At 41.7% G+C, this 72,089-nt stretch overlaps 1 protein-coding gene across 1 annotated transcript; it reads left to right on the plus strand.

Annotated features, from left to right (window-relative positions):
- Positions 1-14,102: 14,102 nt before the first annotated feature.
- Positions 14,103-36,227, plus strand: VGLL3 (vestigial like family member 3). Its single transcript, XM_075727620.1, has 4 exons — positions 14,103-14,195; positions 23,439-23,694; positions 29,083-29,583; positions 36,184-36,227. The coding sequence occupies exons 1-4, from the start codon at positions 14,103-14,105 to the stop codon at positions 36,225-36,227; spliced, it is 894 nt and encodes a 297-aa protein (XP_075583735.1).
- Positions 36,228-72,089: the final 35,862 nt, after the last annotated feature.

The following is a 72,089-nucleotide window of genomic DNA, read 5'->3' on the forward strand; positions in this document are numbered from 1 at the left end:
TGACAAAATCTTGTGTACTCTGGCTAAACCAAGCACCTTGTTGATTTAAAACAGAACCTAATCCTTAAAGTGGAAGTAGCAGTCGTGTAAGAAACTGCTGGGTGATCTCATGAACAGAGTTTATCACGTCCCTGATCCTGCAGTTTGCTACAGGTTACTATGCTAATTCATTCTTGCTTCAAGTCTGCCCTGCATTTCCATGTTGCTGTTACAAAACGCCTCTTTCAGAGGTTCAGTATGTTCCCGGATTTCTTGGAGAAATTCATTGGTGAGTTTAGTTCTGTTTTTGAAGCCAGGTAGCATTCAGATCCAGAAGCAGCTAGGCTTATTTTGCAGGTTATTCAAAAGGGACTTCTATAGCTCAAGTCTTAGTTTAAAAATATGTATGGTTTCAAGAAGACCCATGTGTTTACACGTTTACCAAAGTGCCTGAATGTATAATGCCAAATAAGCCTAAAACAGTAAGAAATTTTTTCTTCCAGTTTTGCCAAAACTTGTTATTCTTTTTGCAAACCACACAATACTTGCTAGGTTTACATACCTATTCTTTGAATCATGTGACTATTATTTTTTACATTCCTTACCTTTCATTTAAAATGCAAACCAAATTTTGCTCTCACAGTTACTGAGAAAACACCAGAATGGTGTTTTCCAAACAGTCCAAGCCAAATAAAACCCAAGGCAGGGTAAAACCAGAATGAACCCAAAAACTCAGAAGCCCAAAGTCTAACAGGAAATCCAGATGGGTTCATTCTTAAAGTAATTTTTTTTTAAAAGTTGATTTTAAGTTATGATTTTAGGGGCACAATGACTCGTGAGTTTTGATTGCAATAGACCAAAAATAACACCTTATTATAATTGGGTTATTAAAATGGAGAAAATAACCAGCAGTTCTTACCTCGTGGGCCACGTTCCAGAAACAGTCACAGTCAATGCTTGTGTTTGCTAAGACAAGGGCAGTGTGGGAATGGACATATCAGATCATCAGTGGAGATGGTTATATTCAGCTATCGCTACTCTATTAAGTGTTAAACAGAAAAGAAAGCGCACTGTGTGCAGTTGTTAAATTGAGCCCTGGAGCCCGGTGCGGACCCAAACCTTTCAACTTCTTGAAAATGACGTCCATCTAGCGGACGCAACGCGTTATTACAGCAGCAAAACCCAACGGCTTCTTAAAAGGTACGTTAGCATTGCCTGTACGTATACATGTGATTTACTTTTTTTAAGGGAGATAGGTTTATTTGCAAATTCTTGAAGCCTGAGAGAGAGTTTCTCTGATGGACTGCTTTCCTCAATAAACCCATTGTTCTTGATGGAGATATGTTCTCACCTTTCTTTTTTTTTTTTCCCCAAGATTCTTACCTACATCCTGGTGAGGCTGCTGGTGTCTTCTTCAAGTTCAAAATCTGGACGTTGGCTGCTGATAAATTTACCACCAGAGAACAAGTGGAAATTTTGGAGAGGAATGATTGATCACTGTCTGAGACATCTAAGCCCTATAAATGAATTAAAGGCACAGTTCTGCAATCCCTCTCCATTTGCTTCAGGAGATATTACACCAGAAAGACTCCCGAAAGACTTAAATGAATCCTCCTGCTTGTGTACACTAGATCTTGCTGCCTAGGAGATGTACAACTGGCATATGTAATAGCACAGTGTACCTGAACTGTGTTTAAAAATAGGAACCCTGTGAAACAGAAAGGTAAAAACTTGAATTCACATGATTAACAAACAGGGTTTCGTATCAATTTTATTTATGAAGAATAATTGAGAGTATCCTAAGTCCCTTGTCATCTTGACTACTGTAACCTAGGGAAGTAATCATAGGTCAGAGAACAAGAAACAAATCACAAAACCCGTTTGAAAGTGTCATGTGATTTTGAGACAATCTAATCAAAATTATTCAAAAGTAAAGGGTTTTGCAGCAGCAAAACAGAGTGTTGGACTGCCAGAAATGGGAATCCTGCTGCATTTCACATCTTTCCCTCATGTCAACATGAAAGGGTAGCATGTTGCTGCCTGTATGCTGCAGTCATCTATTCTCCTTGGAGCCTCTTGTTTCCCGTACTGCCTGAGTGAAGCAAGTAACTGATAGATCCGTGTCTCTGAATCCCAGCCAACACAGTGATCACCTACTTCAGTTGTTTAACAGAAGGTTCGTGACCACTGTGCAACTGGAAAGTGGTTGCAAGTCTTGCTTTGATGGCCTCTGAGCACTGAGTGTCCTGCTGTGCATGTTCTTTTTCTCCTTCAAGTACCCGTATCAGGCTAACTAATTACCTAGTGAGTTGTGTTGCCCCTAATGCTTTGCAGAATGAGTAGGGCAGCATTCCTGACCATTAACTTCTCTTAAAAATTGATGTTTGCAATTTGACAAGACATTTTCTTCTCATGATGTATTTTGTACACTTGTTACAGCAAAGAAGTTCCGCTCAAATGGAATACCTCTAGCAAGAACCTTCGAGGTTACCAACTCAGCAATTCTGTATGAAAAATGCTACATATTCTCAACAAGTTTTAATTCTCACAGCCTTTTAAGGCTGCTCGAAACAGAGAAAGTCAATGAAACCCTACTCAAGCTGTCATTTGAACAATTCAAAACATAATAGTGAGACATTTGTAAGTGACGTGTTGGTGCTTAACTATATGCAGTAGCTTAACTTTCCGATTTGACTAACTTAAAATTCACTATGTACGCTCAGCTTTTTTTTTTTTGAGAGGGAAAGCCATGAATGAATGAAACAACTTTATTCTCTTTTGCACATCAACAACATTGGTTATTGCTGTTAATACTAGTGTTCATAGAACACCAATTCTATTCCTTGCATATAGCAATAGAAAAGCCTACTATAATATCTGAGCACCTTCCAGCTGTGCACACTAATGTTTACATTCTCTTCAGAGAGGTGCAGGTGTTGAAGGGAAAGGGTTGGTTCAATTATTACAAGAGCTATACATGTCACTGTGTATGTTTTAGAGAAAGCAATTCCTTATGTCTGAGGGAAGAAATATTAATGTTTGCAAGGACTCCGGGGGAGGTTGTTACCTTTTTATCTGCAGAAAGGTCTGTCTTCTGTAGAGATTTGTGTCACCTTCACTCTAGAGCTCTGGGAACTCTACACTCACTCCAGAGAGACAGAAATCTCATGCCAAACAGGCTTTGTTTCCAGCTAGTTTTCAGTATGGAGCATTAGGCAGTCTTTCCAATGTCCTGGAGTGATCTCCAGGCACTGACCATGACAGTGAGTGAAACACAGATCAGAACTACTCCCGGCCCTTAAAACCTATTTTTATATTGTTTTGCTATATACAAGCTATTCAGAACAAGGGGAATATCTCTGCCAACATTAAATATTCTAAGAAGAGAGGAATTACCTTTATAAATATTGCAATACGCCTCAGGGACATTTTTTTCTCACACAGCATTCATTTTAAAACTGATCAAATCTCCCAGGAGTGCAATGTCACGTGAAGTGATTTAAAGTGTCAGAAGACGAACAGAAAAGTTAACACTACCGTTTCATCTTTTCCATTTTTCTCTGTTATGCCCAAGCTTTACAAAATGCAATAATGCACGTAAGAGATCTGGCAGTCTGATGTCTGTCCATCCTGAGGCACAATGGAGGGAATCAAGAATAGAGCAGCTGCCTGATTTCTGAACCATCTTGTTTTTATAGGCTCTTACATAAGCCTTTTTCTTCTGACTCAGTATTTACCAAGTCAAGGGTCTATCTCATTGTTCCATTAGTGCACTACCTGAACTCACAGCAAACTAATGAAACATGGCAATAAATCGTATTAGATGTTGTATGTGGAACATAGCTCAGTCCCAAACGCTCTCCTGAGAGAGCCCCATCCCTCTCAAGCAGATATCAACAGGAGTAAGACTATATGCGGCAAAAGAGAACAACTAACATGTTCAAAATGGTGGTATCTAAATTGCATGGTGCAAATGCCATTCTTTGGGAAAGCAAGATTTTTCAAATGAGCTATGTATAAAACCACTGAAGGGATGTGTGAGTAGAATGGACAAAGTGCTCCCGCCCTCATTCCCATCTCCCTTGTCCTTGGTCCTGGCAGGACTTTAAGTGGGGCAAGGCTACAGGGGCTGCCTCCCTGCTTTCAGATGCCGCAGATGATGAGCTTCAAACCTGTGAGTCTGACCTCAGTCCAACTCTTTTAAAGGATTAATTTTCACACTTTCGTCTGAAGGGAGAAGATGCAGGGTTTTAAAAAGCATGTTGCTTGCCTTGCTATGGGTGAGGTACCTGGCTCATTTGTCCTTCAAAATTTGCAGCTCTGTTTCTGAGAGTGTGAGGACTGCCTATCTGCTGTACTGCTTCCTGTCATGTAACTGTGACATGCTTTTGAGCAGGGCTGTTTGCTTGCCACATTATAATTTATAATTAGGCTTACTTTATTTATAACCCATTCAAGAGATACAGGCAGGCTTTCAGATGCTTCTGTCCACCAGACAAACGTTCATCACGGCTGAAACCTCTCATGTTTCTCCTGGCTCTTAACTGGCTCAGCACTGGGCCAGCACGAGCCTCCTCAGCACTGTCAGGAGTGAAGTGTTTCTTGGCATGTGCAGCTGAATGCTAGGCACCTGGAGAACTTTAAAATTGAAATAGGTACCTACTTAGGTTTAAGAGCCTTCAGAGTTGGGCAGCAGCTGAGCAGAGCTTTTTAGCATCACTGTTTGTAATTGCAGCTAAATTCTGCCTAGCTGCCTGCTTAGATACCTAAATACCTTTTTGGGATCTGGCCCTAAGGATTTTTTTTAACTTTCTTATGCATTTAATAATAAAGAGCAGGCAATTAAGAAGTCTTACTTAACTGGGTTAGCCTCTTGAAGAGAGCTACAAATCAGCCTCATTTCCTCCTCCTGAGAATCATTAGATCATTTGTTACAAGGGCAAAGGGAGCCTCTGCAGCATGTCATAGTAGAAGCGTGTAGGGCTGCTCTATGGAGCGCTCTGTTCAGTTGTTTACAAACCATGTGCACTAGATTGAGCATCCCAGTTGGATGTTTAGTTTGAAAAGCGATATGTCAGTTGCCGTTTAATTAGGACTCTATAGCCCACCTTTCTCAGATGCTGCTGCTTATTAAAGCGTTCCCTGATTGGGAATATGCAGATGCTGTTGGTGGAAGAAATAGTTGCCTTTAGTCAGAGTGAAATGACTTTGCCACCTCTAACTTGAAGTTATGGCAGCAGACTTGGACCCCGGGGGTTAGGTGTAAGGACAGAGGAGACAAGCAGGCTTCTATTTTCCTTCCAAGGAAAATGCTGTCAGCGAGGGGTGTTGCTGTGCTCCCTGGCCTGGGAGAGGAAATGTTTCTCCATTGCTGCCTGTGTATCCTGCTCGTGTGGCTTCTTGGGGTTTCTCTGCAAGAATTTCAAGAACAGGTGAGCAACTTCTCTTTGCTGCTTGCTTGTTTGGGCTGGGATGTGAGGGCTATCGCAATCAAAAATGTTGGTGTTTAATACCTCTGAGAGAGGCCTGCAAAGAATAAGCTGCTTACAGTGAAAGCACGTGGCTCGTTCTCTGGTGGTGCAGCCTTCTCTTATTTGGAAGGCAATTAGTACTTCTTCACAAAATTAAAGGCTTCAAGACTGCATTTCTCCAAAGAGACTCCCCAGTATGCTCTACTGAAATTGTAAAGATACCTCTAAAATAAACTGTAGCGTGCCATTCAAGTGCCCAGGCTTAGTATTAGTGTTGTTAATGACTTCCTGTCTCTCTAATTTATTGCTGTGAGCTTAAAAAAAACCCTGAAACCCTCACCAAAATGGGTGGTGCTCCTGGGAACTGTGGTACTGATACACCTGGAGAATTAACTTGTTTATTTGTGCTGAGCTATAGTACCTACGCCAGTGCTCTTAGCCCATCTGGTTTGTTTGCCTCCAACGTACCTTGCTGAGGTGACAAGTCTCTGTCTCACTTTGACGTATGAAAGGTGAGTTTAGAAGAAAGCATTTAATTTATTTTATTTTATTTTTTAAGAAAAGCTAACATTAATGAAATAAAACACCAAGTACTGTTGTGTTGGACCCACCTTCTCCAAAAAACTGAAATGCATTATATGTTGTATGTACTTTTAAGACAGAAGCACAAATATTTCTTCCAGATGCTAAGGTTAATACATGTGTGTGTATAGGGAGGGATAAGGAGTGTTTAACAGGTGAGAAAATTCCATTATGGGGGAAAGAAATGGAGCTTAATCTTCAGCTCTCTTATCCCTGGCTTTGGGAGTATTATCTCTATTCAGGTGTTTACTTTAGCTTTGGTGCAAGCAAAAGCCATTCTACTGTATTTCCCCCATCCTCTGCCTTTCTGAGAAGTGGAGAATCATAACTGTGAGCAATATGCTTCCTCTTTAAGTTGCTTTTTCCAGACAAATTCACGATGCTGGGTTTGCTCACTTAAAGACCTCCTTTTTCATTAAGGCAATCACATCCTGCAGCATAGAGGTGTCCATGGAATAGGGAATAATCACGTCAATGAATCTTGCTCCCTACAGGAGACTAAACAAGCTGCATGACTTAAGCCCGTGCCTGAATGGCAAAATTTCTGGCTGTGATCTTGAGCCGATTAAGCCCACAGCCTCTGTATCTCCAGCTCTAAAAGAAATAGTGGTGATAGCTCACGTAGTCATTATGGAAATTAGTGCATTTATATATAAATATTTTACAAATTTTACTATACAACATTAATTCACTAAGAATTATCTACTGGCTTTCCCATTCATACAGAGTATTCTAGTTTTGTGATAGGAAAGGAATGATGCCATTGACAACTGAGAAGAGCTGGTTAAGTGTTATTGATAGCTGCTTTTTTTTTTTTTTTTTTTTTTTACCGAGAGACTGGTAATACTCTAGAAGTATTTTTCTAGCCATTTCCTTCACCACATGCACATGTTCTTTTGATAAGCAAAGAAAAGCTAACGAAAAACCTGTGATAATGAGATTGCAAGAGCAATATGAAAAGAAACTGGGAAATGCTGACAGTCCTGATTATTATAATAATCTAGTATAGGAGCAAATTACATTATTACTCTAATATACACTTTTGGCAAAAGGAGTTAAAAAAACCAAAACAAACCCAAGCAATTGTTAAAGGCATTTATGAAACTGTGTGTTGCAGGAGCAAAACAACTTTTCATTTGCATTTAACATATATTTAAAGTAAGGAAATGATGTGTTGTATTAAAAATGTGGCAGTGTTTCTTGTAGTAAAAGCTTTCTGTCATTTAAGCTGAAGAAAGGATTTGCAGTGCCCCATTTCTGCAAACAAGACTGTTCATCAAATGTTCCTATAGTCACTAATCATACCCAATAAAACACAAGGAGTGCTACTAGCTGAATTATTATAGAAACCACTTATTTCAAGCAGAGGGAAAGGAGGAGGAAGTAAAATGACTGCAGCTCAACTGGATGCAGTACTGCAATTACTTTGTTTCACGAGGAGTTATCTGAAGTAGCCTACCTGGGAAAGATTGATTTGCTACGTCTGGTGGCAAAACTGTGCAATTGTGATAGAGGTCTGAGGGTGAAGCAGGAGTGTAAAAATCATTCCCGTTCTCCTGCAGATTGCAATATCTGGATGCAAGACTTGGGGCGGGGGGTGGAGAATGTTAGTTGTGCCAGCGGGGATGGTTGTAGAAAATCTAGGCATCATTTGGGTGTGGGGAAGTCAGATTTTAAGATTGTTGGGTTTGGTTTCTTTTTTTCAAACTAAGAATTAATGCAAGATAAAACCAATCATTCTTTTACTGAGTTAGTCCTAGCTTGGACTGGTGTCTCTGTCCTTTTAACCTTATAGACACACATGTCTGTGCTGACATGAGGGGAGGCAAAGGTAAGCAAGGAGATGTTTGTTTCTTGTTTGTTTTGGTTTGGTTTGTTTTTTTTTTAATAGCAATTATGGCTTAAGTGTCATCAAAAACCTTAGCCCTACCTTAGGGCTTGTTGGACTAGATCAAAACCTTTGCAGTTAGCTGATGCAAACATGCTCTGCTACTAACTCACTTTGCTGGTTCAGATTTGCCCTAAATGTGCTGGTGGGCTAATGTTTTGCTATGGGCTTCATGCCAGACCAGCCATTGTCAGCTTGCCCCCTGCTGCATAAAACTGGCAGACACTCTATATCATATTCTGGTTAATTCATCAAAAAAGTGTTTGTATGCATGCCATTCAGCAGTTACAGGTGGTGTATCACAGACTGGAGGACCACTGTAATATTCTGTGAGTGGTTTTGCTGATGACAACAGGTCTAATTTCAGAGCAAAGCGTCAGTCTGTTCATGAACCGGCCACTGGTCCCCAGTCTGCAGACCAATAAAACCATATTCTACAAGGCTTTTCAGTTGCCAGGAGCTGCTGGCCTTCATCCTCAACTGCTCTATGTTCATAGCTTTTGCTGCAGCCCCAGAGTTTGGCAGGGGGAGCAGGGAGCGAGCCTGTGCTCAATCCACAGCCAGTTAGGGACCAAAGCAACCTTCAGGGTAACAGGGAACAGTGTTGAAGCTACCCTGTGTTGGGCCAGCTACTGTATCAGCTGCAAGTTTGAAGGAGTACCCCAGTGTGCTTTTTTGCTATGAGGATGGAAGAGAAAGGCATCACCCAGCATCTGAAGGTTTCGATCAGTTTTCTGCTTCTCCTTTACAGTTATTCCCCAGCTGCTTTGCACTTCCCTCACAGATGCAACAGGGCCCCAAAATTCAACTGCTGAGATGGAAACATGTTTAATAATGAATTATGAAAAAGGCATGGTGAAAAATTCCAATATAGATAGAGGATTTTAAGGCCAGATTGTGCCCTGGGATTCCAATGCATATCTTCCACTAAAGCCGTTAAAAATGTTCGTGTTTCAAGGAAGAATTTGGACTTTTGACACAATTCCCTCTTTTTCTTTGGGAGCCAAACATTTTCTGTGGTAACAGAAAATATTATAACAAGAATAAATATAATGCATTTAGGCATTAAAATGAATAACAGTCCTTGATCTATTTGCTGAAGATTACAGGCATGAGATGTGAAAGCTGTTAGTGGCTTGAAGAAAGAGATTTGCTGTAATCGGCACTGCAGCTTTGCTTATATTACAAAATATGAAGGAGATGACTAGAGAGGTGTCCAGATCCTCACATTGCATGGAGAGGTTTCTATGCATCTCACGGTCGTAACTTGGGCCAGTGGTTTTGCTGTATTTCATTGCCTGTTGAATCAAGCAATCCTAAAATCTCAGGGTAAAGTACTTGCCGCACACAAGCTGCTGCCTCCCATTCCAGAGGGGTCAAAACCTTGGTGGTGAGTGTGTAATCGCTATATTTATAAGTGAAATGTTAAGCCTGCTTCCTGTACTCCCGAGGTGCTGTATGAATGAAAATGGCATTGAATGAATGGAACACTTCTTTTTTCCCCAAACACCCAACCCTTCAATTTCCGTATTGTTTCAAACTGGAGCAATGTAAGTATGTATAGAGAGAAACTTTGTCCTCAGGAAAGGAAATAACTCTCATCCTTCTCTCTCTTTCCCCAAATGTTTGGGGCAGTCTAAGTATGTTTCCATTCCTTTTCTTTAGGAATGAAAGGGAGTGTCTGCCTGCCTCCGTCTTGTGCATCTTCCCTGGGGAATGGGGAGAGCCTGAGCTCGACCCAGTAGTTTTGGAGCTCTCTGCCTCCTGTGCTTCTGGGACTTGCACTGTATCAGCTGGAAGTGTAGATCACATTGGTGATGGCACTGCAGCTTTACAAGAATGTGCCTAGCAGCCCTTGAGTCCCTAGGTCAAGCTAAACTCGCTAGCTGGGCTAGCCAGCATCATGTAAGTTGGTGTGAAACCTTTAGAAATCTGTGTGGCAAATTCCACCAGAAACGTAACTTGCTTTAGAGGGTGTTTGTCAAAATAGAGTTGTCTCTGCAAAAATACTGTTTCATCAAAATTGACTTTTTTTTTTTTTTTGTCCATCGCATCAGAAAGTTCCCAGTCAGTTGCAAACAAACATTATTTTTACCCTTCCTATTCCTTTGTATACAAGGCATAGATAATGTCTGGTGTTTATTTCCTCGAGATGCAGTGCGTATCTTCAGATTTGGTCTCCTCTCTTAGGAAAAACTAACATGTTACATTTTTGGCTTTTGAGTGGACCGTAACAACAAAGCCAAGGGACTTTGCCTGTAAATACTAGCCACAGCTAGCTAGGGTGTGGTTTCCAATGATTTAAATACTTACAGAATGCCAGCAGAGGGTGAAACAAGGCGGGGGGTGGGGGGGGGGGTGGAAACAAAGGAGAACACTTGTTTGTTTTAATCTCTGTGGAACTGCTAACTCTAGAGTTGTCTCCTCAAAGAAATATTTGGAAATAATAGCATAGTGGTGAGAAGGGAGGGGGAGGACCCTTACTTCTCGTTGTTATTGTTCAAAAGGTTTGAAAAGCTTGCAACTGCTTTCCAGCATTTATTCAGACCTCTACATAAATTTTCTGATCTGTGGAAGTGGCCAGCACCCCCAACTCCAACGGGAAAAGCTCATCTCAAAACAGGCAAACAAATGAATTCTTGAAGAGCACGTGCAGAGACTGTTTCTACCGTGCCATTACGCTCTTCCCCTCTCCTCCAGAACTACAGCACACCAGAGAAGTCACGTTCCCTTGATGTTACAACCCATACAGCTGCTGTACCAAGCTGCGTTTGGCTGTGGTGCTTACCTAGTGCTCCGTGAGGGTTTTCTGGTCTTTATTTCCATGGTTGTCCTTAGCATCGCTGAAGTTCAGCTAGTCCAAGAATCAGCGTAGCCTGATGGATTTGAGAAGCTAGAATACACAGCAAAGATGAATGAACTTTGCTTAAAATACAGCCAGTTGGTTCTTTTCCTTATTAAAGAAACAGACTGTGGCAGAAAGCCGGGGTGTCTCTCTTCTGTGAGGAAGATCTCGCGCCAGTCATACCTTGGCCTGTCCCCCTCCTCTCCTTTTGTCAGTGCGATGCATCTGCATTAGCAAGCTGTGCTTTTCATTCTGGAGTGATGAAAGGGGACAACAATAAATTACAATGCCTTTTAAAAAATCTCCAAATCTTATCAGATCTTGCATTTCATCCTGGCTGCTCTTTCATGCCATTCTTTTTCTATTACTCTAATTGCCACTGAAAATTTACTGCGTGCTGCTGTTCATGGGCACCTAGCACTTGAAATTACTGTTGTGAAATAGTACGGAGGCAGAAAGCAGAGATCCTCTCTCTTCCTTTTTTGTAAATTCCTGTTCCTTGTGAAATCCCCAAATTCACAACTTCCCATGTTTCTGAGAAGAGTGACCCTCTGTGTACTCCGAGGTATTGTTACACTGCTAAAAATGGAAATTTGATGCTGCTTCTTGTGGGGTGGAGGGGAAAGTTGAGAAAGGTGGCGTTTTTACCCCAACTGTCTCATGACTCTTGAATGCTGGGAATAGAAAGCAATATAACAAATATCTGAAAATGCAGCGACTTACCACTCTTTTATATAAATTCCAGATTACAGGCCAAACTCACTGTTGACATAAGCAGATGCAAATCTAATGAAGTCACTGCAGTTACTTCCACTTATGCCAGAGGTGAATTTGTCCCTATTTTTGGAACATGCTAGTTTTGTGCTACAGCATTGGCACACTGTATCATGTCAAAATCCTTTTCAGCAATGGCTGCGTGCCACTGGCTGACTGACATGATGCATCATGTCAAACATCTGCCTGATAATGGTCCCCTTCTGCTTTTTGACATGATGTATCATGCCACTGTATCATGCCCAAAGGCATCCGATAGGAATTGTGGCAGGATCTGATAATAAGGAATGTGCGCTCATTGAATATCGGAGCATTTTGGCATCCTGTGGAAAACGGTGATATCTATCTTAGCTCATCTATAAATCTCTTTGGCAAGTGCCTCATGTATTTGGGTGTAAAATGATCACTAATGTACTCCCACCTCAAGGTATTGCATTAGCATAGTAGACGATAAATCATTTTCTATTTTGGTCTGGTTCTGTTTTAAGGACTGATAGTGGATTTTCTCTTAAAAACAATCAACTGGTATTGAAAGGACTTGTTCCTGTTCATGATTTTACAGACTTGTTTTGTTTCTGTTTATTAAGCATAGGAGGGTATTGTTTTGGAGGGTTTTTTTGATAAACTAGCATCGGGCCTTATTGCCATTGCATCTGAAAGCATTTTACCTCTGACAGAATGGTGCTAAACAACATCTTCCCTAAAACAGGAAACATGTTTCACAATTCTCTGCAGCGAGCAGCACAGTTTCCCTGAGAGGATCTGCGAGGGTGGATAGCAGCCAGTCGTCCAAATGTGAGGAGGCTGGGTGCCAGGAGACCAGGAGACGGAGCGGACGGAGGAATGCCTGAAGGCAGCCCGGCCGTACGCTCGCAGTAAAAACCTCCAGGTCGGGATCGGACGCATGTCCAGGAACAGCGAACTTCCGAAGGTGGTGCTTGTTATTGCCGACCGATGGCCTGCGGCTCCTGCAAACTTTGCTGTCGGGATAATGTTCTGCCTTAGGCTTGTTGTTGCAGTAGGAAATGAGGGGAAAGAGATTTCTGAAATTAATAGGGCCCAGATTGAGCAGAGATATGTAGAAAACAATCAGCACTTGGATTTCTGTTTCCCTGAAGAAGCCGTTCAGAAACCCATATATTTGGTATAGCAATGTGTATGCTGTATGTGTATTGTATCCTTGCAGAAACTTCAGAGTGGCTGCAAAGGTTAGCACTTAAAATTGAATCCATTTAGGTAGATACACAAAATGTAACAGGAACAAATTGCCAGAGTGCTATCAAAAAAGTATATAGCTACCTTAAAACCTGTATGCCCAAAACTTTAAAAAAAAAAAAAAAAAAAAATCTGCTTGCAGGAAATTGGATCTTTTTTTTCCAAAGTATTGCAGTTGAATGTTTTGGAGAAATGCTTTCTATAAACAGGGAATCCTACTGGGGTCAGACAGAGCTATTTTAACCTTGTGTATTCATCTAACTGTTCTGGACAAGGAGATGTGTGTGTTTGTGTGTGTATATATATACAGAGAGAAGAGAGAGTACAAATTTAGAGGTTTTGATTGAAGGCTTCAATTTTTGGCCACTATTAAATGTAGGTAAACTTCAAAACAAATCTTTTTTTAAAAAGAAACTTGAAATAATTCATCTTAGGCCAAAGGAGAAGACAACAAGAGCAAACAAGTGCAGTCATTCCCAGGCTCATAGGCTGCGATAAAGCTAACAAGCCACATGCGTAGTCTTTTCCATGTGAGGAATGGTATCAAAAGCCTTCAAGTGCGGGACTGCAGTAGGGCGGCTCGCAGGCAAAAATGTGCGTACAGAGGTAGGCCGTGCGTATATTTGAGTAGGACTGGAGCCATTACAACCAGATACTGTTTTTCTGCATATTTTTTAAGTAGAGCAGTGCACTTGATTGATTTTTAAAAAAAAAATGTTGTGGACCAAATGTGGGAAGGGAAGGGAAGAGAGACTTCCCGGGCTAGCTGAAAACGCACCCAATGTGCCACCTCCTATGGGACAAGCGGGTTCTTCCGTCCTAGCCAGGTGAAGTGCCAGGACGATTCCCTAGGGAGGTGAAGCCTGGCAGAGGCAGGTGACACTCGACGAGGGCGAGTCCACGCTGCTGACGCTCGGCCGAGCTTCCACGCACCCGAAACCCGGCACCCGAGGCGCTTCCCTCTGCTAGCCCAGAAGCGGCGGGGGGCGAGCCAGGAGATAGCGATGGGGGCCAAACCTGCCTCAAAGCGAAGGGCAGCCCCGGGGGACGTGGGGATGGGGGGGGCAGGTGCTGCGCGCCCGCGGAGCCGCTGCGAGGGGGGCGGGCGGGGCGCGGTCCCCGCCCCCGCGGCCCCGCCGCCACCGGGACGCCCCGCGTTGCCGCCGCCGCGCTATAAGTGCGGGCTCGGGGCGCGGCGTCCGCCGAAGATGCGCTGGCAGCCGGGGCTGCGCGGCGCCCCGCCGCGGCAGGCCTGCGCGGAGGAGGAGGAGGAGGAGGAAGACGACGAAGAAGAAGAAGAAGAGGGAAGCGGCGGTGGTGGTCGTGGTGGTGCGGGGCGGCCGCGGCCATGAGTTGCTCGGACGTGGCCATGCAGCAACCCGCCCCGGCGGCGTGCGGGGCGCCCCGTTATTCGGCCGCGCCCGCGGTGGGCTGCCCGCAGGTGAGCCGCGGGGAGGGAAGGGTTGCGCGCAAGTCGTGGCGGTGCAGAGGACTTGGGGGGGGGTTTTTGGGGAGGTTCCCCCACACCCCCCCCCCCCCCGCCTGAGCTGGCTGCATAGCGCATCGCCGGCTGGCCGGGGCGGAGACCTCCGCCCCGGCCAGCCGGCGATGCGCTATGCAGCCCCCGGCCTGATTTGGAGATGCGGGGAGCTGGTGAGGGTGCCCCAGAGCAGCGGAGCCTGGTGAGACCTTTTTTTTTTAAAAAAAAAAAAAAAAGAAAAAAATAAAACCGTTCCTCCCCCCCTCCCCCCAATTCTTGTATTTAGGGGGTGGGTGTTGGCTTGCTCGGCTAGAGCGGGGAAGGGGGAGAAAGTTATTTCTTGCCTTCTCCTCCTCTCCGCCGTTCGCTCCTTACTTGACGAGCCGCCCCGCTGCGCCTTTGCCCTCCGCTGGTGCGGTGCCGTCCGCGGGCGCGTACACGGGGTGGAACCTCCGCCGGCGGGAGGGGACCAGCGCTGCTCCCCGCGGACGGGGCGCGCCGCTCACCCCGGCTCTCCTGGAAGATCGGCTCCGGCGAGTTTCCAGCTGAATTTGTTGATCAGATGGGGTTTTTTTCTTTTTCTTTTTTTTTTTTTTTTAAATGAATCAGGAAATTCTTATCAGGCTGACAGCATTTTTAGACTATGCAGTGCGTGGGTGAAGTGGGACTAATATTGACTTGGCCCTAATGTAGTCATCTGAGAATACATTTTTTGGTTGTTGCTGCATTCCATAAGGTTTTATCATTATTATCCATGAAGATTGTTTTCTCCGTACATGGGAAGTGACCCCTAATATCAACTTGCCTGGGAGACATGAGTATGGGCTAAAACATTAAAATTCCTATCGCGTGTTATTGGGTTTTTTTCTTTATTGTTGGGAGAGAGAGCGTGTTTGCAGAAACGATACCCCAGCGAACTTTTCCAGGTTGCTGATGTTGTTCACTGTAAAGGCGGTCTCTGGAAAACTTGCGAGTTTTGTGTGTTGCAGCATGCCTTTGTTACTATTTCTTTTCTAATCTAGGTCGCAGCTTGCAGAACCTTCCATCTATACAGTAATTTTACTTACGAACTTTGGATTTGAGTGTCTGGAGCTCCAGTTGTTAGCCTGCATGATTTGGAGGGAAAATAAATAAATAATCTCAAATAACTTGACTCTTTGACTAAGAGACCTAGAAGTAGAAAACTGCAGTTGAAACTTTGATGAACTTTTTGGCATTTAACTCTGTAGGTGATTGGCTGTATTTCTCTTCCAGATCTGGAGTGTAGAACACAGAGTACGTGAAAATCTATTAAACGATCATTAGCAGCTGTGTCACGCTCAAGTGCAATTGCTTTTTATTTTTAAACCGAATCATGAAGTTTCTCCATCAGCTGAAAGCAGCACCGTGCACGAAATGTCCCAGAGGCACCCTAATGAACGCCAAAGTTTCCTGAAATTTCATTTTAAATAAACTGAGTTCTTGTGGGTTATGTTATTTAAGAAAAGCAGAGGTAGATATGCAAGGCAAGAAACGCAGATAGCTCTGTTGAGCCAGTATGGTTCATGAGTCATGGCCAGCACAATATATCCTGTTACCACCAAAAAAACGTTCTAAACCTTGCTATTCTACGTGTTATTGACAATTTGTTTTAGTTAATCCTGCTTGCGCCAATTTTCCTGAAATATTTGGAGCTGGAGTGTCTTCAAAAACTAGTCAGATCTCAGACCGAGCTGTCGTTGCTGAACTAAGAATGTTGCACCCTCTATTCGAGCAGCTGCAAACTTTAGAGTAGTTTATGTATTTTCTCTGAATCCAATGCTTTTTAAATTTAAAAAAAAAAAAGGTAAACATAGAACGAACTCTTCACGCATCTGTAGTTGTAGTAGAAAAAAATATTGTTCGGGTAACAAACGATATTCTGCAAGTCTCTCTCTCTTCAGAACTGTCCTGTCAGGGACATTTAATCAACTGGTAAAGAGCATAAGAAAGAAGGATGAAGAATCTGTTGCCAGGGTTTTTTTTCTTCTTACACATGTGTTCAACATGTAAAACGCTCCTGCGCTCTTCGTGAGAATGATGACCGTTTTAAAGAATGTTCGTCTTTGCCGGAATTAAAACTGTGTTTAAAAATAACAGGGAGGGAAGATGAATTAGTGGGATAGCTTAAAAATAAAGCTCCTCATTGGAGCTGATAAAGTGGAGCCCACCCTTAAAATATCCGAGGACTCCATTGAAGGATTTTTCGGTGGTGTTGTACTGCTATGGTGTCTTTCAGTACCCGGTAAAATGGTTTGTTTTCTGAGAGAGAAAGCTCCTCCGTGCTGTGCTCCTGTTGGCTTTCTTTTCCTTCACAGTGTGAGGAGATGTAGGCGCGTTATTCTAACTAAAACTTGTGTATCTTCATAGGTGTTTGTAATAAATCTGTCACAAACGTGTAATTGGTTATGCTAGCTTTCGGTATCAGTTTTGTATCCTTTAAAGAGCAAGGTAAACTCCTTAGCTGTGGAGCTGCCGTTGCAGATGTATAGGCTCAAGTTTTGGGCTGCAGCATTTCTCTGGAGAGGTAACCTCATCGTGTTTCTATAGGTTGCGTGCTGCATATGTGGGTCAGAAGTGTCCCCAGCAAGCGGCTGGCATTGTGTCACTGCTCTGCAGTGAAAGGGGTTTGAATGGTCGTCTCCTTTTCTTTTTCTTCCTTTTTTTTTTAAATAATAGATCTTGAATTGCTTTTAAATGATGGACTAGCATGTACCTGGGTTGTGCAGAAGTGACATATTTGGGTTTTTTTAAGGGATGGTCCATCATGCCTTTTTAAAGTTACCCCAACTTTAAAGCTATTCCCACATTTCTGCATCTGTAGTTTTCACTCCCTTAAAATCAGTGCAGAACTGGTTTTGCCCTGCACAGAAATGCAGAATTTCTGGAAGCTTAGCTTTCACCAATCCGTAGCCAAGAAAGGGCTTGCTGGCAAATTAATTTAGATGGGATTTTTTTTAAAAGCACTTAATGGACTGAAGCCTGAATTCCTCTTGAATGTTAATGGCAGTAGAGGCTTAGCACCTTAGATCTTTGAGATTGCTGAAGTCCAGGGTGTTTGCTGGAGGGACGTAAGTGGAGTATGGATTAATACATGCTCACACGGTGCCAGAAGGAACTGATGCAAATGGGGTGTGGCCCTAATTCTGCAGATAAATCGGGGTTTCCATATTCCTTTGCCAAAAGACAGAGCAAGTGTGTGCCGGTGTTACAATAAGAACGTGTTCCTGTGCATGGTAAGGAGCTGTGCCTGCACGAGTGTAAAGCCCCGCAGAATGGTGGAATTTAAATGCTCTTCTTTGTATGCTTTCCTGAGGGGCTGTGCAGCTGTAGTAGTAAATTTTGGCTTTCGTATGGGTTGGGCGAGGAATGGGTGTGACAGAGCTGCTCATTCGAAGAGACTCTGGAAACACATAATCAGTGAAGGATCTCGTTGTATTCCTGGTGCACAAGAAACGCCGTGACGGCTTGCCATGCCCTATCAATCTAGGTGTAGCAAGCTGCAGAGCTGAGGCTAAGGTAGGATTCACCCTGGCTCACTAACAGCTGAGCTTAAGACTTTTGAAATGGGAAGTTACAGTAAATGGTAGTTTTGGAATTTCTCCATGGTATGTAGATGTAGAGAGCTAAGCCAACGCTATCCTTGCTAAATCAAATCTTGCATAAAGAGTTGTGATATGCTCAAGTCGGACTCTCTGCTGGCAGTGCTGTAGACAGACTTTTTTCCAGATAAGGGCTTGTCTCTATTAGCAAATTAGGTCACTAACTCAACTCTTCCTTCTAAACTAACAACATTGCAGACAAGGACAAGTCGCATTTAACGTTGTGTCAGCTGGCTGTAGCTAACCCCTAATTCATGTACTGTAGCTTAGTTTTTCAGTAAAGTTCTTTGTATCACATGCTCACAACTTTGAGGACGGGCTTATTATACTGCTTATACGGTGTGGCAGTCCGCAGTATCTAACACAGATAACAGCAGAAGATAGCTTCACATTTAGTTTTTGTAGTTCAGGTGCTTTCTCAAGGCTTGTTCTGAAACCTGGTGGTTGCCCTACTACTGACTTCACTGGAAGCTGAGTATAAGTCACCTTTAAAGGCTACTTTCAGAATTGTAGCATGTGAAACCTGGATTAAGTCTTGCCCGGTGTGGAGGTTTTGTTGTTTCATTTTGTTTAATCCCGTGAGAAACTGCTGATTTAAAAAGTTTGGCTTGCTTTACTTTGTTGTTCTGATTGGGACCAAATTCCATTTGGTCTTCCTCTATCTACATACAAATAGAGCTCTGGACTCTAATGGTGCACCTCTGTTTCGATGTACAGCAAAAGATGTATAAATGCATTCTTTTTCTGTCACTTCCCTCCATCAGCAGAGCACAGCAGGAGCTCCAGTCTCTACTGCTGCAAATCCAGTGGCTCACCTGAAAGCAAGCATGTAGCTTTGCTCTCGGCTTGCTCATTTGCGAGGGTAGAAGTTAGCATTTCATGTTTTCAGGGCATGCTGTAAATACTGCTTCCAGGCCCAGCATTCCATGCTCTGATTGCTTGAAATTGTCTTCTTCCTTGAATACTTTCTGTGTTATCAATAGGAGCCTGCTTGGCAGACAGCTCCACAAATGGAGGACTGTCCATGATTTGCCTGGAGTTTGTTGCTGAAATTCTTTCTCAGAAGCTTATGTCAAATGACAGCCTTTTTCTCAGGATAGGGTCATATAGTGTTTCCTCAGTGTAGTTATTCTTTATTTTTGGTTCCTGTTCTTTCTCCCATAATGGAAAATCTGTAACAGGTGGCCACAGGCACACCAGACTTTCATGCTTGGGAACATAAAGGACCATATGCTTTATGATGGCATGTATGAAGATAATAAGTGGTAGGAATAGGCAACCAACTTATATGTAAAATAAGAGCTGGCCTGAATTTTCAATTCAAACTTGGCTAAACTAAAACTTTCTCCGTTCTCAAACTGTGCTTGGTTGTTTTTCTGTTTCGCTGCCTACTAGGTGGTTTCAGCTGGAAGTGAATTTTTTTCAATTTGCAAAGAGGAATGTTCTGACATTTTTACCAGACACTCTGGGTGAGATCCGGGACCCTTGAAGTCAGTTGGACTTTTGCCATTGGCTTTAATGTGGCCAGAATTTCACTGCATGAGAACCGTTTTCCTTGGTTCTGGATAGGGTATGTCAGAAAATAACAGGCATCTTCAAGACGGGGTTTTTTCGTGAGATTTTGGACCACATGCTTTCTTGGTCTAAAAGTGGTCATTCTTCCTCCAGAAGACGATAATGCTTACCCAGCATAAACTTTCTCTTTAATATTGCTGTATGAGTGGTGATTTGCTATTGATCTTTAGTTTCCTTTTGTTAGACAACTTGCAGTAAGAGTTTAAATTCTCTTTGGAAGAGCCTGTTTGTGAATATATGACATAACAAAAATAATGTTGGTTTAAGCTGAATTCAGCCCATGCTGTACAACATTATTTACCCGGAGGTTGTACCATTCATCCTTCAGCCACGAACTTGGGTCTATTATCTAAGCTGGCATCAGGTGCAATAGACGTTGGATTTCCCAATTTCCCTGTACTCTAAGGTGACTTTTAATTCTGTATTCTGGGTCTTGGCCAAGGTGTGATTTTGTGTGTGTGTTCTGTTTTTCAGAGGCTGCTTAATCTCAGTCTCTAGTTTTTAAGGAAGAGAGAGGTGAAATTCATGAATATGTGAAAGTATTGGAGATCTGAACACAGAGAAGAAACAACATTGTGTTTGGTCAGCAAAGACTCTTTGTAAAGATCTTATAGATACTGTTTGCTGCTTAAATATATCCAAAGCTGTTCGTATGAAAAAAGTACAAGTGAAACTGGGCTAGCCCAGAGTACTTTTCAGAAACCTGACCCGTTTTTTTTTGTTTGTTTTGTTTTATTCTCCCCCACCTCCCCCACCCCATGATGGTGGGACAAATTCATTTAGCAGTTGATGATCTTGCATACTTTTCCACTCACACAAGTGCAGTCAGAAATGCTGTGAGAAGATTGCTGTTAAGGTCAGAACAAGTAAGACAGTATTTTTGTGCAGGCAGGGTATTTTAAGGGAGTTAGGGGGAGAAAAAACATTATTAAAGGATGTATACAATGGAAAGGATGTATATACGTTGCGTACAAGGAAAACTTCTTGGGTTGCTTTATCTCACTATAGTCTCTTAGAGTCCTGTAATTACAGGCTGATAATTTTTTCCTGAAATACAAATTAAGTAGATCTGTGTCTGATCACAAGCTTGATGCAGTTCTGAAAAATCTTTTAATTTAGAACTCTCATCCTTTGCAAAAACTCACCACAAACCACAACTTTTCACTGTAAATCTTTAGTCCGTACACAAGGCCTTGTATTTGTCCATTGGTACTACCATCGGGGTTTTTTTTACATAAAAGAAAAAAAAATAGTAGTCAGATTTGGTGTTTTCAAAACCAACAAGTGCTCAGAATATCTTGTAATGTCTGCCCATGGACTGGAGGGGAGGGAAGAGAGTTGAAATGGAAAATGAATTAGATTCTTAGGCTGTGGAAGGGGGAACATTCCTGCACAGAGAAGCGACTCTGGAGATAAGTTTTAATTTCCTGAGCTCTAGTCTCTATATAGGAACATTGAAAGACTTCCTTCCTGATAACCAAGTCAAGCCAGGGGCTATATTAAATGATGTGTTTCTGTATATAATTGCGTGCTTGTATACGTATTTGCACACTCACAGTATAAATACAAATAGTGTACCTATAATGACAGAAGTCAACTTTTAAATGTGTTGCATGTATTCAAGGTCTGGCATACACACTGCACCTGAGATAATGTAATATATCAATACCTATTTAGACGTCTATAAAGTGTCTCTTTCACATTTTGTCTCTACACAAAAACCAAAACCCAACCAAAAACAAAAATGAAAAAACCACACTCCCCAGCCACTTGTCTTGCATTTTTAAGAGGATCTGGGTTATGGCGCATCTTCAAGAATGATCAAGTCACTGAAGTAGATGTGTTACAGATTTCCAATGCATGTATCTCCTGTATATGCAATACTGTTATAACCATTTCTGTCTTAATGAAGTCTCATCATTCCATGATTACTTAGGCAAAACCATGAAGCTCGCTATGAGTGATATCTTAGTAAGCATTTCAGGAACAAATATTAGGAGACTTTGTTTGTTTACAGAAGGCACAAAGCATTTACAAAAAAGTATAGGTCACTCCCAATTCTGTATTTGCAAAAATTAGTTTCAGGGCCTCAGACTGTTTCCTTTTAGCAATTAGGTTCTCGTAAAACTGTTTTAATTTGCTGTTTCCATCTTTGTTTGTTTCTTCTTTTAAAGTGAATCCCCCAGTTTTTCTTCAGATATTATAGAATTTTGGGATGAAACAGTATGTCTAAATAAGTAATACTGTGCTAAGCAGAGCCACGGTATAACTTGCTTTGTGAAGTACAGTTTTACTTGAATTCCAGACCATTGTCTAGATATCCCAAACTGTAAAATAAAATTACTTGCATCCCTCATTGCAGTTTGTGTAACAGCATCAGAATTAAATGTATTACTGAGTTGTTTTATTTTTATCAGTTAACTGACTGTAATGTCAGATACATTGCTTAATTTCTATGAGCTTTTAGTATTATAGGTTTTAGTCCACTTGTCAACAGCTTTTTCTTACAATTAATTCTTTTCATAACAATTCATAATTAAAAATTAGCCCCAGAGTATCGGTTTTGTATCACAATGAGCGAATTTGTATCAGTTTATATGATTTTAGAAAGCGCTGAATGTAAAAATACTGATGGTATACAAGATCGGAAAATGACTTTCAATTATTTCTAAATCAGACAAGCCTATTTATTGTATAAATGGAACGTTATAGACTGTGTAGTTGTTTAACTTTTTCTTTAGAACAACTTTGGAAAAAAGGAAAAAAGCCATAAACTTAAACTTAAAGAGATTCTGATGGCACTAAAGTGTTGCCAAGCAAACCATAAAAGATAAGTCAAACTGTAATTCTATAGAAAAGCTATGAAATACTTCTACATATGTGCTGTAGTTGTTTTTGGGTTTCTGAAGTTGCTGGTGTGTAAAGTCAGCTGTGGAAATGGCTAGCTAGCTAAAAGCTATGATTCCTGCAGCTTGACTGTTGTGGGGAGATTTTTTTTCTGTGAAAACAGTTGTAAAGTGGAACATCTGAAAAATATGTTCCATGCAAAATGGATCTTCACACACATTTATTTTGACATTTAGGTTTGATTTGAGAGAGAGAGAAGATTCTGAAATAGCCATTCACAGATGGCTTGTGTGGGATTTATTTTTTTTATATGCTTCTCTGTGTTTTTGGTTTGGGGTGGATTTTTTTGCATGTGTTTGCAGACTTGTCAATCCTCCTCTTCCCCCAGATCACATGTTTCATTTTTTATTACTTGAATTTTTGTCTTTTCTTCTAGAAGCTGATGTTTAAAAAATAAAAAGAAAAAAAAATAAAAAGAAAAAACAAAAAACACCCCAAACCAAGCAAACAAAGTCTCCCCCAACCCTACTCACCACCCTGAGGTATAGCTTCCTATGATAAAAATTTTCTTGGCAGTGAGTGAGAATTTATGTATTTTGTGGACCTTGATAATACAGTAGAAAATTTTTCAGGATGCACCAAATTCTCCCATATTTACACCTTCAGCAGCGAGTAGATGTGGGGAATCCAGAGGGCCATGTGCTCTCTACTGGGGGAGTGTGGCCAGCAAAACCTGGTGCATGTTCAGCTACATGGGTGAAATGCAGATATTGTGTATCTGGCCACCCTTCCGCAGGGCTGGACTCGACCTCTGTAGCCTTTACTGATGGGAATATCCTTTCCAGGTGGGAGTCAGGAGTGAATTGTTAGACCCCGTCTGTTTTCTTTTGAAGGTATTGAGTGAAAACCCTTGCCGTTAAATTGTGGTTGTGAAATGTGCCTGAGAAGCAGGTCCATCTGTGTGTGAGGAATAAAAACTCTAAGTGACGCTGGTAATCTCTTCTTTGTGAAATGTTGGTGCGAAATATCCCTGTATTCCAACTGTAATTATGAAATGAATATTCAATGTGTTCTATTATTTTTCTTTAAGGAAACCAGATGCTGAGCTTGCACTGAAGGCCATCAGTGATACAACTCTTGTTTGTTTTGTTTTTAATCCCAGAAGAAGTTAGCTGTATACAACAAGATGCAGGAGTCTCTGGAAGTGACCCTTCCCAGCAAGCAAGAGGAGGATGAGAAAGACCAGCCTGCCGAGATGGAGTACCTTAACTCTCGCTGCGTCCTTTTCACTTACTTCCAGGGAGACATTGGTTCAGTAGTGGATGAACACTTCTCAAGAGCTTTGAGCCAAGCCAGTAGCTTCAATCCAGAAACTGCCCTTACCAAGAGCAAGGCAGGGCTAAGTCCTCTGTGGAGAGGTAAGAGGAGCAGTAGCTTGCTCTCTGTGGTGTGGCTTACTCAGTCTGTGTCGCAGTAACGCATATTGCATTGCAGCTGAAATCTTACCGGTCTGTGGAGGTGCAAAAACCCCCCTCAAATTTGGAAGAACCAAGTTGCTTCTTGGGGTTGAGTGATTGGAAGTATTAAAGGGGGAAGGAGGTGCCAAAGGTGTGGAAGAAGCAGGCATCATCCTCTCTTGCCATAGCCCACAGCTCCGCTGAGGCCTGGAAAGAACAGGGCAGAGCTCATGTGGCTGCACAAATGTCTGCTGCAAGGTTGGAGGCATATTTTTAAGCTCCAAGTGTGAAACTTGGCCTGTGAGGCAAGAGCAAAGCTGTTTGGGATGCTGGCCTTGGACATGAGGAGACCCATGCAGCCTTCTCGAGTGACTTTGCCAGGTGATTAAGATTTGTCTATGGCTGCTTTCCAGGTAGGGAGGAGCCAGCACAGGCTGGAACAGGCTTGGGTGCAAGCCCTGGCCCACGTGGCTGCAGCCGTGTGATGTGGTGCATTGCAGCCTGCCCACGGGCAGAGCTCACAGGAGAGATACGTCCATCGCTACGGGCTTCCCGTGTGTAAAATGGGGACAATGTTACTCTGCCGCTGAGCAGGGAGTAGACATGTGGCAGGTGCTGCAAGGTGTTTGCATACTGCCATAACACTTACGTCTTGTAATGCATATAAGCATGATGAACGTAACAAAGAGCAGATCTTGCCAGATAAACTAGGTAGACCTTACGGATAAGATTTCAGAACTGGTGGCTGGAGAAAGCATGCTGGTAAGATGTTATTTCCATTTTGTTGAATGTGGCAGTCTGGGTAGTTTTTCAGATCTACAGCTGCATTATTTCTGATCATGTCCTTATGTGGATTGGCAAAGGTCTGCGAACCAAGTGTTGTGAGCAACGGCCTTGCATTGGGTTGAGTGAGAGAGATACTGTGAAGAGCCTTGCAGGAGTGGTGGTGTTCATAATCAACGACGTTGAGGTGAGAGTGTATTGATGAAAGTCACAGATAATAAAGAGAGACAGGATTTTTGGAAACCACTGTGAAGAGAAAAATAGCACAGAAGGACTTGCTTTCCAGAAATGATGACAAATTTGAGGAAGTTTAAGCAAAGGTCAGCACAAGTGGCTAGGGAGCTAGAGGAATTTATGGCTTGAGCCGGGACCATTAATGTTAATGGGAAATTTTCCATCGACTCGACTGAGAGCGGGATTGAACCTATGCTTACTCAAAAGGAGACTGGAGCATTTATAAATGGCCCAGACAGGCTATAAATGTTTTAGAGATGGGATCAACGCAGTCCCCAGGGACCCCATGCCTACAGCAAGCCCTCTTCACTGAGCTTGGAGACATGCCATGGGTGGGGTTGTGTGTCTTCTCTTTGGCCTCAGACATACCCTGCTGTTTTTCCCTGACTCCCCACCATGGTTGCACAGCCCTCTCCAGAGAGCTCTGCAGGGCACAGGGTGGCCTGGCATAAGAGTTCTTCAGCCATGCTGCCTCCTGACCCAGCATGCCCCTTGCTGTCAGGAGGGAATGGAGGTCTGCATGTCCTGAAAGTCTTCTGGGAATGAAGTAAGGGGATATGCCCTGTGCCGTCACTGCACCTGCTGAAGTGGTATGAAAATCCCCAGGGAGGCTGCTGGGCAGGGCTGCTTGGTTCTGCGCTATGGATGCTGAGAAAGTTGAGGGTATTTGCTTCTCCAGAGAAGAGAAGTTGACAAGAATTTTATCAGTCCCAAATGAATTTCTGAAACACGCCTGCTTGAAAAAAGTGGGGAAGGAGCAATGCTAACACCTTGGTCTTCTTGTTCTTGTACAGTTGTCAAAGATGCTCAATTACAGTAAATGGACGTGAATGTGTATCCCATTACCTAAAGAAGTTAAAATATCCTTAGCTTGAAGATCTTTTATAAAAAACCTTCATGGGTAGTCAGAATTTTTGTCAATAAATTACTCAAAGATAAACTAAAAAAAACCCCAGCTTTTGCATTTGCAATAGCTGTTTCGGAATGTTCAGATTTATATGGAAAGTGTGTGGGCACAATCTGGCTGCTCAGCTCACTGCATTATTTCTCCTTTACCTGAAAGGAGGGTTTAGTAATGTTTTCTGCTTTTTTTTCATCTTGTGGTTTTTTTTTAGTGTCCTGATGGAAGAGCAAACTGTAATTTCATCATTCAGGTGATACTGTGGGGTTTTTTTGTTTCTAGGAGGGATTTTCTTTATGCATAGAAAATAGAACCTGTTGTCCTGAAAAGACCAAGTTTTGGTCTTTTGTATGTTGAAAATACTGATCAGTTTAGGCTAAAATTAACTTCAAAACTGACTTTTTGTAAAATATAGTTCCCTACAACAGGCTCTGGTAATGTGGACTTTGAATATTCAGTTGGAGGTGTAGCTGCCTGAAATCTTTTGCAGGGGCTAATGAAACTAATGATACCTTGAAACTAATGTTACCTTAATGGTATTTATGGTATTTTTTTCAGCATGTTTTTCCTAGCTGAAAGTGTTGGAGTTTTTTCTTTCTTGGGATTTTTTTTTTTTTTTTTGGTCCCCTCTCATGCCTTAACTGAGAAGTAATGTTGTACTACAGAAAATTCCATACATTGTCTTCTTTACAGCATATGCGCTTTGGTATATTTTCAGTGCGTGTTGGCCAGCCACCATGAACATTTGCACTAGTCACCACTTCATGGTATCTGAGATGTTGCCATCTCCCTGCTTCCCTGTACTTAGAATAGGAAATTGTGGTAGCTGTAGTATCTTTCCTGGCAGACCATTTTTGTTAAATGCCTCTTTCCCTGCTCCTGAAAGCCTGTGGAAGCTACTCAGATTATTTTTATTTCTTTCTCAAGGACAGTGCTGAAACAGCTGTTTGTCCATTGCCATGTCCCATAGAGACCAAGTATCTGACATGATGGTATCTGTAAAGATAATTGGTTGTGCTCGCTGTTTTAAAGGTGGGAAGGAAAGGAGACCCTTCAAACACCACGGACAAGTGTGGTGGTTGGGGTTTGTGGTTCAACACAGATGTTGTGAGCACTTGGGGTGGATGAAGTTTTCTTGCATGTTCATATAACCTGGATGCACCCTGTATGTCCAGTGACATGGCTTGACCTTGACCAGTGAGGTTGGTCTTTGCAGTTACACTCAATGATGTCTCAGCGGGGGCTGGTCCATGCCAGTTTCTGACAGTGGCAATGGCTTTGTGAAATGTGCACAGGTTTGAAAAATGGAGATGACCAAACAAGTTTCCTGTGGCCTAGACCTTCTGCATGATTGGTAAAGCCAAGCTGGTATGCAATCTGGGGTGAATTCATATTGGCAAATCCAGTGGTTTAAAGTGTTCTCTCCTGGTATTAAAGTTGTCCTGCAGATACTTTGTGGTTTTCTGTGCTTTTTTTGATGTGAAATGGTTTGGATTTAGGGCTTTTCCATGCAGATAACAGCCAGATAGTTTCCAAAAACTCTCGATTACAGAGATTAATTTTCCAGAATACTGGCAATGCATTGTCAAGCTGTGCTTCTCTGTTAAGCAGTGAGGAAAAGAACAGACTGGACATGAAGAAGCTTGTTTTTGCTTTTTTTTGTCAGCCCCGCTGCCAACACTGTAAGCCGTGTGCACTCTCCATCTCAGCCTAATCCCTTGTAACAAGGAAGAATTTACAAACAAGGAACAATACCAATTTCAGAGGGGTGCCGTGGCTTCTGTTATATGCTTGAAGCTCTCTCCAGTCTTCTAGCATGAATTACAATAGAAATACATTGCTAAAAAAAGAAGCAACCTTTTTGAAGAAAGCCATGGTGGAGTACGGTCTGCTAGATAACCTTGCAGCCTCTGAAGCGGTTTGGCACAAAGAGAAGTTCTCTATGTTTGTCCATAGTACATTTGCAAACTTTATTTCCAATATCACAAGTTAATCAGGCTCAATAAACTGCCTAAATCAAAGCCAGTTGATGTGTGGAAAAAATTTCTATTATTTTAATGGATTTTAAAACAGATACATAAGTGTCCTAGTGATGCAGTCAGAAAACACTTTTACAGTTTTTGTTTCCAAAATATTTTTGTGTAAGCAAAGTTCAGAGGCAGGAACGCTCAAAGAATCTGCTCATTTGCAATGGTATCTTCACCAAAGTCTCATTCCAGTTGCTTGTTAAACAAAGCGAAACAAAAGGTCATTTAAAAAAAAATTCTTTTTTTGTAAATGTTATATGAGGAACAGAGGATTCCTTGCCTCGTCAAGTATTAAACTTCCCTGGCTTTATTTCTCCATAGGCTATTTTTATGACTGTTCTCTCATCAGAGGTAAAGTCCTGTATTTTTATGTTTCCATCTTTGAGCAAAAAAAACCCTGTTTGAGCTGAGACATATTGCATGAAGCAGTACTTTCAAAGATGACCTGGCAAGAGGATTGTGAGAATGGAGATGCCAATACTCTCCTACACATCAAAAACACTAAACGCTCCTTCAAATGAGGAATTTTTAGAATGTGTTTTCATAATGTAGAGGTATTGGAAGCCATTTAAATATAAGTTGAGCCCTAGCTGTAAGAAGCAGCGAGTCTTTTGTTTCTGACAAAAAGTTCTTTCAGTTACATAGATGATTCTTCTTGTCAGATTATTGGTACAGGGCATTCTATAAGGGACTAACATGAGATGCATTAGATACGATCTTTATCCCATCAAAGCATGCAATTAGTTTGAGAAGATCTGGTGTTCTTCCTTTAGCCAAATGTCTTGTATTCTGCAGTGTGACCTGGTTCTCTGTCCTCAGAAGCATTTACAGCTACAACGGCTGCCTTTCTAAATGATGTGTTCTGGTCCAGTCAGGAGTTAGCCTCTCCTCATAATTCCTGTACCAAGATCCTGACAAAGCTGTGACTCTCCAGCCTGGAGAAATCTTCTTGGAGGGATCTTGTCAATATATACAAATACCTGATGGGAGGAAATGAAGATGAGGGAGCCAGGCTTTCCTCAGCAATGCTTGCTTACAGGATGAGAGGCAATAGGTATGAATTAGAAGAAAACGTTTTTTTTTTTTTTTTTTTTTATTGTCGAGGGTGGCCAAACACTGGAACAGGTTGCCCAGAGAGGTTGTGCAGTTTGGATCTCGTGCAAAATCTGACTGGACATGGTCCTGGTACAGCCTGCTCCAGGTGACCTCACTTGAGCAGGAGGGTTGGACTAGATCATCTCAAGAGGGTCCCCTCCTACCTCAACTGTCCTGTGATTCTGTAATTGCTGGGGAAGCTTGAGTTCAGTGTTACAAATTTGAAAGAGTAGAAAATCATTGTGGGGTTTTTGCCATTAAATTTGTTGTTCAGCTTCAGTCACACTTCATTTCTCTCCTCTCTACCAGAAAGCTCAACAATTTCAAGCCAAAGGAGCGGCTTCCCAACTTCATTTTGGACCAGCTCTTACCAGCCTCCCCCGCCACCATGCTTAAGTGGAGTACACCCTGATTTCCCTGTTACTGCACCAGGCACCTTCCCAACACCAGATCCCAGCAGCTGGCCAGGACACGGCCTTCATCAGACTGCCCCACCTCCTCCCCCTGCTGCATCTGAATCCTGGCATTATCCTTTAGCATCTCAGGTGAGCCCTTCATATGCACACATGCATGACGTGTACATGCATCGCCATCACCCTCATCCACACATGCACCATCATCATCCCAGCTCGCACCGTGACCCCCGGTATGGGTCCCTGCTGATGCCTTCAGTCCGCACAGCCAGGATTCCTGCTCCCCAGTGTGACGTGACAAAGACAGATCCTGCTGCTGTCACCAGCGCTACCTCAGCATGGGCTGGAGCCTTTCATGGAACGGTGGACATTGTGCCAACTTTTGGGTTTGACACAGGTAAGATGGTTTGATTCTGTCTGTGACTTGTTTTAGCAGGAAGAATTTGAGCAAAGAAGTGGACTCCCTGCAGCTGAAGCTGGGTTTGTTCTCAGAGCCTTCTCCAAATGTATTTCCAGGTGGGAATCCCTCCTGAAATTGCTGTCAGGGCAGACGAGCTGTGAAACATCCAGCTCTTGCTGCCTTTTACTGAGAGATCTTTGTCTGCCTTGGTCCCATTCAAGCCAAATGAGTTGTGACATGATACATGTTTTTTTGTTTAAATCTTGTGGGAAATGATTAATTAAACTTCCATGTGGAAGCTTCCAGCTTGTTCAGCTAGTTTGTACGTGCATTCACCAAAATATAGCTCCAATGAGGACTGAACTAATAACTTGTCAGTACATGAGGATTGCATCTCACTCATCTAAATTGGAACAGATCAGCATTTCCTTTCTATGTAGTATCCAGGTGTCACACAGAGCATAGAGATGCTGGCTGAGCTGTGCTTGCCATCAAACAAAAACTTCTTTCTGTAGGGTCTAGGCAGAGGTCTGTGAATTAGATTCATTTTACTGCAGGGTCTGTAGCCATAGGGCAGCCTCCATAAACTACATCTGCATCTGCGATCTTTGACTGGCAGGCTCTCATCTCAGTGTTAGGAGCAGACTAGCAGCCCTCACCGTTCATAGTTGCTTGCGATCAGGTGATGGGTGACTGACACTTTCCAGTGCACCCACCCTGGAGCTCATATGCACTATTGAGGTCTCCTTTTTCTGCTTGGTATTTATCTGACCAGCAGCAATCCTTGCAGATTAGTACTTCTTAAACATGTTATGTTATTTATTAAGGAAATACTAGGTTTGCATCTCTCTTCCTTTTTCCTTAAGGTGTCTGTCTGTCTTCTTGATAGCTCTAGCTAACTGATTCAACGTGTGAGAAGCACTTCCTTGCTTTGATCATTGTGCAGAGGAACAAAGAATTGGTGCAAAAAAATTTGCTGTTTCTTAAATATGAAATAGTATGAACCTGATTATAACTGAGCTAACCTAACACAAATCTCTCTCTCTTCCCTTAATAGCAACTGGGAACCAATAATCTCTTCTAAATACCATGCCGCTTGCTGCCTCAAGAAATTAAGAAAAGGCATAATAAGATTCTTAACACTTGACAATTTTATAAGTATTAAGAACATTTCCAGCCATGCCAATGATACAAGAGGAATTATATTTTGTGCTTTTGGTTATAAAATGATAATCTGACAAGACTGGCATCTCAAGTTTTGCCTTTCTGACAAATTTCATAATGGGAGTGAACTGCCTTCTCTGACGTGTGAGCAAATTGTCACTGCCACCGGTAGAGGGGATGAGCCCCCTGATCTGACAGTAGTCCCAGCAGTCCAGCTCCAGAGCTCTGGTATTTGATTTACCTTTTGGGGATGGAGCCAAGAACTGCATAGGGGATTGCTAGTCTGGAGAAACCACTACCTGGCTTAGGTATGAGTCCAGGCTAGGCTGTGAGTTGTTTCAGTGCTGGGCAAGTTGGTTTGCTTACTGTTACTTTGTTGGTAGTAGTACGTGTAATAAACCAGTTGCTTGTTCTCTTTTCTGTAGGAGCACAGTACCTCAAAAAGGACTATGGGTCCTAGCACTGCCTTACAGGACTAATATAGCCTTTGCTTGGTGCTGCCTGCTTCTTGTGAAAATCCCTATGGAGGGGTACAGCTGGATGCTAATTTTATCAGAATCCTGATTTGGCAGTGCTTAACAGTGACTCGCATGTCTTGTAGTTATCTACTCAGCGTGGGAGGCAGTGGAGAAGGCCTGAACTGTTAATTTCTGGCCCATGCCTGATGTGTGGGTTTTAGTCCATGAGTTCCTGTGGGGGGTAAGAAAGAGGAGAAATGTGTGACTAGTTTGCAGGAACAGAGGATCTCAGCAGAGCAATGTCTCACTTGTTTGTGACTATTCAAAATGGCCATGTACTGAAACACAACAGCAAAACCTTATCAGGCAGCCCCAGTTAGGCATGTAGGGCTTTAGAAAGAAGGAAGCAAGCAACAAAATGCAGCAGGCAGTGGTAGCCTGTGACATTACAATTATTTGCTCTCTTACCCTGCACACTCATGTGTCCTGTGCTCTCCAAGCAGAGGCTTGCTGGGAAGGGCAGGAGGGCTCTGAGCTCCCTTTTCAGCCTTGTCTGCAGCTTGTAGATTTGAGACAAATGGTTTGGTGACAGGCATTTGAGGCATGATCATGGTGAAAAGAGGGAGCTTAACTGCCCCAGTGTTTTGCATGCATCTCAACTGGTGTCATCCTGGGGAAGGTATCGTGTGCTGCCGGGGAGAGGGGGTGCTGCTGAAGCACCACACTGAAGCATCCGGCACTCACCAGGACAGTTGAAGCTTTTCTTGCTCCGTGTCCACTCCAGGGGAGGTTTATACCAGATAAGTCTTCATATCACATAGAATTTCATTACATTTAACTCTAATGTAAGACAGCAATCTTGACAGAGAGGCTAAAAACTGAAGGGCCTGGAAGAATGTACTGGCTTTCTGCAGCATAGAAGTGGTTTCTCCAGAGTAGGGTAAGGCCATAGTGGCAAGAAAACTTCAGTTCTGGAAGTCTTTGCTCATATGTCCCTGGTGAATAAAAGACATCAAACTGTGGAGCTGTCAATATATCAGATTCCATAAGCTTCAGATGATTTATACAAAAAAGCTCATTTGGTATATATATCTAGACATTGCTTTTCAGAGCCCTTCAGATATGAAAATGATTCCCTGCTCCCCCCCCCTTACTGTGGGTCACATTTCTTGTGCTACTGTCACATGCGATTATAGAAACATTTGCAAAATTCCTCACGCTGAATTATATGGAATGATAGTGTTGGGATCAGGGCAGGCTGGCTGTAATCTTACCCTCTTCCAGCTACATTGTTGCATCTCTGCCATACTGAGCCAAATATTCGATCTCATGAATGGATGATGCTGAATCACTTCAAAGGTTAAGAGGGGGTTCCCCTTGCATGCACAGTATAGTTTGGGAATTTATGTTTCAGAACAGATTGTGTGGGACATCAACGTATCACCATTCATAGAGCTAACAAAGTATTGATCTGTCTCGCACATCTGTTTGAACTTACATGGTCCTGTTTTAGAGGATGAAGAGGGATTTAGCTACCTGATTCCCATTAAATGTAGCTTAATCCTCACATTGCGTGCTGCAAATTAACCCTTTTGGAAGCTTCTTTATTGGTACAAGTGGGATTAAAGAAAATGCTAGTCTACATCAAAAATCTATTAAAACCTGTTATGGTTGTGGCTGCTGGTATGCAGTGTCTTTCCAAAGCCAAAGTGCCCAAGCTATAATGCTCAATAGAAAAGTCTGGTTTATATCAAGGATTGATATAAACACACATTGATATAAGCACAACATGTTTGTGCTTTAGACCACAATTCCCTGCCCCGCCAATGCCAAGCAAAGCAAAGTCAGCCCCTAACAGCACTGACTGCAGTTCACAGCACACATGCAGAGAACATTGCTGCAGCCATAATCCCACAGTGTCGGGGCTAAATCCTCATGTTTACGTTAAGGGTGCACAAACCGAGTTGAGCACTTAAGACCAGCGAGGCGGGGAGGGGAACTGACGTCTCGCAGTGGAGCAGATAGTTACGGCCGTCAGTGTTTTCCTCAGGAGCAGGGTGGGAGGCTGCCCTGCACACCGGGCGCTTCAGGTGATCAGTTGGATCCGGCTGCTCTGGCAGCTGCCAGGTCTGCAGGCAGCCCCATGGGGAGGATAGCAGAGCAACTTGCCCTGCTACTGCAGAGCCTAGGAGGATATCCTGTCCTGCTGTTGGACAGATGTGCTAAAGGAGGCTTCCTGTAGCCCCAGCACACTAAAAGCAGAGCAGGATTTTGGTATATCTGAGGGCTGTTAAGTCTATCTTAAAATTGAGGTGCACGTCCTTTATCATGCACAGTTATACATGTTGAGGTGCATAACTTTAGGTGAATTAATTGACATCCTCTAGTCTTGGCTAACTATGGAAAGTTCACTTTTGGAAAAGCCTGTACATCAGTGTGTCACGTTGAATACGGAATTTGAGTGGTCTGTCTACCGTCTTATGTAGAGTTGTCTCTGTTCACACATACTCCACAAGTTTGTCACAGCTCATTAAGTTTGTTTAGAAGTTCCCACAGAACCTGTGTTCTGCCTGTGTGGCAATTAGCTATAGAGTTGGTGTCCCAGAGATGGGGAGTTGTGCTGGTGTGGCAATACTGACTCATGCAGCACAAGCAAGGATGTCTTTGCTAAAAGGAGAATGTTCTTGCAGCAGGCTGCAAGTGAAAGCTTTTGGTTAGTAACAGGGTTGCACTTGGTTGACATACTAGGACTGCAGATAGCCTTGCCATGAATGAGGTGGGAATATAATGAGGAAGAGGCATAGAAAGTGTTCCACATTCAGTTTTGTAACTAAGACAACTTTGGTTTTTTTGATTGTTTTCTGTGGCTGTTTAGACTTAACAGCTATACCTTAAACCTCCTTGTTACAGTTATTTCTGTTTGTTGCAAAGACACCTTACTAGGAAGGTGTCTGGTTATTCCTCTTCTACCAGTTGCTGCCATCAGGTGGACATCCTCTTAAATAGGTGTGTGTGTCTCTCTTCTTTTTTTTTTTTTTTTTAAGCTGCTAGGAGCTATATAACCTGTTTCTCTTCTAAACAGCTTCCATTGCTTCTGGTGGCCTTTGGGCCTCCACTGGTGAACTTAAATGACTTCCTTACACTCTTACAGGTTTCTGCTGTCTGACTCCCTCTTTTTTTGTTGCTGTTGTCTTTGTTTAAAAAAATTGTAAACAGTAGAGGAAAAATAACACAAAATTGTCATCACTAACTTTGAGGGAGCTTTGAAGGAAACTAGCAGCAGTTTTTGATGTCTCTGCCTGTAAATGATGCTGCCAGGAAAACAAGTAACTCCTAAGCAACAAGGAGACATCCTCCTTGAGTGAACATGTTTTTATAGGTGTGCTTTAGTTGAGGGATATCTCAGTTTTTCCAATCTAAAGAAATGGGTGCAAATGCATGTGAAATGGAGCAGAAAGCCATGGAACAGGGTTTGGCATGCTGTACCTGTGTGCTCTGCTGTCACTCTCTGTTCACTGCTGGACACACAAGTGTCTGGACACTGCTTGGGAATCCTCACATAGATAGAGACGTATGCTGTCATCTTTTATGTGACTGTTAATTGCTTTGTAGCTCAACTCTGAAATGATGTTGATCATCATTAAAGATTTAACTGTTTGTATTCCTAAAACAAGGGAGGTGGTTGTCAGATCTGAACCCATTATGCCTATTAGGCTTTCTGAAAATGTATGGGTCTGCCTTTGCATTTCACTATGTGATCAGATATGGAAATGAGAGATCCATGCTTAGCACATGGATATGTCAATTTTCACAGGTTAACGATCAAATGAACATGGAGCTTCAATGGTTGCAACATCACTGAGGTCTGGAGTTGCGTCTACTTACATTAGTGGTGAAATTGGCCCTAAATTCTTAGCAGATCAGGTAATTGATGCATTGGTCTTGGTACACTATGTAGCAGGGCAAGATATAGTATGACACAGAGTGGAGCATTGCTGTCTGTGTAGCAATGATGATTTATAGTGGGAAGTTCACCTTCATTTCACAAAATGTGAGCTGCTTGGCTCAAAACATCAAGGGGCAGGTTTTAAATCAGCGAGTCCTAAGTGCCTTACTACCTCTTAAAATATGTGCCTGCACCTCTCTCCTTTCTACTTTCCCTATAAATGAGCATGAACGTATCTTCTTTGGAAAGTTTCATCCTCACCTCCCCCCCTGTTGTCTGGATTTTAGGCATACGCCCTGTTGGGTGTAAATCTAGCGAACATTGGATCCCTCTGGAGCAGAGAAATCCCAGATTATAACACAGGTTCCAAGTCTATAATGCTAAAGCCACAACATAGCACCACATTTATTAGATAGTCCTCACTTTTTATAAAGGAAAATGTTAGAGGAACTCATAACAAATGCAAGCTGAAAATCATTAATTTTTCCCATGTGGAAGCACTAGCCGTTCTTGGCTAAAAATCTGACAGTCTGTAGGTGAAATTATTTGGGTTTTTTTACTTGCTGCAGGAACATTTTCCCTCTCTCCTCCGTAAGGTGAAATGCCATAGAAACTGTGAGATCCTAAAGTGTCACAGGCCTTTTCTAAAAGAGGTAGGGTCTGTGGCTGGTCCCTATCAGGAAAAATTATTCTGTTGCATACTGGATTGTCTGTGCAGACCTTGCTGGAGGATTTTATCATGCCATGCCATGCTCTGAACGAGGCCAAAACAAGGAAGCGCATACAGCATTTTATCAGCATTCCTGAACTGCTTGAGCCAGTCTAAAACTTAAGTGTGGTTTAAGCTTATCCCACATAAACTATAAAATTGGGAGCAATAGCAATGTTACTAACAAGTCTACTAGGCTGGTAAGTAGTAGGGTTTTTTTTCTTTATTTAAAATAAAAAATGTTTATCCTTCAGTTGCTTGGGGAGGGGGAGGAAAAAGCTCTATCAAATTTTAATTTTTTTTTCTTTTCTGAAATGTAGGTCTACAGCATCAGGACAAGAGCAAGGAAACTTCTTGGTTCTGAAGTTCAGCTAAATTAAGACCAGCAAGAGCTTGAGTAAGCGCAGCTGGGCGGGCGATATAACAGTTGTTGACTCCTGCATGGGGCAAAGGACACACATGAAGATGAAGAGCCAACCATTCTGGTTTTGCTATTGAGCCTTTTGTTTGTAAGGCCATTTATGGGTCCCACAGTGTTGGAAAAAAACAAAAACCTGACTTTTCTTTCTTTCCTCATCTGAGCCTGCTGCAGCTGGGCAACCTAACTCCTTTCTGCTCCTTTAACAGTGTTTTGTTTTGTTCAGCTTGATATTTTTATGAACAATCTCAATTGTCAGGAAAAAGACTCTCCCTTGACTACAGTGCGCCTCCTTTCAGGAATACAGTATTTTGTAGCTCTTTGTGCATCTATTTTTGTAGAAATACAGAAAGTTTGGGTAAGGATTGATGGGCTATTTTAGGATGACATATTTTTTTAAAAAAAATTGTAAAATTGTTAAGTTCTGTTTAAAGAACTTGCTCTCAGAGAAGCACTGGCAAAAAATGTATAAAATGCTATTTTTAGATGTCTGTGATGTGTTTGTGCATTTTGGGTTTTTTGTTTTGTTACCTCAAATGTCTATCTTTCCTTTCTTTTTAAAGAGCTAAACCTTCCTTGTTTCCACATTATTAGATTTTGATGTTTTTGTCCTTTTGTTCTAGCTTAAGCAAGTATAATTCGCACCTAAAGTTTCAGCCAAATACTTTTCCTGCTGGTGTTAGATTGTAGTAAGGGTGTTTTTATTTTCTTGCTTCTAAAGGTGGCTTTGTGCTGTGCTGATTGTCAGAAACTTGCAAACACCTTTAGCATGGAGAAAGGCCTGGGGTTACAGGAACTGCATTTCCAACCCATCCATTCTTTCAAAATGGACCAAATACTCTTACAGATTTAAATCAGACATGAGTTTGGGCCTCATCCATGATCCATTGAAGCTGTTGAACACAGTCCCCTATGGTTTATGTTTCAGGCCCTCATAGTGCTCATAAATATCAGTATACTCTTATTTTAACTCATGTGGCAGGACTTTCAGCTAAGCCATTTCAAGGGTGGTAACTTATAACATCAATATTCAGGAAAGAAATGTCAGTTTTATAAAATGTGTGACTTCTGGAAACAAAATATTTTCAACTAGCCTGATCTGTCTGCTGAGCACCTCAAGGAAAGCGCTGGAATTTTCAACTCCTGTTGACTTCAAAATCGGTTTGTCTAACCTAAGATTTGCTGTGGGCCTTATGAGACCCCAGCTGCAGATCTTGAATTTCTTAAGAAGTTGCATGTGCTCAGCATGCATAAATTCAGGCTTGGCTGCTGTCTGGGTAAGAATCTGAACTTGGAAATTACATGGCCATGTCCAGCCACAGCGCTCTGCAAGGTGTTTGGGAAACCCCATGTCTGGCCTGGGCCTTGGGTCTGATTGCATAATAAGGACTTTAGTTGAAGCCAAGGTGAGCACGATGCAGTCCTGAGTAAGGGCTGCAAGATTACCCTTGACAGCCTCAGTCCTGCGACGGGATGGAGCTGGGTCAGCCCTCATGCCCAACCCTGGTGACTCCAGTGCGAGCATCAGCATGTGCTTAGGTAGGGCTGAGCGCAGGATCGCAGCATGGGTTGCCAGATCCTAGCTATTGCTTGGAGATGTTGCCTTTCTGCTCTGTGCACCCAGGGTCCCTCTGTAATATTTCCCAAGGCTCTTATAACCTATTTTATTTCTGTTACGACTGTTTTCAGACATTACTGTCTGAAAGACAAACTGGCTAAGTGGAAACCAAGACATAAACACATGGCTGAGATAAGAAACAGTTTAATTTTAAGGCAATGAGCATTGTAAATGTAGGTTTGTCAGGTGGAGACCACATGGATCTGCGTGTGAAAGGGGAGGGGGAGTGTTGGGATGTGCATGCCACTCCGAGGTTCAGGCCTCCCTCCCTGTGCTGCTGCTTCTCTCCAGGCTTTCTGAACTTGCTCCTATGAGGTGTTGAGTGTTTTGCCTTGCCACGTGAGAGAGCTTGACATGCTGGCACTGGAGGCATTAGGATTATGTCACAATTTGGCAAGACCCTTAAGTGTGTACCTTGCCGATTTGAAGTTTGAAGTGCTGAATGGACTATGCTTAAATATTACTTTAAAATAGTAGGGTTGTAGTTTCTGTGTTAGGATGCTGAATTAAATGAGGTGAGGTTTTCTTCCTCATCTTTGTAGTCCATCAGCATTTCTTTCTCTTAATGAATTTCACTCTCATGACAGTTCTATATATTATTGCTGCTCTGGTGGAGCTAGCTCCTCAATTTGTCAATGAATTTCTAATACAATAGGAAAACTATATGGGAGGGAACATAGTAATAGCTACCACAGTTCACATGCTTATCAGGACAGTATAGTTCAGGAAATATCTCAAGAATAAGTTCAGACTTAGGAATTCTGACAGTATTAGAAATACTGGGAGGAAAAAAAAAAATCCAAGCTTTTTAAAATGTTATTTCATTTTTTTAAAATTTTTTCTAGACTTGACAAAGCTGGAAGGCAAAGAAGTGATCTGTCTTCTTTGAACTTCAGGGCTGGAGAGTTTGGGTGGCAGGGGGAGCAAAAGAAAAAGCAACATTTCTTTTTGAGGTATAGTGTGTTTGACTCTTGAAATATTTTGAAGTCTAGCAAGAGCAGTCAGTTCATTGCCTTCCTTTTTGTAAGTTCAGATGATGAGGGACCTCCTCCTATTCACTATAGATGTCAAAGCAGAATGGGACAGGAAAAAAACAGGCCCACAGTTTGCACTGGAATCCATTTCTGGATTGTTTTATTGAGTTGATGGGTAACAGGAATGAATATGTGGTGAAGCTTGCCCCTTCCACCTCAAGGACTACTGTTATGTGCCCAGTTTCCACTGCTGAACCTGTGAGTGTGCTGAAAGAACTTCGGTTGCTCTGCAGGCTCTGGGAGACAAGTGCCAATAAAAACTTGCTGTCATCTATAGCCATTCATGCACCAGTCAATCGACTTTGAAAGTCAAATAAATTCTTTTTTTTTTCCTCAGTCACTAACAATCCCCTGTACTAACAAACAAATTGGAAGTAAAAGCACAAGTGCATAGCAGTAGCCCTACTTCTACCTTCTACAATTTGAAGGATGGGAAAGAGAAAGTCCTTCCCTGTGACAAACTTTTGAGTTTAACTTTTTAAACTTTAACTTTTTAATTCAGCAGATTTACCCCCCACCCCATACACGCACACTTACACGCACAAATGTGCTTATGAGAAGCAGATGCTGTGATGGTTTTGTTCTTGAAAGAGGAGGGGAGCTTTTGCTTGCAGTGTTACAGTTATGGAGAATTGATGGCAGTGAGAAAGAAACAGAAATGTTAAGGCCACTCATGTTTCCACAGATAGGAAAAAAAGGCCCTTAAAATCAGGTCACAGACAAGTTATGTGTCTTAATGCATTACTAAAAGAGTTGTTTCATTCTTTTTGTGTGTGGTGAGTTCTGATGCTGTCCCAAGAAAGTGGATGATTCATTTTGCAAGGACTTATAAAACATGATGCACTCTGTCACTATTTCTGGGAGAACATAGGGAAATTATTGTTTTATTCCAAGAAAATCTACATACTAAACTCCTTAAAGTTGTCAAGGATTTGATTTTATTCCTATTAATGTTGACAGTGTGCATTCATTTGAAGACTGGGAGGGTTCAAGCTGTCCACCAGTTTTTGAAAAGCAGATACCAGTTTGTTTCAGCTGGCCATTTCCATCCTGACAAGATGATGGAATAGTGCAGCTACTGACTGCCCAGCAGATTTGATTTCTGGAGAGCTGAATAAGCTATGCTTGGCAATAGTAAAATGCACTTTGTTGTGATTCCTCTCCTCACCAGACACACAAATTCAGTTATCAGTTTATCTGATACCTCTTTCATAGTGTGAAGATCCTCAGTGAATGGCAGTTTTCTCTCAATCATCTACTTCTGCCTTAAAACACACTTTCAAGGATGAATCTCCCATCACAGCTTTCAGGGACAGCAGAGGTTGTGGGAGTGTCATGTTTCCCCCCACCTGCACTTAGGATCAACTTGCCTCTACCCAGAGTTCTGCTTCCAGACTATTGTGTATGTCTTGCTCTCCTCCCACAATTCTTTATGTGTATGTATATATTGATATACATATATATACACACAGGTGTTAGCTATACCTAGTTGCCTCCATTCCACCCTCATGCTTCAAATGCATGCCCTTTGGAAAAGAAGTGAATGACATCAGTAAATCTCATGTGAGACTGAGAAAATGTAGGCATTTTATTGCATTCTCTGTAACCTCAGGAGTGAATAGAATTTTTCCATACTTGTAAAAAACCCAAACCAAACAACAACAAAAACCCAACCAAAAAAAACACCGTTCAAAACCCCTGATTTGTTATACCTGTAAAGATGACCACGGGGTCAGCAGAGTTATGTGGAGGTGCAATATATTGCCTTTCAGCAGACAAGCATATCTTTTTGAATATGATTCTTTTAATTAATTTCAGGTACAAGCTTTTTCTCCATATCAGTGGACCAGCAACATATATTTCTTATAAACAAATTAGAAATATATATATTTTTAAAATTGACTTCTTGGCTTTAATATGTCAGCCTTTGAGCTTTTAAAGGGTATTTGGATGATAAATATTGTTTGTGTGTGGATTTTTAAAAAAAAGTTGATGCTGATGCATGTTGTTTGGAACTGAAATCTCATGTGAAGCAGGAAGGTATTTAAAAATAAATACTGCTTTTACATGTTAGCCCTATGGGCACAATCTGACAGTTGTAATGCAGGAAGATGTCCCTTTAAAGACTAAGGGGCTCTTGCCTGAGCAAGGTCGAATTCCAGTCGCTGTGACAGGAGAGGCAGGAGCAATCTTCTTGCAAAGGTTGAGCTAGCAGAGCTGTGAGCAGAGATGATCCTCTCCAGCATTGTATGTAGATGGTTGGGCAGCCACTGCTCAACATATTAAAATTAGGCTGTATTGGCATGTTTATACTTGCCCCATCTTATGGGGTGAACTGGTTGCCAAGGGGAATTAGAGATGTCCCTGGAAACCTGTGTTTTAGCTGCCCTTAGTCTGCACAGTGACCATGTCCCTCTCCCTGTTCTTGCTCTTCAGTCTCCATGACACCACAGTGGGACCTGTGAAAGCTGGACTGGAGTTCCCTGTGAAAGGCAGGATGTTTTTAGCTCCCAATAAAGGTAGTTTAGGGATGGGGGTAATTAAAACATCACAGTTATCTCATGCACCTGCTCAAAGGCTCAAGCCTTCAAGATGGATCAGCAGTGCATCATTGGTGATGGCCATTTGCGTACAGGAGCCCAAATACTGCTTCCTTCCCTTGGTGTCTTTGGAAATCTTTGATGGCATTGAGATCATTGGGACCAGCCTCAAATGCCTAAATTGCAGTCCAGTGTTGGTTGGCACAGTGTGGTGGCCTGGGGTCTGGTCCAACACTGGTGGAAATCAGTTGGAATCAGCATTGGTTCCAGTGAGCTTGGGCTCAGGTAACTGGTACCTATAGAGAACCGATATTTATAGCAGTTGAGGTTTACAGTAATCTAGTAAAGTATCTGCAGAACTATGCTGCACTTTCCCTGCTAGCTGTTTGTAGCTGTTGTTTAAAACCATCAGTCAAATCAGGGTCCCTCTCCTCCCTCTACCTGTTTTCCAACCCTGCTTCCCTCAAAACTCCATTGAACTTCTTTGCCCCTCTCATCCAAACCGAAGGGGGGGGCTCTGTATAAAGAAAAGTGTCACTGTTTTAATTACTGAATAAATAATTTAATGTGAATTTTATTGTTATATTTTTTATGTAGCATTTTCGGTTTGGTCTGTATTTCTCAACAATTAGATAATGCTTTCTTTTTATTCTTATGCAACTGAAGAACTCATAAATGTCTTTGTAAATTACAGCATCCTGAGTTTCAATTTTGTTTTCATGAGATTCATTTTTAGAGCCAAGGGTTTGTCTTCTGTTGACAATGTTGTAAAACAAGTGTTCTAAACCGGTTCTCTACTAAAATTGGATGGAGTGAAAGCCTAGCATCAAAGGGATTTCAAATGAGGCTCTCATGAAGGCACTAGCTTTCCATTTCAGATACTGTCAATTACTTCTGCTACAATATCTTTTTTTTTAAAAAAAAATATCTTTTTAATTGCATTAACTCTAGAGGCTATTTTACAGTCAGACCTAGTAGAATCACTACCTGACATGTCTTAGTGTAAGACCCTTTTTAGTTTTATCATTTTCTGGCAGTTTTGACAGTCATCAAGCAGAGACTTCTCATGAAATTTTTTTATCTCAAATTGACTCTTTTTTGGCAAAGTTCAGTGATTCCCACTAAGGAGGTAACTTTGTCCTTGCTAAAATTATTTTATAACTGTTTAATTAAGAAATGTTTGCATGTCTGTGTTCTGGCTCGAGGGCTGAAGGTTTGGTGTTTTGGTTACAGATACATCATTTACTGTTCCAACAGAGGGGAAAAAAACCCTCCAAACTTTGGCCAAGCACTGAGCTTTTGAAAAATTGCCACTTGCACGCAATCAGCAGGGAGCTGTTAAGAGTTTAGTTGCAAAATCCTGTGAAGATCCTGACCATATGGGATGTACTCAGTTTCAGAGCATCAGGAGATGAACAGGATTTTCCCCATACGGCCTGCTCCAGGCCCTGTTTCCAGGACCAGGCAGCAAGCAGGGCACTTTTTCTCTACGCAAAATCACTGTGTTCTTTCTTAGGCCATGAGGAAGAGATGGAGAGAACTGCCAGCCAGAAACTCAAGGAGAGCAAGGTCAGGCAAGGAGGAGACTGGGTTCAAAAGCTTCCTGTAGGAGAGAATGGGGTTGGGAGGTATCAGGAGGGAAGTCTGCATGGGCAGTGGGGATGAAGATGGGATGTGGACCACTGAAAAATAAGCAATAATGCCTAACAATTGCTTGGCTAATACATGAAAGACGTAGAGAGGGATGTGGCAACTATCAAAAAATACCAGAATAATGTGAGGACTTAGAAATTTGATATAAACTAAGCATCAAGGAAAACTTACGATAAACATTGCAGGAAATTTCTTTCTTTGAAGTGAGCTGTGTACACTGTGGCTTAGTCTGTGAGAAAAGACATAGGAGCTCTGTTGATTTAAGACAATCACAGTTAACCTCAGCGAAGCAATTGTATTTTAGGAAGCAAGAGTGTGTTAAGCTAGGGGATGAGCTAGCTGAAGTGCTTTTTCTTCTCCCTGTAACCTCTACTTCTGTCAGCAGAGTAGGGCTTCAGCTGCGCTGCCCCACACCTGGGTTTCCAGGCGCTCATGGGGGTTATTTCTACGTGCTCTCATTGCATCAAGACATGAGAGCAGGGGAAGTGATGCTCAAGAGTAAGCCTTATTTTGTGACTAGTTTTATTCATGATGATCCACATCCTCTGTTAATGTAAATCAAGAGTCACTCACTTGGTTTTAGTGACCTTAACACCCATCAAGAATCTCATCAGTTACATCCAGATAAATCTTGGTTTGGGTGTTATCAGCTGGAAACTGGGTCCCAGCCTGGTGCCCGGGGGAGGTACTTCCCTCAGAGCCAGGATCCAGCTGGGTGACCTCAGTGGTGCTCAGCCCACCTGGCGTGGGGGAAATGCCATGGAAAATGAGGAGCAGGGCTGGCATCCTCAGTGCTGGTGAGGGAGGTGAGCATGGCCGGGGGCCAGGTGGTGGGGCTGGGGCTGGGGCTGGCTGGCGCCAGTGGAACAGGGGTCCCATCAGCCCTTCATGGAGACCCCAGGCATGGTGGGGCCAGTCATCCCAGCAGGACCTTGGACTTTGAGGGGTTATGCTGCTTGCATGACGTGGGAGGCCGGGTGGGGACCAAGACATCTGGTGAGAATTCCTCATGGCTGAGCTGTGCGTTGGGCTGGGATGCCGATTAATTTAGCTTATTTCTTTTTTGGGGTTGTTGGGAGGAGGAGGGGGGGCTGGATGCCACAGCCTTCCAGTAATTGTCTCTCTTTCAGAATATCACTTTTGCTTTCTTTGAAGACATGTGAGAAATGATATTTAAAAAAAACCCAAAACAAAACAACAAACCAACACCAGGAACTACACCAATGTCTTTGCCTTGACAATAAATGTACATCTGCAACGGTTTATCACTATGGGAAAATGAGCGGGTAATAAAGTTTTGATGTTGGCCATTGCATGTACAGAGGTATCACAGGCTTTGAAAATGATTTGTTATGTGAATGCCCATAGTAGCACCAAGGTTCAAAGGGAGGTGGTTTGTTTTTCATGCCCATTTAGTTATGAATAACACCAGCTCTGATTTCCTCCTCCCACCAGCAAGCAGAATCCTACACTGGAAGCCAAATATAGCAACAAAGATTTCTATATCTGGCCAAAACCAAAAAATCTGTTCCTTTTTAAGAATAACACTCTATTCTTTTCTGATGGAGATGGATAAAGAGAAAATTCAACTTTAAGGAAGCCAGTTTCTCAGTGGGAAACTCCCTAGTCTCTTGAACGCCCAGTGTAAAAGGTATGAACTTATTTTTTGGCATCTGTGTAGAAGCCAATGGGGAGACTTCTGCAGAGCCCCATCAGTAAAGCATTTTTGGGGAGGCAGGCTGGATAAGTCTTCCCCACTCACTGGTGTGCGTTTTCTGCCCTGCTTTGTCTGTCTTCTGAGCAACAGAGCCAATTCAGAATGGGAGCTCCATGAGTTGCACAACTACCCCTGCTTTTTCTTCACCCTTTTCTTTCTGGTTTGCTTTTGTGGAGAAGTTAATTCCTTGGCTCTGAGGGACAGACTCCTGCTCCACCTGGCAAGTAAGCTCGACGATGCAGCATGGAGCAGTAGCATCGCCCCACGCTCCCATCCTCCTTGGGTTTCTCATCAGCGGAGTACGCGGGAAACCAGCCCTATGCTTTTTCCCATGGCCAGACTTTCAAGTTGTGTGGTGCCCACAGGGGGTGACCAGGGACAGTGGGGCTGCCCAGTTCCTTTCCTGGCTGGCTAGGCTGGAAGAGAAGGGATATCTTACAAATAAAACCCGGAAATGTTCATGGTCAAATGCTTCCTCAGGTAATCATTTGACCTTTTCTGAATTGGAGCTAATGCTGTTTGAAGATGAGCATGTACATGGGTGTCACTGTACCTGTTTTTAAGCTGGAATAGGCTTTTAGGAGGAGGCAACACCCCCCACCCATCCACTGCTTTCTGATCTTGAACAGCTTCTTTGACTTCTCTACACCATCTGAGGAAAGTTATTCAGCCTTTCCTTCGAAGGATTTATTCCCGTTCCAACCCACCCCCACCACCCACCCATAAGCAACTGGTATCTGTGATGTGAGCAAAAAAATCCCTTTCTCTAATGTACCGGCTGTCCTTGTTTCAGAAGTGTTGCCCCATTCATTTTCAGACTGTTTGGCTGAAGGCCCTTGCTGTAAGGTGAATACTTCGGGATTGTTGAGTTAGGTCTTCCTCCTTTGGAAACCTGGGATGGTTTTTTTTGTTGACTTCAGCAGAAACAGCCTTGGACCCCTGACACATTTTAAAACCAATGCAGGGAAGTGTCATCCAGTGAATATATATGCACTGGATCTGTTCTGCCAGACATGTTACTGATGGAGTTTTAAATAAACACAGGGATGTTTGGAAATATTTTGTGTATGTAAATATGTAAAATATGCAAAACAAAGCTAACAGCTGTGGGGCGTACTTGTTGCTCACGTGAGGAGGCTTTGTGTAATGTTTTTTTTCCATCATCCCCTCTTTTTTAAGTATCTATGTCTGTTCCAAGATAACCACTTCTCTGTGATTCCCACTGGGCAAAGAGGGAGGAGGCTGGATGGGCCTATGTGATGCCCTAAAGTCTGCCTGAACTTCTGTGAAGAACCTCCTACTGTATGGTGAAACCTGCTTTCCACAGAGCACAGGAGCACATGCCCTGAGGGCAGTACACAGCAATTGCTTTTCATCAGAGGTGGGATGGCACCTGGGGCCAATTGAACTTGGCCTTTCGAGAATGGTAATGCAAGACACAACGTGTAGGACATAGTGTTCACAGGCATCCTCGGGTACTTCATAACAAGCCTGACAAAAGCATTAGTCACCGGTGTATGAGTCTTAATTTCCTGAATTGAATCTGTTGCTTAGGAAAGGACGACAGTTTTGCAGCCTCCAGTCCTTTATTTAGCCAGGGAAAGCCAAAGTCTACAAACACATGTGATCCTACTGAAGACTTTGGGAGAACTGCAGTAAGAAGAAAAGAAAGTCCCCTAGAAGAAGCTCAGTCCATAGCACTACTAGGCTCTTCACAATTTTTCTTTTTTTCTGAATTAAACAGCATGCTGCTTTTTAGATATCCTTTCAGAGAGGGTAAGTCATCCTTATGCACAACAAGTCTCTGCACCGCTTCTGAATTCTACAGGGTATTTTGTGTGACTTAGCCACCTGTTGTTTTTAATGATTTTTTTCCACCCTTATCCTTGCTCTTGGTTTCCAGTTCCACTGCTTTAAGGGCAGTCTTCCAAACTCCTGGCTGTCTGGCAATGCAGATGTCTAGGGACATAGCACAGCGACTCTGTGTGACACAGTTAGCATCTGTGTGCACAGTGAGTTTGACCTGTCTATAAGCTGTGATGCTTGGACTCATGGATGTCAGAAGGTGCAATACAAATATAAGCTCCATTTGTTCGGTGGTTTCAGTCACAGTAAATGGAAGTGCTTGGCAGGAGCAACAGCCCTGGGTAAAGGGCAAAGGGGAAGCGGAGCATCGTTGAGCAGGATCCCAGGAGACATTCTGGCTCCCAGAGAAAAAGCTACATTTACTCTGGCAAGGGAAATAGCTTAAGTGCATCCTACAGAGACCTGCTGCTGGTTATTCTCCTTGCTCCCAGTTAGCCTAGATGGCCTTTTTGCTGGGCTGTCAATGACATTTCTATGTGAATAGGCTTGAGGGGATCTTTATGAGATCTAGTACTGTTAGGAACCTCATCCCCACCTTATCTAATGCAAAAAAACAACACTGTGGGACAGGACACTGGCAGTCTATAGCATTCTGCAATGCCTTAACACTATATTCTCCTAGTTTAAAAAGTGACAGGTTCCTTAACTCTTGTTTCTTCAGCTCTTGCCCCACATGATGTCTTCTAGTGATGGCATATATTCTACCACCAGTTTCTCCTTGCAGTGACTGGAAATTGCTACCAGCCTGGATGATGCAGTGGAGTCTTTGAGGCCACTGTTAAAGCCCATGACTTGAAAAAAATTTACTGTTTTGTGGCTCATATGTGGCTTCGTTAATTTTTTGTTGTTTTCTGTGATGGAGAAATAGTTGCTTTTTGTATGACAGTAGATACCAAAAGACCAGAACATCCTACTTGTGCAGAGAGCCCCAGACATGGGTAAGCCAAGTGGAGACTCAGAGGCAGAAATGACTCAAGAACAGGGCACTGAACTTCTCACTTTCCCCCTCACTACAATGTCTGCATGTTGTCCTGAAGAGACCAGCACAACAAGAGATGCCATTTCATTCTTCACACCCATATCCCTAGGCAGAAAGTAATTTATTTCTGTTGCTTTGTATTTATGCTACTTTGCAGCATGTGCTGGTCTCATCAAACATGTGGACAGCAAGCACTGAAACCTGTTGGTTAGTGATTTACCCACAATAGCTGATGTTCTCCATGAACAAACTCATCATTCACAATGTGCACTTGCAAAACACCATTTGCAATGCAGGGGGTTGGTAATAAACAGGAGATGACATCACTTTTTTTATTTGGATTTGAAACATAGAGAAGCTTAACGGAACACTGAAACTAAGTAGGATCCTCAAGCTTCAAATCTGCCCCATCAGAAATTATTCCCTTTTAATATTTTGGAGTGTATTTCAGTGATTCTTAATAAAGGTTCTCCTTAGTAAAGGAGAAAAAATAGCTGTCATCCATGACAGACATTGCTGATTCTTTTTCATGTGGATGATTGCTGATTTGAAGAGGTCTGAGAGGAAGTACAGAGAACCCAGATCGACTGGTAAAACTTCCAGTTCTCCCATGCACAGTTTAATTTATCATTGCAAGGACTCTTCTGAAAATCTCAAATCTGTTATTTTCTTTATATGAAATCAGCAATCGTTATAATCTCATCTCAGCTGGAATATTATTTTTCCTTTTTTTTTTTCTTCTTCTTTTGATGGGTCAGATTTAAACCATCTGCAGGCAGATGGAAAGGAAAAGTGGAATTATTGTTTTCACCAAAAAATTTTGCAGCTGTCAGGGTGTGTTTGACACAAGCCTGATGGCTGAAAACAAAGACAGGACACATTGTCCCGGCTGGATATCAGAGAGCATAAGAAGTCTTCATGGCCAGCTCTTGGAGAAGTTGGGGCTAAATGAGGTAAACAAGATCATTACTTAGCCATACTCAAGGGCTTTTCAGAGAGAATTCTTCACTGAATTATGTACTGCTTTTCCTGGGCCTCAGTGAGACCCTGTTGGTTTCGGCACAAGCAGGGGGACTCTCTAAGTAATAGTCACAATATATCATATAGACCACTGCTTTGTGACTGACCTACCACATGGCAGAGGCTGCAGCCATCGCTTCCAGTACCTGTCATGATGCATTGCTTTTATAGTTCAGCTTAATTTATGGCCCTGTCATTAAGAACTGCAGCCAATGAAAAAGGGCTTAAGGCAGAGCTTTTGAGGAGGGACACCAGGAGCTATGACTCAAACCCTCCCAGAGTGGGCTAGAAGATTACTTCACTGCTTTGTGTCCGAACACTAGTGCCTCCTTGGTGATACCAATATTACTTCTTTTCAAAGCAGGCCTTTCCACGGGAGCTTAGTCTGTGTGAAAGCCAGATCCCCCATTGGGAGCTCGTGCATCTTGCTGCTGGTGTTCTTGTTGCCAGGGTTTGTAAAAGTAACTGTCCCTTCTGCTGGCACCAAGCTAGGCATCTTCAAAAAACATAAACGAGTTTCCAAAATGGAGTAAACCTCAAATCTTCTTAGGCACTTGTAGGTGGCTTTACCTGTAAAAATGTGATTTTTCATTGTCACTGTGAAGTTTATAACTACAAGGCCTTCCTGATATAATTTTTTTCCACTTAATGGCAGAATTTTGCTGTGGGTTTTTTTGTGTATTGTTGGGGTTGTTTTAATTACTTCAGTATTAACATCAGCAATGTGAGCTAAGGTAGTTAACAATAACATTTTTGTCCTTTTCATCATGAGTTTTGAGAATGATAATACTATGAAGTCATCGGGAGGTGTATTTTTCTGCTCTGACGTGACAACCATGTATCATTTCCATCTCCCAGGGCTGACACTGTCGTGTTGGTATTTATTCATGTTGTGTTTTTCCCTCCAAATAATTTGTCCGTATACATCTGTAGACAGAATGTGCTTGAGCTAAGCTAAAGCTAAGAGAATAAGACATTCATGAACTGTGAGCTATTATCTATCATTAAGTCATCTGAACCCTTGCAGTGCACTGATTTTGAGTTGCACTCTTATTATTCTGTGGTTACTGAATGTATTGTACAACAGCTCAAACTAAAAGCAATTTTGGAAATAGTTCATCAGATAACTGGTCTTCTGAAACAGTTCAGAAGACCCAGCTTCACACAGATCTTTGATCAAGGTAAGATGGGACCATGCTGCTGCAGTTGTTAATAATTTGGGAGGAAGGGAAAGCCCTGAAGATGTTTCAGTTCTTTTATTTCACCCATTCAGGGAGCCAGAATCCTAACTCAGGATCCAAGTCCTAACAAGAAAAACCAAGAAATCGGAGATCTATTGGCACTATCATCACAGGGAGCCCAGAAAAGATGGATCACATAGACTAGAGGCCAAAGCCTATTCGTGTCACTCTCATTAATGCAGTGAGTATAAATCTGTTGGAAAGAGTAACAAGATTTAGCATTAAGTGCATCACAACTGACTTTCACAAAGGAAATACTTTCTGTTACTTCTGTGTTTGATATACAGTGCTTGGACATGTACTATTTACAGCCTTAGCTGTAGAGGATGTAAGGGGCCATGTTCCCGACTATGTACTTTGCATAGTTATTTACACCTGCACAAAATGGGTGTGAAATGTTCCCCTTCAGCACTAGTTACCCTCATTCGCATCCATTTAACACTGATGTGTTAGTGTTAGACCACAGAAGTGGTCGAACAACAGAAAACCATCCATCCCTAGCATCTTGCTGTCCCTGGCTCAGCCAGACTCCTGAGGACAGGACAAGCCGTGCCATTGCTGTGGGTCAGATCTCTACCACCTCCCACAGCGAGCAGTGTGGGAGCCAGGCGAAGGAGCTGTGTCCAGCTAAGCCACCTCGGCTGCCCTGGCAGCTGAGCTGCTACGGGCGATCTGTTTTCTACGCTGTTTTGTTTGAAGGTCTGGAAAAAGAAGCCAATATGCACTTGTACGTTTATTCCTTCACTGCCCATTGCTATCTTTGTGAATGGAAAAGAGAGAGGATACAAAATGCTCTCAAGGAGCTGAGGCTGTCCTGGCCTCTCAGAGCCATTCATTTTCATGTGGTTTTCTGCTGTCTGTAGGTTTAAGATATTAATTCCCATATGGCAGATCCAGTTGCAAGTGCCTCGCTGTGATCTCTGAGCAGGTGCATCTGTGGCAATCCCTGTCCCTCCTTGAGAGAAAGAGGATAACAGGCTCAAATAACAAGAGAACCTGGAATGAACTAAGAACGAAAGTGGCGTAAGAGATGCTGCTCACTTACTGAGCTCTGAACTGATCTGTGGGACATTTTAAGAAGAAAAAAACCTGAGGCCATCCAAAAGCAATTAGTAGAGAAAGCATTGTGGGATACAAATGCAACTTGTAGGTGCTACAAACAGTGCTCAGCCTCTGCCTCTCAGGAAAAAGACATGGATTTACACAACCCCTGCAAACAGCCAGATACAGAGGTGTGCAGTTCTGTCAGAGGTGCAGCTCTGCTCCTTAGCGATGTATGTTTACCTCCGTACTGCTACCCTAGCCATAGTCTCTAAAAGTTCAAGCAGGAACAAGAAAACAGTTTTCAGATTATGTTTTTTCCCCTCTGCCTTACAAGCTGATTTACTAGGGAGAAGCAGTCTATGACAATTTCCCAAAAGTTCAGCAAAACAATTCCTCCACTTTGTTCTTTCTGTCCTATTATGGAAGTGTTTTAATACCAAGATGTTATCCAAAAGCAGTATCACCATTGATTCTGGCAGTTTTGTGCACATCAGAGTCCTTGAGTAAAATTGTAGCCCAGCTGAAGGTTGGCAGTGTTTTGATATTGACTTTGATAAGGTCCTTTTTTTTTCCTTTCCTTTATCTGCTTTCCCAAACTGCTCATATGTAATTGTGAGAAGCATGGGCATTCTGTCTGCCCCTTCAGAAAAAAAAAAAAAATATGCATAACTTAAGACTTTAAGATTGTTATGAGGATAAATATCTATTTTCTGAAGACAGCATGTATCCGTTGTTTGGTTATGCATTTAGACTATTAATATAGAGATTGTGCAGGCAAAAGGAGGTTTAAATATGTCAGTGGACAATGTTATTAATACTAGTTCTCACATTGTAATTTTACATTAAAGGTTCTAGTATGACCGGAGGCTCATTCTCTATTAACTGCTGCATGTAAATACAGTTCTTTATGTTGGAAAAGTTGCCTTCTGCCTGTAAGTGTAGCTGAGAGGAGCTCAGAGAACAGGGAGGTCCCCCTGCTGTCAGGAGGCAGGTGAATGCAGACAGGGACGGTATTGTGGAATAGCACATTATCGTACTTCGTGAAACAAATGTCTTGTTGACAGGCAACGATGGATAAGATTAATTATGAAGGCAGGATATTTAAATAAAATACACAGATTGAAATCCTGAGAAAGGATTATTCAGAATTTACCTCTGTCAGTTTTTGAGTGGATGGTTATAATTGTAACCACTAGGCATGGCCTGTGCAACAGCTTGGCTGTTACCATTTATAAGCAATTATTAATAACACTGTTTAATTGCAAGTTAATTTCCTCTAAGGCGGCTTATGCTTGAAGCTTCTGTGATTTAAAAGTGAAATGACCCCGTTATTCTTTTATTTAACTGATATTAACTGAGACTAATTAACATACAAAAGTTAAACCAGCTTTAATTAGAAAACCATTACTGACACCTCTCTAATTAGTATTGGAGGGAGTTCAGTGGCACTGAACTGTTAACATGAAAAGTAGCTGTATGAACCACATTGAAAGCAAATGGCTTTGCACCAAATGTATATATAGAGGTTTTGTCTTCATTTTCTTAAGAGAGAGAGATTTCAACTGTAAGTCTACCCTTAAAGACTATATACAGGCTCTCTTATTTATAAACTACTTTGAAGACACCTGTATATGTATTTAGCTTTCATGGTGCACTGTTACAGCAGGCTGCTTTTCTGTCCTTAACAAAGAAGTTAAGATTGAGCAAATTTTCCCCAGTTATACAAACAAAGTCTCATTCACAGCAGGGTAAATTTCTCCAGCTGTTTATGGACTGGATATGAACAGCTGATCTCATCTCAAGAAGTCAAGCTGGGAAACAAGGGAGGAAAAAAGCTCTTGAGGAGGAGGTGAAATGCGTAATGATGTAACTTACTATGAAATTGGTCACTCAAGAAAGCTGTGTGCTTTACCTGTGCCTGCTTTTACAGTACTGTTTGGTTTGCTTTTTCTTTTTATTTAAAAAAAGTAATAATAAAAAAGATCATTTTACCACTGTAGAATAAATCTGTGCTATTATAACCACCTTGATATGCCAACAGAGGCACTCAGCGTGGTCTCAGATGTGGCCTTAAAAAGCAAAGTTTTTACATTGGTTAAAAATTGAGTGCATGTGCAGGAAGGGGAATGCAACAGGAGAAAGAATGGAAGTTGTATAGCTTTTGAAGCGAGAAAAGAGCTTACTACATGGGAGAGCTTCTCTAAGCTAGACCCATAGCACCAGGAAGGGTTATGTCTGCAAGCAGCCTGTCCACAGCTGTCCACCAAAAACCTCCCAGCTCTGCTGTTGGGGGAAGGTTCCCAGCAAAGGCAGGGCTGAGGACAAAGGCTAAAGCACAGCCTGATGTTGCCATCAGTACCATCATTTTGGGGCTGAGGGTCACAGACACCACCTCCTCCCACTAAGGTTCACTGAGATGTCAACCTTTTCTGGTGATGGTTTCACTGAATGCATTCAAACCCTCCCTAAACTGTCATTTCTACAAGCGGCATTGTTCATCACTGTTGGGTTTTTCTGTATAAAACTTTTTTTGTGCTGGAAAGGTCCTATCTGAACTTCTTTTGAATGGCTGCAGCACTATTAGAGAAAGCCAGCAGACCAAATTTGTTTTCTGACACTGATTTTTTTTTTTTTTTTTTTTTTTTTTTGGTGCATGGCTCCATCTGTATGAAACAGAAAACACGATTTAACTAGTTGCATGGAAATCTCTAATGCATCAGTCTATCTCCAGGAGATGTAGCAGAAAGATACAATCCTACACGTGTGTATGAAAAGAGGAAAAAATACCTTTTGCGTATTTGTCTCTTTTTGACCCTTGTATTCTGTTCATGTTAGAGAGTAAGCTCTTACACAAGGGTTAGATCTGAAGCTTTAAAAAGGTGGTGTGTCATTAGAAAGGTGTATTGCTCTAGAATAGCATTTGTTGGTAAATAAGCACAGTTAAACTGACGCGCATGGCTTGGTAGGTACACCAGGCTGAGGGGGCACAGCACTCTCTGGTGACAGCCAGGCAGTGGCAAGTGGCAACTTGTTAAGCTCCAGGATCTGGGTGGCCATGGGGCTCCACCCTCAGGCTCCCAGTGGCTTTATATAAGTTTCCCTTGTAGCTGTTGTGGTTTTACCTTTTTCTGTTTACACTCTGTCGCTTTTAAGTTGAAATGGTACGTATTGTGATACCAACTTCAGAAGCCAGCCCAGTGCAACTTCATTTGCAATCAAGGGCTTAATAAAACCAAAGTATCTTTTGGTAAAGAAAAGGGATTTGTGCTTGTGCCCTGCAAACCACATCATGTGAATCACTGTTGCAGTGCTACATGAGAGCAGAAAAGAAGCTGAAGAGTATGGAATAATACAACGTTGGTTTCTGAGAGCAATTTCAGTCTCTTCCAGTGAAATCATTAATGGAAAAAATGCAATAATTAACTACATTCACAAACTAGGCTTTCAAAACAAGATAGACTTAGACTTCACATCAGCAACTGGAAAGTATGTTATAGTATAGGAATGCATCTTGATAAGCTTTAAGATTCTTGAGAAGACTTCTGAATTCCTGTTACAAAATTGGAAATAATAGGAAATACCTATTAGACCAATTTCAAGGATGCATCCTCCAAATGCCTGTTACTGGGGTGTTAAGAAAATATTCTGAATCATTAAAAATTAATATCATATACATATTTTAAATTTCTGTGACTCCTCCCAGTAAATGCCTTCCATCAATATAGCTGCAGAAATAAATACATGAATTTCGGTCACCAAAGGAATGCCATGAAGAGAAATGGAGCAACTGAACATCTGTTTCATGCTAATAACTGATGGGCCAATGAGGCAATCTAGCTGATAATACAAGTGACGTAACTGTTATAGCATATTGTAAATTGTAGCAGGTATTTAAGATGACATTCTCCTCTCTTGCATACGTTCTCTCTTTTAATACATGAATTGAAAGTACTGACAACAACTTTGTATACCTTTAAAAGGACATTACTTCCAATTTTCATTACAAGGCATTCAAAGATGTGTGGTTGTTATCATATCTAGACAAACTGGAGAAGGAATTTCCATGGAAAGTAAGAGCACTAAAGAATCTGTGGGCAGAAAAAGTTAATAGAAAAATCTTACTGAAAGATCAGATTAGTTACCCCCATGAGCCATATTTTTCAAAAGGTATTTGAGTGTAAGCTACAAGTGTATTCTTATTTTTCAAGTTCACATCTTTTCAGCCCATCGTCTAAACTTGGGGGAAGTGTAGAGCTAATGTAAGTGGTTGTATTTAGGCACAAGTCCTTGGCTGAATCGGAATCTTTGCTCTTAACTAAGGTAGGGTTAAGCTACTGAACAGCCACCCACCCAACAAAAAAAATGAACTTCTCCTATCAACACTCATGTTTGTAAATGCTAAATTAAAAGGAATCCTTTGGATATGGAGCCAAAATTACTTGTATTCCATGTGTGAACACAGATAAATGGTTCTTGCTTGAACCATCTCACTTTGAAATGACAGACTTCTAATACCAAGCACAACCCTTCCTCCAGCTGAGGCCCCGATTGTGCAGCTGTCATTGGGCAGAGCTTCTGGGTACAAATCACCTCAATGGAGAGATTTAAAAATAAAAAAATGCCTGTGCAAACCTGGCTTTCTTTGACTTTGAACTGAGTTACCTAGGCAAGTCTTGTCTGTGGAAAAACATTCTGTGCAATTTCAAACCAGAAAATGGAATTGCCAAGTATTGTGGAATAGACTCAGACAAGCACCAAAACTGAGATCCAAAAACATTTGAAAAGCTCTATTTACCCTCACCTAAATGAGATTTGAATTCACATACTATTATGTTATGCAGTGGTAATGTAGTTCTATTTTAAAATGTGAACAAGAGAGTGGTGGAAAAGACAAGATATGGGTGCTACCGTGCAGTGGTAAAAGAAATGTTCATTTCTTTTTATTACAGAGAAAATAGTTTAGACCAAATCCAATTGCACTGGAGTGAGGGCAAAGATTCCCCATTAACCTCTGTGCAGCTGGATTAAGCCTTCAACTGGTATAACTGAATTCCTTAGTGGATCATATTCTGCATCTCATCCTGTATGTTGTTAAGCTTTTTCAGCTGCATGATGCTTTAAATAACATTGGTAGTGCTCAGCATTTTGTCTATTTTTTTTTTTTCTTAAGCATGGGAGATGTCACTGAGTATGAGAAAGAAGAAATCCATCACCAGTGGATAGAGCTTGGATCAGTGCACTGAAAACCTGTTCTCTGAATGCTGTGGGAATTACATCCTTTTGTGAAAATGTACATAGAGCCACTGACTTAAACCCTTCAGACTGATCATGAACTTCTGGAAATCAGAATATCTTAATTCATCATCAGGAATTCACGTTAAGACTCATGACAGGTTTTGCATGTTTATAGAAACCAAGGGATATAATTGAAAAAACAGAAAAGAAGTGCTGACTGACAAAAAGATCTTTAATTTTGTTTATATATCATGAATGTGACCTAAAGAAAGTTGCTTTAGCTAAAGGCGGCTAGATTTCTTGTAGGAAAAAAGTACTTTTACAACAAAAATACGGCTATATCCAATTGCTGAGCAGTCATTAGTTTTTACAAGTTCCTTCCTTTTTCCAGGTTCTAATTGGTGGCCTGTTGGGAGCCCTGAGTGCAGAGCTGTCAAAGCAACCCCCTTTTTTACTTTTTTGTCACATTCCAATATAATTAGACAGATGATTATAGTACCAAACACAGTACCAGCTGTTTGAAGCTTAATACTATTTAAGTATTACCATGCCTTTATTTTAAAGGTACCGAAACATATGGGAATCATAAGCCATTTCTCTCTCCTTTCTCCACTAAGCTAGACTTTTGTATTCAGATGCTAAGCCTGCGTTTGAAGAAAGGGGGAAAAGAAACAATATTTCTGAAATACCCTGTAATAACTCCAACTCATCTGTCTCATTCATGAAACTCCAATTCCCCTTTCTACTCCATCTCTTTACTGACGTTATTTCTCGGCACAGAAGAGTGACAATAATACAGAAACAGGTTGGTGCAGCTTTAGCAGCCTAAGCCTCAATTAATGGCAATAAAAAGACTAATAACAGTAATAAAGATTTTGGAATGCTCTTTTCCTTGAAAAACTCCTTGAGGCAGCAGATGTATCCTTTCTAGATGGGGCTACATCACTGCTTGGGCGGCTACTGGAACTAATTTCTCTCCCAGGATTCAAATTTTCTACAGTTGAAGTTGCTGTCTGTTTTCAGATAGGTACTTACTTTTCTCACTTCTCCTGTGTGTTTTAAAAGGAAAGCTTATATAAAAGACCAAAAAGACAAGAAAGGAAAATACAGCAGTAAGTAATTTAAAGATATCAAAAAATTACAGCCAAACTCACCCTGTGCAATATTACTCAGAAATCTGCAGAGCTATTCCAGGGATTAAATTAACCACAAAGCTTGCATTCTTGGTTATACAGAGCTAGCTTTCTGCCAAAGTACTTTAAGACTTTGGCATCTTTTGCTTTCATGTAACCGGGAATCAGGTCCTATAGCTTTATCCCCTCCACTTGGGGCTCTGTTCAGTGAAATCCCTGAGCTTTGCTTTCCGTGTTTATGATGGGTGGGAGGAATGTGCAGCGGGAGGCTTGAAGAAAGAGTGAAGCCAAGGATAATAGCTGACTTGGTATTGCCATATATAATGAAGCTCCTCTGCTGTGCCCATCGCTGGGGCATCTTGGCATCTCACGGTAGTGTAACAAAGGGGTGTACTTAATGCCTGTCGGGTACGAGTCCTACTATTCCCATCGTTCATAGCAATATGTTTTCTGCTGCATAAGAAGATTGTGGGTCGTGGTGATTTATTCTCTTTAAATACTGTGTATGTTCACATACGTGCATTCACAAGCCAGCAAAATGTCTCTGTGCTTGGAACCAAAAGTCCAGGGCTGTCAGCGGAGGCTTTGTGGTGCAGGTTTGGCTGGGCCCCCCGGAAAGCAGCCCCCCTCCCTGGCTTGGGCAGCAGCGCAGGGCTGCCAGTGTCTCAGCTCGCTGGGGCTGCCCGCCCTGAGATTGCGCAGCAGGTGCAGTCACTCCGTGTCAGCTGGGCGTCCTGCGGGTCTCCAAAACAGTTTATGGTTTTGCTTGAACTGGAGATTAAAATCTCATTGAATGAGCTCTGTGTTTCGGTTTCTTTTAAAGGATTGTGAGGCTATGGCTGGTCTCCTTTTAAATATGGAATGAAAATAAGCATAAAAACTTCGCTACCCTAGCCAACCACAGAAAGTAGCACCCACTTGTTCTCAGAGGTACCTGAATTCAGATTTTATGAATGGGATTACTTCCTGTAAATTTGAATTAAGGATGATTGTATCAATAAATACTTTATAAATATTAGTAACAAAGCCGAAAAGAAAGAGAAACTTAAGATAGCAGAAAAATATTCTGGGTGATTTGAGGGAAAAAAAAGGTTTATCGTGTGTGTCAATGTTTTCAACAGAGCATTATGAATGGATACTCAGTTGCATAAAAGATAAAGTGCTTTTTTCTTTTCTTTCTTTTTTATCTTCCTTTTATTCCTCTCCTTAACTCCTTACTACTTTAAGTTTTGAAGATGAATCCTTTCCAACAGGCTTATCTTTTTTTGATGTCGAGTCAGTGGACAACTGAGCTATTTCACACTTGGGGAGCCAAATTTTGTCTCCTATTGCACATGTTCAAGCCTAAATTTGGGCCTCAGATGTTTCAAGAGAGACAAGATTACTGCAGGCACAGGGTGTAGAAATTTACACTGAAGCTCGTGTATGTATGCTACACGATAATACTTTCCAGGATGGGAAATCATTTCACCTTCAATGAACAGTGTTGGAGAAATAAATCGTATTAAAAAAACCCAACCGAATTAGAGAACAGAAGATGTGGTTTAATTGCTCAAGTGAACACTGAAGGCAGCTTTAAAGTCATCCTCTTCCTTTTGCAAGGCCAACCAAGCCTCTGGCATAAAGCAGAAGAGCTTAGAGTGCTCAAGTTAGTGTTGCAGGTCACCACTGTCCCAATGGCACTCCTTTGCTCTGGCCTGACCTTCCCTCGCCCCGAGAAGTGTGTGATGCAATGATCTTAGTACCATTTCAAGATGAAAATTCTGACTCTTGCTCCCCTGAGACAGAAGTGAGGGAAGATGCGGGGTTGACTGTGGCCAGAGCCAGGGCAGTACAGACTGTCCCAATACACTGGACATGTGAGCCCTGTGAGATTAAGATAGCTCTCTGAAAATATATATCCTTTATATATATATGTTATTGGATTTTAGCTGTGAACCGAATGCTTTTAACTTGTAGTTTGGCCCAAAGCAGTCTCTTTAATGGTGGTACTGCAGTGAGACCATATAGACAAACGCAGCTGCCCCTTTATGCTTAGCAGTTGCTCATGCACAGCCCTAAGCAAGCAAAAACATTCTCCCGACATGCTGGGAAGGATGCTGAGGTGACCTTGTTCTCTCTCTGCATAAACTCCGACTTCCACAAGACAATGTTCAGCAATGGATGAATAGATGGACCTCAGTGTAAAACTTTATCTGAATAATGCTGCCTTTGCCAGCTCAGTCTCTCTCCACCCCTCTCCCCGCCTCCCCCCCACCCCCGGCCTTAAGCTTCCCTGCTAGGAATAAGATGGTCTCCTACTGGGATGATTAAAACCAGTTGGCTGACTCTGAATTGAGCACACTATATAGTATAGCACAAGACATGAGATGCTCTGAGAAAGCTTTTTTCTCATCTATCTGCGCTACTGTTGCACCAATTAAAAAGCAAGCAAACAAAAAAGGAAATATGTAGCTACCCCTCCCCAGCTGTGTTTATCTTGAGAAAGCCATATTGAATATTGAAGCACTTGAACTATTTTGACATCACTCTTAAAGCTGAGCTGTGGTCATTTTGGTTTGGTTTCTTTTAATTGTGCTAAAAGATACGCTTTGCATGGAGATTTGTTACTAAGGATTAAAAATCTAAAGCAAAACATGCAGATTGCGGAGAGAGGATGGGTTTTGCTCCACGTAGACTGGAAGGATGATGGTACCAAAGAAGTACAAGATTTGATATTCAAGACTTTATTTACTTTCTTAAAGAAAAAAAAAAAATCCTTATTCTGAGGATATGCAAATACAGTACCGCACAAGTCCATGAAGGACAGTACTTGGAGTGTGTAATATCTGCCTATTAAAAATAAGCAGACTGTGTGTTCTCCCTAGTGCTTCCTTCTAGACTTGTATTTTGGCACCTTTTAGTGTGAAGTGGAGTGAAAATCATAACCAGCCATTCAACACTATGAATGCAAAGAGGTGAGATGCCAAGACAGAAGCATAAGGCTGTATGATTTGTGCAGCTACTTTAATTAAGCTTCCCAATGACTCCTTGTGAGGAAGTTTACAAAATAGGACCTGTATGAGAGTGATAAAGCAAGTGGCTTGTGACATACCTGACCCTGAGGGGAAACAAATTCTTTCCAGTTTGGTGTATGATACAGAAGTTATTTATACTTGTTGAGCATTTAGCTGCATTTAGAGGGCACAGATTATCTTATGGAAGATACCTGGAAACTTAATAGTATCTAGGCCATTTTCATAACAGAAGTTGTTATTTACCAATATGAATTGCTTAGTATTTCTCTTACTGGAAGACAGCCTCTTTTATGCCTGAATGATAAACAAGACAGATTGAGTTTAGATCACAAATATGCAACTAAGGGGTTAAAATGTCCCTGTCTGGAGGCTGATTGAAAGGTAGCCAGGGCACTGGAGGACCTAACACACAGGCTAGCATTACTGGGACCAGGTGGAAAATACAAGTGGGTTTTGGCCTGCATTGAGCTCTGTGCTGTTTAAATATTTGTACCTGAAATAATCTGGTTAGGTTCAGTGCCAATGCAACCTGCAGCTGCACCTGTTTGTTGGCGAGTAACAGTTGGTTTGACAGTAAAACTTGAACTTTTAGTTTTGCTTGGAATGTGCTCCAGTCAGAATTCAGAGATGTTGTTTTCTCATCTCCCTGCCTCTGAATGCTGTTAATATGCTGTTATGAGCTTGATGATAAAATCTAGTATAAGGCCATTGTCACACTGCTGAAGAGAGGCAGCAGTGTAACTCTTCCATTTCAAAGGTTTTTCAGTGGATTAGCTTTGGTCCCACAACTGTCTATTTAAAAGACCAGTATGGTTTCTTCTCTGGGCTTCTTAGCATGAGACTGACTGGCTCATAACACAATATATTTTAACCATGAGAGGAAAGAAAAAGACCACTTCTGCTAAGCCGCAAGCATTTTGTACAAAGATATGTTTTGATTCATCTTCCTTCCCCAGACACTAATTTGCTTTGCTGCAAGCTCTGTAGGACTATGCACAACATGTGTGTATTTTTGGCTAGTTATTTCAAAACAATCTTTAAAGCTTATAGAAAGTAACTTTGAATTTTAGTGGGGGAGAGAGAAGGAGACAATGACTTTACTTGGAAATAATCATGACACATGCCTGGTTAATGTTTCTGTTCAAAATATTACGGATGGCTAAGTTCAGCTCTGAAGACCCATATAGGCTTGGGGTGTGGGTGTGTGTAGCATTGCTACTTTGCTTTTTCACAGAATGCTTGAGGTTAGCAGGGACTCTGGAGGTCATCTGGTCCAACCCTCCTGCTCAAACAGTGTCATCTAGACCTAGTTGCCCAGGACTATGTCCAGACAGCTTTTGAACATGTCCAGGGAGGAAGACTTCACAACCTCTCTGGGTAACCTGTGCCAGTGCTCAACCAACCCTCACAGTAAAAAAGTGTTTCCTGATTCATATCGTTTTTGACTTGTAATTATTCCATGAGGCATCAGTAAAGATTTTGATTGGCTTTAGTGGTGTCTTTTGGGTGGACAGTAGGAGGGAGGCAGTCAAGCCCTTGTAGCCCAAGGCTGCGAGGGTCAGTGCTCAAAACCTTGAATTGTTTATGCTTTTCCTTAGGCTGCTGCATGGACTGAGAGCCAGCAATGACCTCCTCGATGAGCAAGGCTGTCTTGGCAATCCTGGCTCCCTGGTCTTTCCCCACCCATCTTCCTCTCCTGCTACCAGGAAACAATGCTGACATTTCTGCACATGGATATGATTATCCACCTTGCCTAATCATCATGTATATACAGTGGTTATTACCCATTTCCAAAACTTCCCTTATTTTGAAAACAAATTTGACTTAAATCATGTGATGTGAGAGGAATGGTGTGTGTGTGTTTGACCTCCTTGGCAGGTAAAGAGCAGAAGTAATGAGTTTCTCTCCTCCTTGTACTCAGTGTATTCATTTCTCTCTGTGCAGAAGGGGCGGGGGGGGGGGGGGGGGGCGGGGGCAGGGGGCAAGTGATTTATACTCTAGTTTCACAGGCATAAGTAGTTAGATGGAGGGCTTAAATCTTATTAAAATATATCCACTGTTGCGAAGCAAGGGGAACACCTTTAAGATTGGGTAAATTTACATTTATGCCTGCTTTAAGTCTCTGTGCAACTAAAAAGAGCGAAATGCTCTTAGTTTCAGAATGGGGCTGGAGGTAGCAAGCAGCTGGGAATCAAGCTTTGGTCAGAAGTCAGCTGGCCAAGGTTTTTTTCATTGGTTGTTTTTGGTTTTTAAAACATGTCCTTCTGTTATGCACTCAAACACTCCCTTACTTTTAGGGAATCTGTCTGAGATGCCCATTGCAAAGTATGCAGTGCATATCCAGAAGCAGCATCAGCAGTTCAAGTCTATGCAAAATATTTTGGCTACTTGCCATTTTTTTTGGCTCATGTATTTAATAGCTTTCTTAATGTCCTGGCTTTCTGGATTAGCAGAGAGACCTAGCAAATGGAAGCCAAAGAGCTCTGTGTGCATGCTTATGGGTGATAGGCACAAATTAGAAAGGCTGTGGGAAAGAAGCCCCCTGACGTACAGCTGTTGTGCCATGTGCATGACTCTGTTGGGGAGGGGGAAGGCAGGTGGTTTTCTGATCAATAATGTTATACTGGTCAGAGCCATCTTATGGATGCAGTTATGGATTATGTCCCTTTCACATAATATGAATTTATGCCTCTATCCCCACAGGAGGATTGGACTGCAGTGAATTATACTTGCACAGCTATAGTATGGTTCAAATTATATGAGTAGACAAGACTTATTTCCAGTTTTTAATGAAACAATAGGGACAGACCCAAAGACTGTCAAAATTAACGGCAGGATTCCTGTGGGCTGCTTTCCATTTATTCAAGAGCAACCTAAGAGGGCACTTTACCCTCTAGAAAGAATTTTAAATATAACTTTCTGTGACTTGTGGGCTGATTTTCCCTCCCAGGCTAGTGGAGAGGACTCCTATTATTGCTTTTGGGAGGTGGCTCAGAGTCTGGTATTGGATGTAAAGTCTTTAAGAATGTAATTAGGAAATACATCACTTCAGCATTTTTTATTGTAAACATACATCACTGTAATACACCATTGTTATGAAATAAATATCTGATATTCCGGAAATATGGAACAATACCATTTGTTTTAAGAACAGAAGAAAAGCAACTTTTCTTCAAGATCACAAAAATATGCCTCTTGCTGCTGAAAGCATGCTTTGCATTAAATTCTAGAGTCAAGGGGTCTAGGCCCACGTATGTGTTGTCTAGGCCCAAGAGTGTGCCTGACTGTTGGATGTATAGGTATGGATATGGCAGCAATTCTGTGAGACTGATTAATGAAGATGGGCACAACTTCTGGCTCTCCTTGAGAAGTAAAACTATCCTTTTCCCTGCCAATCTTGTAGATTTTTGAAAGGCATCTGTGGAGCTCACCTATATGCAGTGTTTTGTGTTGCCTGTGTGCGCCTTCAGAAATATCCTTCCTTGTTGTGTCGCAGTGGAAACAAGTTTCTGATACTGTTGCTGATGCACTATTTGCCTTCCATAATCTGTTTTTCTGTTTCAAACCCTTCAGTGCAAAAGCAATCATTGCCCCAGTCGGAAATCAGTGGTGCTTTGCATAGGCATAAAGCCTTACTTATGTGAATCTCTCTGTACTTTCATGAGTTAGAAGTTTAAACTACTATTTGCCTGATCCAAGACACAGACTACTTGAATCTGTGTTTGTGGCAGTTTCACTTGACCTAGTGTTTCCCCTTCAGTTATTTGCTGCCTTTGATTTCCTGCTTTTTGCTCATTTCAGTGCTAGCTACTGACATAGCTATTATTTTTGAGTAGTGGGTCCCATGAACATGGTTCTGCCTTATGCTGGCACAGCTGCTGGCTGACCTACCCCTAGAAAATGGTTATTTGTCAAAATAAAAGCATTTAGTGGAGATGGGTTTGAGGTGTTGTTGGCTTTCATAGCATTTTTTAACTAAAATACTCTCTGTTTGGCCAAAATACATTTTCATGGTTTCTTCTTTCCTTTTACCTTTTATAAATCCATCTCTACTTGAAAAAATAGTGACAATTCAGGCAAAAGTGGACCTGTGTTTTGTCCGACCAGATACTTAAGTTGAGGCCAGAGGAATTATTTTCAGAATTTCCTTTTGTAAGAAATCATATTTCTTTCAGTCTAAATCTAGTCAAATGGCCAATATCAAAACGGTTGAATTGACATGCATGCCAACTTCTAGACACTTTTCTCTGAAAGTCATTTGTCTGGTGCCATGGTGATCTAACTTTAACTGAGGCAATAGTCTAGCTGAGATTATGGAGAGCCCAGCGTTTGAGGTAAATGGTACCCTCCACATGCAGGTGTTGCCATGACAATAGTTGGCTGCCGCAGCTTTGACAAGGAACACTCAGAAGATGCACTCCTGTCCAGCCTGGAGCATAGGTGAACTTAAGGATGGCCATGGTCCTGTAAAGGTGTTGTTTCAGGCCATCATACAACAACTGCTATGCCTCTTTCTGATCTCCTGCATCTTTCTTGTTGGGAAGGTTGTGCTGCAAAACTGCTTGGAGTGTTACACAAACATGTAGTGTCCTGTGGTAAAGCTATGACCAGGAGACAGTTTGCTGCTGAGCAATAGCAGATTACAGCAAAAAATGGAGCACTCCTATCCTGGGCTGTACCCCAACTGACTGTGGCCTTGGCTCCTGCATTTCTGGTTTAACCCTGGGTCTGCCTCCATTACTCCGTGTTTTACCTTGTGCAGCTCTATTTGAGTAGGATGAGGCTCAAAAATGAGGAAAGGTGGCAAATTTATTCCTCCTTTAAACTGACTCCAGACATAGCCCCTGGGGAAGGGCACACATGGTGGCAGTGGCCTTTGGCCAAGAAAAGGTTTTAAATGTAGCCACGCCCTTTCCCTTTCATGCACTTTAAAATCACATTTGAAGTGAGGGTTATCACTAACAGTGTAAACAACTCACAGGCCCTCATGCTGCCCTGTGAATTAGAAACAAGCTCTACAGCCCGTCTCCTCCTGTCCTCTTTGCTGTGCAAACATCAGAGGCTCGCAGGGAACAGAAGCAAGAACTGAATGTCCAAAATGCTTCTTCCCCTGAGGGGTCATGTATTGAGGAAAGGTATCACACTGAGATATTTTTGGAGCTGGAGGAGTTCATCTGTACCCTACCAGGAAGCCACTGTACTACTTGCTCTGTGGCAGATTCCACGTTCGCCCATAAACCTCACCAACAGAAATGCCCTTCTGCGGTCCCACTGCTTCCAGAGAGCAATATGAAAAAAACACATAAGAAAATGCCCCCTCTGAAGTGACAGCTCAGAAGTGAGCTGTGCTATAATACAACTACATAGGCCCCTCAAAATGGTATTTGGTTATAGCAGGAGTGGTTTATTTTTAGATCAGTCAGTCCCTCATTTGGTCTATCTATATGACTTCTCATTAGCTCAGCTTTTAGGGGAAAAGGTAGTGCATAATTAATTGTTTCCAATTAATTTTGGATATAATTTTCATACTGAATTTACCAGTTCACAGTTAAGTTTCTTGAAGTGTATGCTTGGAGCTCGTTGCTTTTTGTTGTTTCCCTAGCAATAATATTTATTCAAGCAGTCCATTGGGAATGGGATATTCATCTTTCAAATTTACAAATGGAAACTCTTTCCTGGAAGCATCCAGCGTGTGTGGTTAATATGCATTCTTATATTCCTGAGGCCTATGCTTTAAGGTGGGAGAAAAACCTGTGTTAAGACTTGTCCTGGTTTTGGCTGGGATAGAGTTAATTTTCTTCCTAGTAGCTGGCATAGTGCTGTGTTTTGGATTTAGTAGGAGAATAACTTGATAACACACTGATGTTGCAGTTGCTGCTAAGTACTGCTTACACCAGTCAAAAACTTTTTCAGCTTCCCATGCTCTGCCAGGTGCACAAGAAGCTGGGAGGGGGCATAGGCAGGACAGCTGACCCAAACTGGCCAAAGGGCTATTCCATACCATATGGCATCATGCTCAGTATATAAACTAGGGAGAGTTGGCTGAGGGGCAGCGATGACTGCTCAGGGATGGGCTGGGCATCAGTCAGTGGGTGGTGAGCAATTGCATTGTGCATCACTTGTTTTGTCTATTCTTTTATCATTATTATTATTATTACTTTTTCTTCCTCTGCTGTCCTATTAAACTGCCTTTATCTCAACCCATGCATTTTACTTTTTTTTTTCTGATTCTGTCCCCTATCCCACCGGGGGGGAGGGTGAGCAAGCGTGGTGCTTAGTTGCTGACTGGGGTAAACCATGACAAGACTATATATTATTTTCTTATTTCAGACACATTATAAAGGTATACATGCACCTTTACTGCATACAACATTCATCCCTTTGTCTGGCAAGTCTGGCTTTTCTTAGTGATTCCTTTGTGCTCTTAAATCTCAGAAAGTGAGTATGTGTCAAGTTAATTATGGGAGTCCTAGGTTCCTTCCCCCACTTGTTATGGGCCTTAACTTCCTCAGAACAACTACTTGGTGTTTGACAAAAAAAGTAATTCAACCTGACAGCCAAGCACCTGAAGTTGTTAAAAATCCTGTTCTGTGCAGTGTCTTGTCTTTATCATGGTAGCATCTAAGTGCTCTCCACAGCTAGAAATGAATGAGAAGACTTCTGTTGGTCAATATAGTCAATGAAGTTTTGTTACCATCTCTTTCCAGAGGAAAGTTACTGAGATAGTTATTTACCTGATTTCTTGTTTGTTAAAGTCTGAGTGTGCATCTATATAGAACACCGAAAGTTTGAGTGCCTTAGGGTTGTTGTCAATCTGGGTTCAGCTGATACTGAATTGCATGGGTTTTGGCCTGAATCTGAGACAGATGAAGCACCTATATTCAAGAGGTACCAGTGCTGAATAGAGCTAATGATAGCAAATGAGAACACAGTCCAAGTCTTAAATGCATAGGTAAACCCAAGCCTAACCTTGAAGGCTGTTACTGAGGGGCAGGCTTAAACCTCAGGATTCCTGGAGGAGCAACTTGAGAGAATCTCAAGTTTTGCATTTTTTGTTGAGATTGCCTATTTCTAATTCCGATTAATTCCAGATCTGTAATCTTGTATGGAAAGGGCAAGAACTGGTGTAATTGGAGTCAGATCATCAGCAGTGAGGAGCTAATGGAGTCTCCGACCTGCCATGGTCTATTACAGGCAGCACTGCCTGCGAGTCAGTGAGGAATGCAGGTCTCGAACTTGTGGTCTCTCCTTGAGGATCTCTTGGTGCACGCCCTTAACCATTGGAGACAGCTCTGTGGCAACTGCCTCCCAGAAATGATATTTTCTTTTACTTGCAAACGTAAATCTTGCGTGGGTTTAATTCTGGCCAACAGTTTCTCTGCCATGTGGTGACCTCAGCCTGGCACCCATGGGTAATGGTGATTAAACTCTGACCCAAGTTGCTGAAGAATTCCAGTAATATCCTTGAATCACCATTCAACCTCTTCTCTTGTTTCCCCCGAGAGAGCAGTAAAGTAGTTGAGGAAACCAAGAAGGGCCTGAGGTTTCATTCCATTGCTCTTTTGTGAAGCTGAACCAGAGTAAGGTGAGCATACAACTGACTGTCTCCTCCTCCTGCCAAGGGAGCAACATTGTCTATGCAATACTCAGCCATCCTCAGTGGCGCAGTTGTGTTGTAGTGTAGGTATACCAGAGTAGCCCAAAACTGCCACTTGGTTTAAATGTTTTTTCTGACAGTCACTATCATTGCCCTTGGCAATTTATTCCAGTGATTAATTACTCTGTTGGCTGCCCAAAGTCTAGTCTAAATTTAGATGGCAACCCTGCTGCTGCAGAGATAAAGTCAGACCTAGGAGCCAGTCTCTGCCACCTTCGCTCATGTTGACTCATACTTTGTAATACACAGGAACTACTCAGGATGATGAAATTTATCAAAAATAGGCCTCGCTGTATATTCACAGTAATCTACATAAGAGATTTGGCTTCTGGAATTGTCTGTATCCTGGAAAAGTGAAGAAAATACTTGCTTTCATTAAGACGAAAAGCATGTTTATCAATTACTGCAGTTTAAAGTGAGTCATTAACTTTCCCTGTGACCACAGAGGACAAGCAGCTTTCCATGGACTGGTTTGATGGCAATTATGAAAATCTTATCCATAGAGCAGGAAGTGGTTCTGCCTTTCCTGGGTTAGCTCCTGGATGCTGATTTTATACTGATATTCTTGGATCACATTACTTGTTATTCAGGGATGTGTAAAATATTCATAAAATACAGTAAAATATTCGTATTTCAATGATAATGAATCCCCTGTAAATTTTGAGATTTCTAGGCTGAAGCACCTGGTACAACTCACAAATCCTGCTTAATAGAAACAATTTATTTTACTAGTAGCCAATCCTTGGTAGGTTCGTCAAAGACTAACTTATTTTTTCTTCTCTGCTTCACTGTAACCACACAGGCAGAAAGCTGGTTCGATGTTCTGATAGTGCCATCTTGAACAAATTACCGATCTTTCCCTGCTCCATAAGAAAAGACCACAGCGGTATTAGTGACACACCACATGGACCAAAAACTGCTTTGACTAGATCTAAAGCTTGATAACGTTTCAGCAAACCAGACATCTGTCTGAATGAACTGCAGAATTTATCTGTGTATCAACTCCACTGGATGAGTGAAAAAGACTTTTGCAACGACTTTGCCTTTTTTGAGTTATTTAAGATAACGAAGATAAATACTTTTTGGGGAATATTTATTAATATTGGAAAGAGTGTCTGAAAGTCTTCAGGATATAGTATACACTTGCACAGGTGTAAGTGTATAACAGGTTCTTCCTCAGCTGCATAGAAATAGTATTGACTAAGAAAAGTGACTCTGAGTTTTGAGGCTAGTAAAGCTCCTTACGCCAGTTCAACAAAGCAAAGGGTTTACCTGGAAACCATTCATATTATTGCAGACCACAAATCCACAAATCTACCAAATTAATATAGGATTTATAAGATCATGTGAAATTTTATTTTTTTCTAAAAAAATGCTTACTTTATAGAACTATAAAGTAAAGAATTTACTATCGCTTTAATATTCTGTGAAAGCAACCTCAAGATTTACAGCAGACTAGAAGTGAAATATTGCTTTTGTTTATACAATGCCTGCTGATATATATAAAGAAAATGGAAAAATTGATGTTTGGCATTTTTTAGCCAATGAATGCATGTTTAGGATTAATGTGGGATGGGTATATATGTTATATTTTTTATATATATATATGTTAAAGTACATATATTAAAAAAAATATTATCCCAACAGAATCACATTGATATATTATCAACTGATTTTCTGACTTCAAGATTAGTTTTGATTACATCATTGCCAAAAGTTACAGAAGCCCAAAGTTGTGGAAACTTCTTTAAAAGACAGCTAAACTAAAGACATATAAGGGATTCGTAGTTCAGTAATGCCACCAAATTACTTATGCATGAAGCTCAGAGTTAGAACAATAGTATAGTATATAGCATTACCATATACAAGGACCTTCTTACAAGAACCTAATTCACCATAATTTAACATATTGGTTTTTGACAGACGGGAACTCTGTAGTTTTTATTCACCCAAACTTCATACACACTATTTTCTAGTTATCTTACTTTCAGCACATTTAACCTTTAGAATGTTTTAAGTTAAAATTAAACATTCATGTATCTAAGTTACTCTCAGACCAGAAGAACTATTAACGTACCAGTAAATTGAAGCATTTTAAGAAATTTGTATTAGGTACCCTCACAGTGTTCAAGAGTTTTTTTCTTTTTACTTCGATCAGTAGGCCCACATTGTGCAGTGATATTGCTCTTGGACAACTTCTTCAGTACTTGCAAGAGTTTCCCTAGTGCAAGAGTTCCTTGATAACAGCTCTTATCTGCTTGCCAGACCTGAACAGCAGCAGTGAAACTCTCCAGTAGTCCAGTGCAGTGAATGGGTGCTGTGGATTGGAATGGCTCTTGTAATAAAAATATTTGATTTATTGTTGGTTTCTCCCATATAATAGAAGTATCTTGCAGACTCCAGCAATTATCCTCTCATTCATAATCTACAGGGTTTTAATTTTAATTTCTCCTGTATACTTATTGCCTCTTCGATCACCTACTTAAAAAGCATGGTAGGTTCAGTGACACTTTTGGTTAAAATTATTCAAACCAGAAGACAAATAGGAAAATAAGAATTTGGAGTGGCTTCTTTTGTGTTTATGAGGGTTTGGGACTCATATACATGGAGGCTTGCGCGACTCAGAATAGGTCATTTTGTGTTACCAGATGTGTTAAAACAACAATCTCAAAGATGTTTGTTTAAGAATCAAAGTCAGTTCATTATTTTGGGTTTACTTTAGTAAAGTAAAGTAAGCCTTTAAGCAAGTCAGTCTGCTTATTTTGACTGAAGTATCCAGCTTTCCCTCTCCTTGTGAGAGAACGGAGGGTAATCATACTGCAACAATGACAACCAAGGTCACCAGTACGCTTTCAGAAGGACTTTGTTATTTAGAATATTTTGGAAAACGGGTTGAGCCAATGTTTACTTTCTACTTTAAAAGTGCCTGTACTCAAACACCAGATACTTACACAGATGATTATAAATATAGGAAAAATATAAATAATGACAAAACCTTTCAGATTAAGCCAGATTCTAAAACATAAGTAACCAGCAAGAAGACAAATGCCTTCCAGCAGTTGTATGATTTGCCTTGTTTCCATACAGTTTTCTCCTTACCGAGAATTTCAGCAGGTAAAGTTATTTTACAGGGTTTCTTGCAAGTAAACAGATTTTGGTGTGGGCCTGAGGTGACTGAGAAGGGGATGAGTAGCGGGTGACCCTGAATGGAAATATCAGGCCCACCAGTCCCCCCCTCTGCAACTGGGAACCTGATAGCATTAGTAGTCCTGCCAGTTTGAACTGTAGCAGTAACTAAAAGATAATTTCACAGGCTACTGAATTTCAAACCACACAGGTCATGGAAAACAGAACTGGCAAATCGCATGTTCAGAGTATGTTTTTGTCCTCTAGAATTTCTGCCTGCATCAACCCTGCCTTCCTGTGTGTTTAGGAGAGAAGAGAATCCTCCAGATGTGACTTGAAGCACCTATACTGGGAGGTTACCTCTCTCTATTGTCATAGGAGAGAGTCAATGCTCAGGTAACAAAGTTAGAAGGTGCAACAACAGGCTTCAGTATGAAGCACCAACCCCAGTGTGAATTACTTGATGCAAGCCATATGAAATATATCCTTCAGCACCAACTTATTCTCCCGGTTTCCATGGAGATGGATGGTCTGGCTTCTCATTTTTAACTACAGCTCTTCTGGAGAGGGAAGAACACAAATGAAAACGCACAATGACTTTGATCAATGTATTTTTTTACTTAATAAAAGAGATATGCCCTGTTCTTGAGACAAACTCACGAGATCACATTGATGATAAACGAATTCTGGCAATGTTTGTTTTCCATAATGCTGAAGTTGCAGCAAAGGGCTAATTTTTTGTGTCTTTCTTATTATGAAATAAAGTTACAAATTATGTTTGCCTCCGCTGAAGTCAATGGCATTGCCCACAATGGAGTGGGCAAACTCATTTGGCATCAGAGTGGCCAGGCTTTGCTCAAACTGCGATTGAGGGAATTTCTTACCATGAACTGGAAGATGAAAATAAACATTGCCCTAGTGTGTCTTA

Source organism: Pelecanus crispus, chromosome 1, assembly GCF_030463565.1.
Source record: "Pelecanus crispus isolate bPelCri1 chromosome 1, bPelCri1.pri, whole genome shotgun sequence".
NCBI lineage: Eukaryota > Metazoa > Chordata > Aves > Pelecaniformes > Pelecanidae > Pelecanus > Pelecanus crispus.

Excerpts from the sequence above, each read along its gene's own strand:
- VGLL3 (XM_075727620.1), top strand. The coding sequence starts at position 14,103 with ATGAGTTGCTCGGACGTGGCCATGCAGCAACCCGCCCCGGCGGCGTGC. Across the intron at positions 14,196-23,438 it reads CCGCGGTGGGCTGCCCGCAG|AAGAAGTTAGCTGTATACAA; the intron begins GTGAGCCGCGGG and ends TTTTAATCCCAG. Across the intron at positions 23,695-29,082 it reads GCTAAGTCCTCTGTGGAGAG|AAAGCTCAACAATTTCAAGC; the intron begins GTAAGAGGAGCA and ends CCTCTCTACCAG.